General features: G+C 56.5%; 22 protein-coding genes across 22 annotated transcripts; 9 read left to right on the top strand and 13 right to left on the bottom strand.

The window, feature by feature from the left end:
• Nucleotides 1–1,956: 1,956 nt before the first annotated feature.
• BKCO1_500022 (glycoside hydrolase family 79 protein) lies at nucleotides 1,957–3,853 on the top strand (the record flags this gene model as incomplete). Its single annotated transcript, XM_020276812.1, has 2 exons — nucleotides 1,957–2,107; nucleotides 2,160–3,853. The coding sequence occupies 2 exons, from the start codon at nucleotides 1,957–1,959 to the stop codon at nucleotides 3,851–3,853; spliced, it is 1,845 nt and encodes a 614-aa protein (XP_020133948.1).
• Nucleotides 3,854–5,250: 1,397 nt separating this feature from the next.
• Nucleotides 5,251–9,340, bottom strand: BKCO1_500021 (c6 and c2h2 transcription factor; the record flags this gene model as incomplete). The annotated part of the gene is made up of 5 exons (XM_020276801.1): nucleotides 5,251–6,449; nucleotides 6,501–7,254; nucleotides 7,652–8,140; nucleotides 8,202–9,099; nucleotides 9,153–9,340. 5 exons carry the CDS (start codon nucleotides 9,338–9,340, stop codon nucleotides 5,251–5,253), a joined length of 3,528 nt encoding a protein of 1,175 aa, XP_020133949.1.
• A 2,083-nt stretch (nucleotides 9,341–11,423) lies between these two features.
• BKCO1_500020 (dna polymerase pol4) lies at nucleotides 11,424–13,755 on the bottom strand (the record flags this gene model as incomplete). The annotated part of the gene is made up of 2 exons (XM_020276790.1): nucleotides 11,424–12,668; nucleotides 12,742–13,755. The coding sequence occupies 2 exons, from the start codon at nucleotides 13,753–13,755 to the stop codon at nucleotides 11,424–11,426; spliced, it is 2,259 nt and encodes a 752-aa protein (XP_020133960.1).
• Nucleotides 13,756–15,199: 1,444 nt separating this feature from the next.
• On the top strand, nucleotides 15,200–16,345 carry BKCO1_500019 (tetratricopeptide repeat protein 1; the record flags this gene model as incomplete). Its single annotated transcript, XM_020276778.1, has 2 exons — nucleotides 15,200–15,310; nucleotides 15,413–16,345. 2 exons carry the CDS (start codon nucleotides 15,200–15,202, stop codon nucleotides 16,343–16,345), a joined length of 1,044 nt encoding a protein of 347 aa, XP_020134081.1.
• Nucleotides 16,346–16,844: 499 nt separating this feature from the next.
• BKCO1_500018 (haloacid dehalogenase-like hydrolase) lies at nucleotides 16,845–17,909 on the bottom strand (the record flags this gene model as incomplete). Its single annotated transcript, XM_020276767.1, has 2 exons — nucleotides 16,845–17,712; nucleotides 17,893–17,909. 2 exons carry the CDS (start codon nucleotides 17,907–17,909, stop codon nucleotides 16,845–16,847), a joined length of 885 nt encoding a protein of 294 aa, XP_020134080.1.
• An 800-nt stretch (nucleotides 17,910–18,709) lies between these two features.
• On the bottom strand, nucleotides 18,710–21,778 carry BKCO1_500017 (zn 2cys6 transcription factor protein; the record flags this gene model as incomplete). The annotated part of the gene is made up of 4 exons (XM_020276756.1): nucleotides 18,710–20,200; nucleotides 20,253–20,836; nucleotides 21,107–21,566; nucleotides 21,671–21,778. The coding sequence occupies 4 exons, from the start codon at nucleotides 21,776–21,778 to the stop codon at nucleotides 18,710–18,712; spliced, it is 2,643 nt and encodes an 880-aa protein (XP_020134083.1).
• A 914-nt stretch (nucleotides 21,779–22,692) lies between these two features.
• BKCO1_500016 (srebp cleavage activating protein) lies at nucleotides 22,693–26,619 on the bottom strand (the record flags this gene model as incomplete). The annotated part of the gene is made up of 5 exons (XM_020276745.1): nucleotides 22,693–23,479; nucleotides 23,729–25,231; nucleotides 25,328–25,443; nucleotides 25,503–26,442; nucleotides 26,588–26,619. The coding sequence occupies 5 exons, from the start codon at nucleotides 26,617–26,619 to the stop codon at nucleotides 22,693–22,695; spliced, it is 3,378 nt and encodes a 1,125-aa protein (XP_020134082.1).
• Nucleotides 26,620–27,723: 1,104 nt separating this feature from the next.
• BKCO1_500015 (tpr domain protein) lies at nucleotides 27,724–28,923 on the bottom strand (the record flags this gene model as incomplete). Its single annotated transcript, XM_020276734.1, has 2 exons — nucleotides 27,724–28,321; nucleotides 28,376–28,923. 2 exons carry the CDS (start codon nucleotides 28,921–28,923, stop codon nucleotides 27,724–27,726), a joined length of 1,146 nt encoding a protein of 381 aa, XP_020134085.1.
• Nucleotides 28,924–29,212: 289 nt separating this feature from the next.
• BKCO1_500014 (rwd domain protein) lies at nucleotides 29,213–30,059 on the top strand (the record flags this gene model as incomplete). The annotated part of the gene is made up of 3 exons (XM_020276723.1): nucleotides 29,213–29,279; nucleotides 29,371–29,445; nucleotides 29,509–30,059. 3 exons carry the CDS (start codon nucleotides 29,213–29,215, stop codon nucleotides 30,057–30,059), a joined length of 693 nt encoding a protein of 230 aa, XP_020134084.1.
• A 782-nt stretch (nucleotides 30,060–30,841) lies between these two features.
• On the bottom strand, nucleotides 30,842–32,114 carry BKCO1_500013 (xap5 domain protein; the record flags this gene model as incomplete). Its single annotated transcript, XM_020276712.1, has 3 exons — nucleotides 30,842–31,204; nucleotides 31,253–31,775; nucleotides 31,840–32,114. The coding sequence occupies 3 exons, from the start codon at nucleotides 32,112–32,114 to the stop codon at nucleotides 30,842–30,844; spliced, it is 1,161 nt and encodes a 386-aa protein (XP_020134087.1).
• Nucleotides 32,115–32,614: 500 nt separating this feature from the next.
• BKCO1_500012 (cyclin b1 interacting protein 1) lies at nucleotides 32,615–33,867 on the top strand (the record flags this gene model as incomplete). The annotated part of the gene is made up of 5 exons (XM_020276701.1): nucleotides 32,615–32,691; nucleotides 32,739–32,975; nucleotides 33,023–33,144; nucleotides 33,192–33,545; nucleotides 33,599–33,867. 5 exons carry the CDS (start codon nucleotides 32,615–32,617, stop codon nucleotides 33,865–33,867), a joined length of 1,059 nt encoding a protein of 352 aa, XP_020134086.1.
• An 833-nt stretch (nucleotides 33,868–34,700) lies between these two features.
• Nucleotides 34,701–35,580, top strand: BKCO1_500011 (btb poz domain containing protein; the record flags this gene model as incomplete). Its single annotated transcript, XM_020276690.1, has 2 exons — nucleotides 34,701–34,759; nucleotides 34,812–35,580. The coding sequence occupies 2 exons, from the start codon at nucleotides 34,701–34,703 to the stop codon at nucleotides 35,578–35,580; spliced, it is 828 nt and encodes a 275-aa protein (XP_020134089.1).
• A 517-nt stretch (nucleotides 35,581–36,097) lies between these two features.
• Nucleotides 36,098–36,981, top strand: BKCO1_500010 (uncharacterized protein; the record flags this gene model as incomplete). Its single annotated transcript, XM_020276679.1, has 2 exons — nucleotides 36,098–36,159; nucleotides 36,243–36,981. The coding sequence occupies 2 exons, from the start codon at nucleotides 36,098–36,100 to the stop codon at nucleotides 36,979–36,981; spliced, it is 801 nt and encodes a 266-aa protein (XP_020134088.1).
• Nucleotides 36,982–37,575: 594 nt separating this feature from the next.
• Nucleotides 37,576–38,647, top strand: BKCO1_50009 (speckle-type poz; the record flags this gene model as incomplete). The annotated part of the gene is made up of 3 exons (XM_020276915.1): nucleotides 37,576–37,586; nucleotides 37,658–37,723; nucleotides 37,993–38,647. The coding sequence occupies 3 exons, from the start codon at nucleotides 37,576–37,578 to the stop codon at nucleotides 38,645–38,647; spliced, it is 732 nt and encodes a 243-aa protein (XP_020133994.1).
• A 346-nt stretch (nucleotides 38,648–38,993) lies between these two features.
• BKCO1_50008 (dna repair protein) lies at nucleotides 38,994–40,117 on the bottom strand (the record flags this gene model as incomplete). The annotated part of the gene is made up of 2 exons (XM_020276904.1): nucleotides 38,994–39,991; nucleotides 40,069–40,117. 2 exons carry the CDS (start codon nucleotides 40,115–40,117, stop codon nucleotides 38,994–38,996), a joined length of 1,047 nt encoding a protein of 348 aa, XP_020133993.1.
• A 509-nt stretch (nucleotides 40,118–40,626) lies between these two features.
• BKCO1_50007 (ubiquitin-conjugating enzyme e2) lies at nucleotides 40,627–41,233 on the bottom strand (the record flags this gene model as incomplete). Its single annotated transcript, XM_020276893.1, has 4 exons — nucleotides 40,627–40,687; nucleotides 40,744–40,823; nucleotides 40,885–41,010; nucleotides 41,084–41,233. The coding sequence occupies 4 exons, from the start codon at nucleotides 41,231–41,233 to the stop codon at nucleotides 40,627–40,629; spliced, it is 417 nt and encodes a 138-aa protein (XP_020133998.1).
• Nucleotides 41,234–41,577: 344 nt separating this feature from the next.
• Nucleotides 41,578–47,106, top strand: BKCO1_50006 (endosomal peripheral membrane protein; the record flags this gene model as incomplete). The annotated part of the gene is made up of 7 exons (XM_020276882.1): nucleotides 41,578–41,655; nucleotides 41,730–41,796; nucleotides 41,850–42,023; nucleotides 42,082–42,288; nucleotides 42,345–42,433; nucleotides 42,484–44,919; nucleotides 44,971–47,106. The coding sequence occupies 7 exons, from the start codon at nucleotides 41,578–41,580 to the stop codon at nucleotides 47,104–47,106; spliced, it is 5,187 nt and encodes a 1,728-aa protein (XP_020133997.1).
• Nucleotides 47,107–48,099: 993 nt separating this feature from the next.
• BKCO1_50005 (dash complex subunit dad3) lies at nucleotides 48,100–48,579 on the bottom strand (the record flags this gene model as incomplete). The annotated part of the gene is made up of 2 exons (XM_020276871.1): nucleotides 48,100–48,333; nucleotides 48,445–48,579. The coding sequence occupies 2 exons, from the start codon at nucleotides 48,577–48,579 to the stop codon at nucleotides 48,100–48,102; spliced, it is 369 nt and encodes a 122-aa protein (XP_020133996.1).
• Nucleotides 48,580–50,695: 2,116 nt separating this feature from the next.
• On the bottom strand, nucleotides 50,696–52,870 carry BKCO1_50004 (serine threonine-protein kinase nrc-2; the record flags this gene model as incomplete). Its single annotated transcript, XM_020276860.1, has 5 exons — nucleotides 50,696–51,083; nucleotides 51,137–51,521; nucleotides 51,569–51,694; nucleotides 51,744–51,917; nucleotides 51,982–52,870. 5 exons carry the CDS (start codon nucleotides 52,868–52,870, stop codon nucleotides 50,696–50,698), a joined length of 1,962 nt encoding a protein of 653 aa, XP_020133995.1.
• A 3,720-nt stretch (nucleotides 52,871–56,590) lies between these two features.
• BKCO1_50003 (fimbriae-associated protein fap1) lies at nucleotides 56,591–59,749 on the bottom strand (the record flags this gene model as incomplete). Its single annotated transcript, XM_020276849.1, has 1 exon — nucleotides 56,591–59,749. The coding sequence occupies one exon, from the start codon at nucleotides 59,747–59,749 to the stop codon at nucleotides 56,591–56,593; it is 3,159 nt and encodes a 1,052-aa protein (XP_020134001.1).
• Nucleotides 59,750–61,259: 1,510 nt separating this feature from the next.
• On the bottom strand, nucleotides 61,260–63,808 carry BKCO1_50002 (double-strand break repair protein mus-23; the record flags this gene model as incomplete). Its single annotated transcript, XM_020276789.1, has 4 exons — nucleotides 61,260–63,134; nucleotides 63,188–63,278; nucleotides 63,349–63,649; nucleotides 63,790–63,808. 4 exons carry the CDS (start codon nucleotides 63,806–63,808, stop codon nucleotides 61,260–61,262), a joined length of 2,286 nt encoding a protein of 761 aa, XP_020134000.1.
• Nucleotides 63,809–64,181: 373 nt separating this feature from the next.
• On the top strand, nucleotides 64,182–64,616 carry BKCO1_50001 (ribosomal protein s19; the record flags this gene model as incomplete). The annotated part of the gene is made up of 3 exons (XM_020276678.1): nucleotides 64,182–64,224; nucleotides 64,283–64,298; nucleotides 64,346–64,616. 3 exons carry the CDS (start codon nucleotides 64,182–64,184, stop codon nucleotides 64,614–64,616), a joined length of 330 nt encoding a protein of 109 aa, XP_020133999.1.
• Between the last annotated feature and the right edge of the window lie 597 nt (nucleotides 64,617–65,213).

Below are 65,213 nucleotides of genomic sequence, written 5' to 3'. Positions count from 1 at the left end.
AACGAAACTTCTCATTGGCTTGATATTGTTAGAAAAAACGGAGGAGTTGCCAAGCGGCTGGGTTGCACAGGCAGGCTGCAGAGCAGCGGCAGGTTGAGTTGCAGAAACGGGATGCATGTGTGTGATGCTGCATGGTGGTTGGTGAGCTGCATGCTTAGGAGTGTGGCTGTGAGGATTAGCGCAACCACGCCGGAACGGGGGCCTCTCGAACACCCCGACAGGACGTTGGTTCGGCTTGGCTTGGCCCTTGGATCATAGGCTCGGGCCAAATGGCCGCTGGCGCTGGCGCGGCGGGCGGCAAAGTGGGCTGCCAAGTTGTCTTTGACGACGGAGGTGTCTCGCGAAGGGAAGGCGTAGGATCTCGGCGTGGTCTGGGAGCCGGATTGGGGTGGAGATTAGACGAGGCTGGGCTGGGGCTGCTGTGCTGTCTTGTGGTTTTTCCTTGAAGATCGAGTGGACGGGCTTGTCTGAGGTCGGGACGATGACGGAAGGGCGGTGCAGCACGGTGTTGCGCACCGACATGGGGTGGGGCATCGGCCTCTTCGAGGCTCGTCGCAGGCCTGGCGCCGTCTCGGTGGTGGTCTCGGGCGCGGTCGCAGGCCCGTTGCAGAATCAGGACATGGTGGGGCGGACGTCACGGCTGTGAGAGGAAAGGCGTCCAGCTCCTTTTTCTCCTTCGTTGCTGTTTTGGTCAGTGGCGCTGGCAGCGGCGGGCAGAAGCTCCGTCACAGGAGGCTGGAGGCTGTTTGTCAGGCGCCCGGCTGGAGCTCAGCAGCAGTGGGGCGGCAGATCGGCGAGACGGTGAGAGCGCCGCATAGCACTAGGTAGGAAAAGTCGGCCGTGGAGCTGGAACCCAGGCGAAAGCATCGAGCAGCAGCAGAAAGCCGGTCGGCGGCTCGCAACACGCCCGTCGCGTGGATGCAAATGCCATGGCGCTCTGCGGAGATGAGAGAAAGCAGGGAAGGTGCGCCCGGAACGCGGCTCGCCGCAGGCCTGGGCGGCGCCAGCCAATCCAGCATGCTTTCGGGCGGCTCGCGAGCGCCCGTCACCTAGAGGTTAATTGCCCTGTTTGCGAAGCTCCGTGCGCCGCCCATTGAGCCGCATTTTCCGGCGCTGTGCCGTGCTGCTGCCGTGCTGCTGCCGGCTTGCCTGCTTGGCTGCAGGGCGCTGATCAGACACGCGCGCCGCCGAGCAGCTTCCAAGACGCGAGTCAGAGCGGTGCCGCAGCGCTGTCTCATGCTGTTTTTTCTGTGCGCGCGGAATGCCAGCAGAGAGGCATCTGGGTGTGACATCAGCCGTCGGTGGACGGGCGGCCTGAGCGCCGGCGCAGGGCGCGTGCTTCCGGGGCCAAGCACCAGAAGCAATGCTCCATTGCGCCATGCTCCATCGCGACAACCGATCGCCCGGAGCGCACGGTGCCAGCGCCACGAGAATGGTGCTGGGTGCTCGCCGCAGCCGCCAAGATGCCGTGGGTTGGGCAATCGCGATGCTGCAGGCGTGCAGGCGGTGCTCGAGGGTTGCGGCAAGCGCAGAGGCTGGCAGCTCTCCGCCGGGCAGGGAGTGCCGGATTGCTGGATGCACACAAGGATGCGAGGATGCGCTGCACTGCGAGGGAGGGTTGCGGCGTGAGCTGTCAGCCACAGGCTGGCGACACGCGTCGCAAGGCCAATCCATCACGTCACTCTGCGCGCCTGCAGCTCGCAAGGAAGCGGCGCGGAGGGCAGGAGCCACATCTGCCGCTACCCCAACCCCCCAGCTGCCTTTTATTCTCTGCACGCGCCGGCCCCAGTGCGCCTGCCCGTACCACCACCACCTCCTCCCCAGACTGCCGCTCGCTCAGTCAGTCTCGCGCTGAATCTTCAGCCCCGCTCCGCCCACGCCAGCCTCGTCCTTCTGGAGCTTCCCCTCTCCTTGTTTTCTGCCGGCAGTTTTTAGGACCCCAGCTTCACTTCCAGCATGCTACCAAGGATATCCCGCGTGGCCGGCGCCCTTTCGCTCGCCGCCGCCGTTGCCGATGCCCAGTCTACTGTTTCCATTACGCCCACTGCCGCTGCGGCCAAGGCTAGCGGCATTTCCCAGTACATCCCCCAGGACTTTGCGGGTTTTGGTTCGTCTTCCGTCCCCAGCGCGCGCGCGATCATGGTGCTGACAGTGACCAGGAATCGAGCCTTCCAACCTGTTCTCCTTCTCCGGCGCCGAGACCGCCAATGAGTTTTCCGTGAATCTCATGGAGAACTTGGCCAACTACACCGGCAAGCCTGGCGTAATCCGCCTTGGTGGCAACACCGAGGACTACTTTCTCTACCAGGCCGATATGAAAGAGTACACGATCAAGACGAACGAGAACTCGGTTGGTCAAGGCGCTATCGCCAGTGATGCCGACATCATTGGCCCCTCCTTCTTTGAGGCTGTCAGCAGGTTCCCCAAGGGCACTCCCATCGTCTTTGGCCTGAACCTTGCCTACTTTCAGGCCGACTACCTTGACCAGATTACTCTGATGGCCCAGGCTGTCCTGAACAACCTGACCAACGTCGAGCTGATTGCCTTCGAGATTGGCAACGAGCCGGACTTGTATCTGCAGAACGCCTTCCGCAACGGCACTTGGGACGGCTCGACCTATGTTGACCAGTGGAAAACGCGCGCTGCCGCTGTCTACGAGCGCGTCCTGAAGCCCGCCGGCTTGCCCGTCAACTTTTTCGAGGGCCCCTGCACTGCCAGCACCATCGGGACCACTTTTGAGATGTCGACGCTCGTCGACGAAGGCATTCAGAAGGACGTGGAGAGTAGCAGCAACCCCTACCTGCGCGCCTGGAACCAGCACGACTACCTGTACTTCATCGACGTCTCCACTTTCCCCATCACCGTCAACTGGATGATGAACCTGGACAACACCGATTCGCAGTTCGAGTACTGGGAGGACCAGATCGCCATTGCCCTCAAGACCGGCCTGCCCTACTATCTCCGCGAGATGCAGAGCGTCGGCCCCGTCGGTCTGGAGGGTGTCAGCAACACGTTTGGTGCTGCGCTCTGGAACCTCAACTTCTTCCTCTATGGCGCTGCCATGAACATATCGTCGGTGCAGATGCACATGACCGACAACTCCATGGCCGCTCCTTGGCAACCCATTGACCGCAACGGTGTCGCCAAGAACGTGCGTCCCGTTTATTACGCATATGCTGCCATGGCACAGTTCATCGGTTCGGGCAACGGTACCACTCAGGTTGCGGCTCTCCCCAACGACAATGTTCCTACCGACTACCAGAGCAACGTCCGCATGTATGCTGGCTATGGCGCTGGTGAGCTTACGTCAGTCATCGTCATCAACTCCATGCAGGTCAACGCCACTGGTTCCAAGAGCAACCTGCCCATCTCGCTCTCGCTGCCTGACTACAAGGGTCAGACCCTCTTCCTCTCGCGTCTGACGGCTGATGGCGCCGATTCTACCACCGGTACGACCTGGAACGGCATGTCTTACTCGGATGACGACGGCAAGGCCACGGCTGTCAACGACACTGCCGAGTCGGTCAAGATCGACAGCAGCGGCAAGGCCACCTTCTCTGTCCGCGACTCGGAGGCAGTCATTGCCTACATCGGCGCCCAGCTTGGCAGCAATGCTGTTACTGTCAACGGCACTTCTGTTGACAGGGACAGCTCTGCTTCCTCAACTAGCGCCAGCACGGCCACCCTCGCTGCCATCGCATCGACTACCCTCGCCATCGCCAACAGCATCACCGGATCTGCCGCATCCGCCACCTCCACCAGCTCGGCCGCAAGGACCGGTAACCATGGATATGGCATGACCATGCTTATGGCCTTCACCGTCTTTGCCATTGCCACCTACCAGATTTGGTAAAGAAATGTTTTGTCCCATTTGCCCAAGTTTTACAATTGATTTTCCATCTTCTTCGCATTAGTCCCCGGCGTTCGGCAATCTTGCATGGATGAGCTCATGAAACGGTCACGGTTTTCTCTTTCGACTTCGAGTCACAGCACCGCTACTTGAACAAACCAAGCAAGCAAAGGAACATTAGATTTCACGGCTTTACGGCGTCTTTTTTGCATCAGCGACGGATCTCCTTTTTTTGTTTCGCCTCGCTTTCCTCAAGCGTGGCCGATTTTCTATTGCTTCGTGCAATATCAAGCGAGAGATTCCCTCTTCTACCTTTCTCAAGTGTAGATGGCTTGCTTTTATCTTGTTTTCTTGTTCCTGCCTGTTTCTTTTCGAAGAGATGGACAGGACCAAGAGTAATCACGGCGGGGGAGCACCGATGAGAGGGATACGGTAGTTGGATATGGAGGTGGAGTAGGACGCGCATCCTCTGGGGCATGGATGGACGGTGAAAACAGGTGGATGGTACACAAGAAGCGATTGCCAGAAAGGGATGAAAGGTTGCTTTTTGCTCCTTCCGATTCCGCGGCAGCTGCCTGAGAGAGTGGTGGTTGTAATGTTAATAATTGATGTTTGCAATGTGGTTCAATCTTGTGTGTCTCCTCAACGCTTGTGTTCGCGGTTTGGCCATGGATGTGTGCCTGAGAGGGGTTTTAACAACGCCCCACTCCGCCATGCGTGCTATCATGACCCGTAGCAGACGGTGGACGGACGGACGGATGGATGGATTCAACGGATGGGTAATCAGTTGCCGTTAACGTTTCTTAAACCGTCAATCCAGACACGCGACATTAAAACCTACCTGCTGGTAGGGCTCACGAGCTGGAGTTTTTGCTTGTATCGCGGTGACGTGATAGATCAGGACTCCATGATGTCACGATAATACCGGAACCCTGGTCGTATCCTGGTGGTACGACAGGTCAAAGTCGCATTTATATGAAGACGAAGCAAGTGGGCGCTAACGTTTCTGCTGTAGAGACTACCCGCAGTTTGTCTCACCCTTGTTGACCATTACCTAACTTCCTCGCTCGTGAGACGAGAAGGGTCATTCGAGGCAGAAGGTTCCGAGCTGACTTGGCAGTTCTTTTTTTCAATTGAGCAAGGCTATCCATGGCAGGTGGTTACCAGCAAGGACCTACTTTGGACTGAGTGTATCTCCAAGCTAGTGACAAGGGACATGCCAAAATGGCGCCTGTACTTACCCCATCTTATCCGTAGATAGACGATTGTCTACTTTGCCAGCGTTGACCGAAAGCCTTGTCTGAGTCAACGACATTGCTTGAACGAAAAAGAAAGTCCCTGTAACTTTTTTCCCAACTAATCCAGCCCCATCTAACCAACCACGCCACCCATCCGCCCAATTACGACAGCAGAAACCTCAAATTGTCCCTCTCCGTGACATCCAGTCTGGCCCTCGCCACACGAGCCCTCGCATCAACCTGACTCAACTTCGACTGCCGCGAGGGCGCCTCGACCGCCTGGTCCAAACCATGGAACAACAGCGGCAACATCGATGACTTCCACAAAACGACGTCACTCCGGCTATTAACCCTAGCAGCTACAATCAAGATAACAGCGGTAAAGAACACCAGAGAAGCAGGCAGAATGAACCACACCCAGCGGACGTGCATGTACGTCTCATCGCGAAAGGCGAGGCCGTGGACGACGGTTGCGTTGCCACACTGGCGGATCGTATTGGACATGCTCTCGGCGAGGCCATCCATAGTGCGCGATAGGTTATCGGCTTTGAAGATTGTGTAGTCGAGTTTGAGGTATGAGTCAGATCCTGTTTGAGCTGCGATCTGGTTCGTCAGTTCGGTGGTGAACACAAGACCCATCATATGGGCTGTGCTGGCCATCCCAGCTAAGTTTGTGCTGAAGGAGGTATTCCCAGGAAAGGTAGACGGGGCGGTCAGATTGATCATTGTTTTTTCTCCAGTGGAGAATCCCGTTATGTTGGTTTCTCCAGCCGTCAAGGGCGCACTTGTTATAAGCCCCTGCTGAACTGTGCCATTGCTGATGCGAAAGTCAGAGTAACTGCGACTGCACCAGTAGAACGTGCATTCGGTGTATTGGCGCGAAGGTCGGAATATGCTATCGTGGTCCAAGTGCCCGAGGTCTTTCATGAAAAAGTGATGGGAGATATTCCCATGTACCGTGACCAAACCAAGGTCAACGTTCGTTTCATAGAGATTGATCTGCTTGTTGGCAATGATTGGTAGGTCGGTTGTTGATACAAACTGCTCCCATCTGTTTGAACGATTTTTCGGGCGATGTTTTTCGTAAATTGTATACGTCTGCTGTAGAGACATCCCTGATGGTGCCTTCAAAGAGCAGAAAGTCTCATTTATGACGGATCCTCTTTCTTCTCCCTTCATACGATTGCTTGTGCAAGTCTCGTTTATTTGGCCAGTAATGTCAGCGCATCTGTTGCAAACACCAAGGGTGATGAGATCAGGCCAGGTACAATTTCCGGTTTGGCAGTGGAAAGGCGGACCAAGAGGGCGGTCGAGTGAGCCGCCTAGTACTGCTGCCTGCATATCGGAGTCTGCATACATGCCTGCAATTATAGTTAGCACCAGTTGGGGACTTGGATGCGGACTAGTCTTACCGAACAAATTGCCACTTTGATTGTCGTGTCCCGTATCATATATCTGGGTAACCCGGGTCGTGGCGTCACTGCCGTGCTCGCTTGGAACAGGACGAAGTGGGTAATCGATGATCTGTTGAGCAAATGGATCCACAGCCATACCCGCTATGATGATCAAGCAAGCAAGCGATGCCAGCCAAGCCTTTCTGTACATCCTCCCAAGGAACAGAATGGAGCCCAAAGGGCCCCTGCTCGCATCGTCGAATGTTTGGAGGTCCTGAAGACGCCTGTGATGTTTAGAGAAGTGGAGCCACTTGGCCTGACTGATGCATTCGGTGAGCGGCAGTAGCAGCGCGGATCTAGCGATGGCGGCGAATATGGAAATGAGAGCATTGGGGCGTATCGGCAGGGTCCATTCTGAGAGCCGCTTGCCATTGATCAAGCCAAGTACAATAGCCATAGAGATGACGCAGGCTGTACTGAGAGTGACACTGAGTGATTCCCAGAACCACCAGTCCATCAGGCGCTGTGCTCGAGTTAATTGGATGGGAGCGTTTTCGGATGAAGCAGTGTTCGGGGGATCAGACTTGTCGTTGTTTTCGTTCTCCGAGAAGAGAAGTTGCGCTTGCGAAGAAGGTGTCGGAACGGATTCAAGCTCGATAGCCTTTTCGTATTCAAGCCCCAAGCCGAGTCGGAATTCCCGGCGGTCATCGCTGCTTTCGATGGATGAAGACCACGGCCCGCTTTGGACAGAGCCAGTTGGAGACACTCGAGCCTGTGGTGTATATCAGCTTGCTCAATGAATGGGGATTATGATAAGCATGCCATGGTGGAATTCGTGGAAGCGTGCACAAGTGAGGCCAATCAAGCACAGGGTGCAGAGCTGCGAGCTGCGAGTAAGCGAGTTGTAGAAGTTGAAAGAAGATCGCGTTTCGGTCGGGGACAGAAAGATATATTCATTGCGTACGCGACTACGCTAGGCCCGAAGTGGTAATGCTGCAACTCTGAGGAAGGAGCGACGGTGGCTATCGATAGCACCATCATCCTCTAATTTCAGCATTTTCTCTCTCTCTTACTCACGGTCCCCCGGCCCCCGCGGCCAGGATGTTGCAGATCCAACTCTCCTCCTCATCACCCCTCTTCCCACCCAACCCGCACCTCTCCCTTCTCACCAAAAACTCCCTGACCCCCTCCGCCGTCCACAACTCATCCGGCTCCGGCGCCTCGAACCTCAACTCCCTCCACGACAACAAGCCTGCGCCTCCCTCCAATCCTCCGCCTCCGTCTCCGCTTCCCCCTCCCAATCCACCACCCACCCACTCGCTCACCCTCCACAACCCCACCGCCAACCTCTTCACCTCCTCGACCCTCACCCACGTCACGATTCCCATCACCTCCTTCTGCTTCTCGCCGCCGCCGAACACGCGCATCATGGTCGGGTAGTCGAAGACGCCAAGGCGGCGGCAGGTGGCGACGAGGTCGGCGAGAAGGACGCGGGCGTTGTGCGTCGGGTGCTGGACGTGGTCCGCGGGCCCCGGCGAGGCGAGGGGCAGGCCGTAGAAGGCGGCGAGGATGAGGTGGATCAGCATGGCTTGGAGGGTGGCGAGGGGCCAGGGCGTGGTGGCGCGGTCGGCGGCGTTGGGGGGGATGAGCCATTTGTCCTGAGTGGGGGTGGGGGTGTTAGTGTCGGAACGGAGAGAGGGGGAAAAGGGCTAAACGTACACGCTGCTGATACAGCATCACCATCAACCGCCTGTGGAGATCCAGCGCCACGATCCGGCTTGCCGTCGCCTGACTGCCGCCATCGTCTACAGCACCGCTGCCTCCACTGCAGCCCATCCAAAGACTCGCCGTGACCATTGATAGCAGTAAGAACGGCGGTTCCCGCTCCGCGCGAAACGACCCTTTGTGCAAGAAGAGCCACTTGGGGTGGAAGACGCGCCAGAAGACATCGATGTGGCGGCGGATGCAGGCGAGGTTGGGGAAGTTGGCCCAGGCATGACCACCGCTTTCACTACAGTCCAAACCACCCAAGCCGGCACTCAGACCGCCGTCGTCGTCGAGCGAGAAGTTGTCGGGGATGAGCATCGAGGCGTCGAGGGCGAAGCCGAAATGATTGGGCTGTGGTATTGAGGCGGCGTACGACGACAGATCATGCGTCTGCATGGTGGGGTCGACCGAGTCGACGTCGAATAACGGCGGGGGCGGCTGTTGCTGTGGTAGCAGGGCGCGCGGCGTGGGGAGCTGATCGTTGTCGACGTCGTTCTCGGCGTAGGCGTTCTCGATGAAGAAGTAGGGGTGGGTTGGTGTTGGTGTGGCGCTGCCGTTGTCGTCGCTGCAGAGATCGTCGTCTTGAGTTTGCAGCTGCGGTAGCGGCGGCGGCGGCGGCGGCGGCGGCGCGGCGGGGGCAGCATGGTTATGGGGCAAGTGGTGGATATTGTTATTGCCTCCTAGGCCGTTGTAGGTGCAAGCCAAACCCTTCTCTGAGCACGTCCGGCACGGGGTGTTGCCGTCACAGCGAGTTTTGCGAGAGCGGCAGACGTCGCATGCCTTTGAGGTACGGGACCTGGTCAGCTCGATGTCTTCATCGTGGAGCTCAAGGTGCCGGCGCAGGATATCTCTGGGGACGTGTAAGCATTATCTAGTCGTTTGTTTTGTGGCTAAAAGACTGACCTGCGGAAAAACTTCCGCGAACAATAGTTGCAGGCATATCTCGGCTCCTTGGTGTGCTGTTGAGCATGGCGGTTGAGGTGCTCTTTACGGCGGTAGGCGGATGCGCAGCCGGGATGCTGGCAGCGGAAGACGGCGTGCGGATCGTCGGCGGCGACCTTGCGGCGTTTCGCTCGCGGTTCGTGGCCCATTATTCGCCGGCGGTTGTGCGTATCCCATTGGACGCGGCACTACTGGGCGTCCCGACCGTTCCTGCCGTCATCAGGTAAGCAATAAGGGTACGGGTACGTACAGGTGGGATGCCGACCGTATAAGTACCGGTCCGACCATGCTGCTAAGCATTTCCGGCACGACCCGATGGGATGCCGGTGGGATGACCAAGCAGTGACCAAGCAGCCTCTCACTTCAATGTGGACGTCAGGAGCACGGCTTGGCTTCAACAACCCCAGCATGAGATGCAAGGGTCTCACGACACCGCGTCCGAGGGAAATTAGACTGACTCGAATTGAACATGATGCGCGCTCATCTCTGTCGCTCTGGCTTTGATGTGGTTGCAAACCGCCACCGCTAAGTAATGCCATCGTGCACGGCCCATCCTATACGAGACGCCCAAAATAGAAACACGCTAGACACTCTAAATCCTCTTCATCTTTCGCACCCAGATGAAGAAGGGTCACTTCAAGACGCCAGAGTTTGCAATATTCATCACTGCGATTCAGTAGACGCAATCTCTGCCTCGTCTCCCGGTTGACTACCTACACACCGTCTCCCGACGCTGACATGAGCAAGTAAAGCTTGGACCCCGTAGCTTGCCGCCAAAGTGCTTCCTGATGCAATACGCGCTAAAAACCCCAAACCACCAAGAACAACAGTAATTGCAACCTTCAATCCTCCATGATCAGTTTTTTGTTTTTTTTTCTTCTTTTCCAAATCAGTGTGATGACTTGTGGGAAACGTTACGCCTGAAACACATTGTAGACAACAAGCCCGCATGTTTGGCCAGTTAATTGGCATTTTAGTGTTTTCGCTAAGACACCCATCTATCTTGGCAGGCGGTTGCAGCGTATCGTGATTTTTATACGGTGTGTTTCAGCCTTTATCAATCATGCAGTGCTTCATCAACTTCTCGAACAACGCTGTCACAGTAATTTACCGTGTACTCTGATGATAGGATATCGAGCAGAGAACAGTTATCTGATCGACGAGCCGACAGCAACACAGTTTTCAATCATGACACGATCAAATCAGCTCATAAAACGGCGAGGCAGCCAGAAGTAGGAAGGTCCGTCCTCCAGCAGACCGACATGAATTCAAACACAACGACCGCTCGTTGAAAAAAAACAAGACAACAAGCCCAAGCTCATTCACCAAACCTGGCCATATGAAAAACCCCCTCCCCTATAGCCACACGTGTCTGCGCGTCAGTCCGTAGAACCCCGTGCGCGATCACAGATCCAGCATGCCAACGCACCACCATGATTCGGTGATCGACTGATATCCACCATTTCTAATGCCGCTACAGTTGATCCGAGCCCTACCACAGACTAGTTCACTTTCCTGCCTGCTCCTTTTCACCCCGCGCACTGCCTCGTCCCCGCCGCATACACCTACATTCGCACCACACTCGCTCCCTATGCCTCCCTCCGGCCCGCCATGAGATATCCTTTTTCTTTCTCTCTTCCTGCAGCGCAGCATCTTGCTTTCATGCTGACCATCTTCATTGTGGCGTGATGGTGCAGCTCTCAGCAAAAAGGACATGGGCTGCTCTTTCTCGTGGTCCAAGCAAGTACTGATTGCATAATGCCCGACGGACGCAAAACAGTCGAGCTTTGCATCCGTCGGCCAGTCAGTCAGAAACCTTCAACGTTGATTGATTGGGTGCTTCTGTGAAACGAAGCAGGACTCTGGCGAGAAGTAAATGATTTTAAGGGGGGGAAAGGCGCTACGAGAGCATCACCTGCCGAACGTACGTACCGTGTGAGTCACCTGAACACGGCCACCGCATGCTCAGAAGAAAGATGAAGTCAGGTGAATCTTTTCCAATGCAAGTCGGAACTTGGTCGCGATAGTAGTCTCAGATCTGTGATGTTCTGTATAGAAAACTGCAAATCAGATATACTCCGGGTATTGTACTCCGCTCTACCGATGATTAAACTCCCTATGGTCTCATTATCCAGTTCCCTTTGATTGACCGTCACAACCCTCAAGATTTTACTTTCCAAAACAATCCCTCGCTGTTCTCACCTTCCTCCCCCACCACAAACCTCTCCCTCCTCAACATATCCGATGCTCCGGCGGCCTCCACGGCACGCCCAAGATGTCGAAAATCTTCTTCTCATCCCTCCCCTCCACCAGCTCCCCCTCGGTGATCTTCTCCCTGCCCCACCCCCTCAACACATCCTTATACAGACCACGCTGATTCAGACGCATGCCCTTCCGGCTGGCAAGGAGCCTGATGCTGCGGTTGAAGATGTCGTTGCCGGTGAAGTAGATGAGGGCGGCGCCGAGCTGCGAGGCCGGGACGAGGAGCAGGTCGATACGGCGCCAGAGGGCCTTGTCTTCGGCCTTCGTCTTGAGCTGTGCTCCTTCCGTGTCGGTGGTGGCGGTAGATTGGGGTAGAGCTGACGCGCCGTGCCACTTGGTGCCGTGGTCGGTGACGGTGCCGTTATTATTCTTATTCTTGCCGCCGTGCGTGGCGAGCGCAACTTTGAGGAAGCCGTCGGCCGTGAGGACTGGGACGAGCTCCTCGAAAACGATCTGCTGGAGGCGGGCGAGATCGGCGGTGGGGTGGGATATGAGTACATCGATGTCGCCGCTGTCGGAGGCGCCGCGGCGGTAGGACCCGCCGACCGTGGCTGTGGCGGCGGGGTCAATGGCTGTGAGTGCGGCTTGGATGACGGCGCCGTGTGCGGTGACCTCGGCGCGGGGGATGCGGGTGTTGAAGTCCGTGTAGTGGGCGAGGCCAACCTTCTGGTTGGTTGTGAGAGGGACGTTATTGCGGGTGAGATCTTCGAGAGTGCGTAGGCCGGCCATGACCCATTTGCTGGCTTTAGATAGACCGACGCCGTAAATTTTGAGAAAAGTTTGGAGAGCTTCATCACCTGGCTCGAGGTGGGCGTTGTCCAGGCGGCGGAGGCGGTTGGTCCAGACAATTTCTTCGATTTTGGCGGCGAGGCGGGGGCCGACGCAAGGAAGTTTGATGGCTTCCTCCTTTGTGATGATCTTCACGGTTTGCTTGCGTAGGACTGATATGGCCTTGCGGTAGGCGCGCGAGCGCCACTCATCCTTCGTCTGCTCGTAGTAGTTGCCCATCTCTGTCAGGACCTCTATCGTGCGGGAGTTCGGATTGGTTTCGGAAGTCTTTCCGTCGTTCTTCTTCATACACTGAAACTGTTCTGACGACCCGGCGTGCTGGTCAAGGCTGGTCTTTGCCATCTTTCTGGGCCTCTCATCCTCGGTATCAGAATCGGAACTTGCGCTTGCTTGCCCCTGGGAGTCCTCATCTTCCAGCTCTAAAGGCTTTAATCGCTGTCAGTAATCAATGGGTACCTATGAGACGAGCCTCGGGCAGGATGAAGGTAGGCTGACTTACGAGGTAGTCGGTGTTCTTGGCACCTATAATGATTTCCTCCAATGCATCGTTATATAGTTCTACTCCATTACTGTCCCCAGCCGAGCCTGCTTTGTTGTGTGTCTGAAAATCTTGGCTTGAGGGAGGCTGTTCGTTGTCAATCTTCTCTGACCTCAGAGGCGTTGCTGGCTCAGCTACAGGGACATTTTTATCTGCAGGTTGCGACGGTTGCGAAGCAGGCAAATGGATCTCGTCTTCTGCGGTCTTCTGATGAAGCTCTTCTTGTCCCTTCAAAAGGAACTGAGGCAGCTTAGGATCCAGGATAGAGCGCCAGATGAGGCAATCTGACGGATAGGTCTCGTTGACGATGATGAGGTTCTGAGACAGAGCATGGGGGAGGTGAGTCCTCACATCTTCGAAGGTGAGATCCTTATCCACGATGATATGGGTGATGTGGTCGCACCAGTCGACTACCCAAGTGGCGCCGTACTCGATTGCCTTCGCGATCCTCATGCGGCGGGCGCCGTTGATGTCATTGCTCGGAAAGAAATAGAACACCAGGTCTTTGAAGATGCGGCGGTTTTCAGGCGCGAGCTTAATCTTGGCTTCCTTCTTGCCCTTGCCAGGAGCGCGAGGTATCCGCTTGAGCTGGGCCAGAGTGAGGTTTTGCTTCGGGCTGGACATGGTGTCTCCCTTGGAAGACCGGACTGGGGACGATGCGACCCTCGGCGGTGAATAGGTAGTATCCGGGAGGTTTTCCGGCACGTGGGCTGAGGCAGGGTTTGGCGAGGGTGCGGAAAGGGTCCTCCCGAGCGGTGGGCGAGTGGTTGGCGCGCCGGCGAATGAGCGAAAGACGCGAGGAGGCTGCGCGGGTAAGCGAGACGCGACGGGCGCAGAGCGGCAGTCTGTCAGCAGCTTTTGTGAGGCAAGACGGCCTTCATCTGGCGGTTGATCGTCTTCGTCTTCGTCCAGCGCAGAGAGGGTGTCGTAGAAATGCTCCTTCCGGAAGAGAGGCCGCGCTTTCTCCTTCTCCATGGCTTGTGACGGCAAGGCTCTCCATAAGCGAGGGTGAGTGTTTGTGAGGATCTGTGTTTACTGCAAGACGTTGCACAAGGCAGCAGAGGTGAGCTTTGTTCCAAGAGCTGCCGAAAAGAGAAAGGCCGCCGCCGCCATGACGTATGTGCGCGCTTTACCTACCTAGTCTGCGCCAACCAATTCTTCACGCCCACGTTACACCTTCAACACCACCACTGTTGATGTCGGTGTAAGCTTACCGTCACGCGATTGGCGGAAACGTGTGTACTACTCCACCACGAAGACTGCCATCTAGCCGAGGAAAGAAGCTGACATACATATTTGTATACTTCTGGAAGTTGGCCGCCAGGGCTAACTTACCAGTATGACTGCATAGTGCTCGCATCCGATGGTCTTTTATAGACCTGCCTGCTTGTGCTCAGCTTGGGCTTCACTTACGACGGTATGGTTTTCTCAGCCATTTTATTTGCACAGCGCAAGCAGAACAGACACCCAATTGTCAGTGTGCTGATTGCACGACACGCGACGCGCTGCGGTAGTCTTCTCCCAGGCAGGGTATATCAGGTCGTTGATGCCTGCGCCTCCGTCAAGCAAGAGCTACGCCGTTAGAACTGTGAGCGGAGATATGCGCATCTACAGTTTAACGTTGTCTTTAAGCATCACTCCAGGCGCCACTCACCTGGCCATGGTCTTCTTCATTGAGTATGTCTCTGAAGGTGGCTCCTTTGCTGAGAAGGAATTTCCCCATTTCCAGATCACCCATTTGAAAAGCTACAAACAGCGGAGAGCGACGAGTGTAAGTTTGGGTAGGGTGTCGGAGGTAAGAAAGGATGCCTGATTTCGCGTTCCAAAAATATGTAATTCCGACCTTCATCAAGGTAGAGCTTCCTCACGCGCTCTTTATACGGCTCCCAATCATCCGGCTCGAGTACTCTCCATAACGTGGTGTTTTGACAAAGACTTGCAACACCATACAAAATTTCACATTTAGAAGCAATCATGGAGCTAAAAAACGCCCGGTCGGTATGTTAAGAGATGGCATAGCCAAGAAGGTTGTCAAGCTACACCGTAAGCCCTGCCGTCGCTTATAGAATGGCTCCACCTCCGGTGTACTGGACCAGCTCCGACTGTCCGTAATGCAACCTTATATGTTCTTCGAGTAGAATTACAAAATGTATTATCTCAGAATCTCCACTGTCCAATGATAATGCAATCAAGCGACAAGAGCCAAGCCATCAAGGTACAGCGGGCTTCATCCGCGTTGAGACGGAAATAAATTCCGCACATGGCCTTGGCATGACGCAGACCGAAATTCCACCGCCCGGCAGAACGTGCGCACAGCACACATTTCCTCCCCGCACCGACTCCCCGCACCACCACAGCTTCCTCCACCCGTCCCACAACCCAACCATCCGATCCCGGCCAAAGCATCGCATCCTCAGCAATGGCCTCACCATCCCCTTCGCCCAACACCGCCGCCGCCGCACCCTCCGCCGACGAGCTCGCCGCCGCCGCCGCCAGTGCCGACCCCATCTTCAACCCCGACGAAGAAGCCGTACGCCTCCTCCACACACATACCCCCCTCACCATCACATAAATACCCATCTTCATCTCAACAACCCCTCTAACCGCACGAACCAAACGCGCAAAACAACAGTCCCTCCTCGCGACCGCCAACCAGCAAAAAACCCACGCCAACACGCTCTTCACCTCGGGCGCCTACAGCGACGCCATCTCCGCGTACGGCCGCGCGCTGGCCAGCGTACCGAACTACTTGGACTACGAGGTCGCGGTGCTGCGGGCGAACGTGGCGGCGTGCCACGTCAAGCTGGAGGAATGGAAGGAGGCGGTCACAGCGGCGGGTGAGAGTATAGAGAGGCTGGAGGGTCTGGATGGGGCGGAATCGGGAGGGGAGAGCGGGAGTTCTGAGGAGAAGAAGAAGAAGAAGAAGAAGCCGGGACAGGACGACAAGGACAAGCCCGACCGCAAGGCCAAGCTGGACCCGAATGCCAGCGGCGTGGTGGAGGAGCTGTCGGACAGCGACGAGGAGGAGGCCACGAAGCCGAAGGCCGCCGCCGCCGCCGCCGACACGGTGACGACAGAAGCAGCAGCAGGAGGCTCGCAAGGCGCGCAGCAAGACCAACAAAACGAAGACGAAAAAGTGGAAGCTCAAGACCACGACCACGACGACCACGACGCCGCCCTCCTCCGCCGGCGCCTCGCCCACCTCGACCGCCTCTCCCACACCGCCACCGACGTCCGCAAGCTGCGCACCAAAGCGCTGCTCCGCCGCGCCAAAGCCCGCGCCGCGCTGGGCACGTGGTCGGACCTGCAGGGCGCCGAGGACGACTACCGGGCGGCGGCGGCGACGCCCGGCGGGCTGGCGCCGCTCGACAAGAAGGCCGTGGACCAGGCGCTGCGCGAGCTGCCGGCGCGGCTGAACGCGGCCAAGGAGAAGGAGGTCGGCGAGATGATGGGGAAGCTGAAGAACTTGGGCAACGGGCTGCTGAAGCCGTTTGGGCTGAGCACGGATAATTTTAACTTTGTCAAGGATGAGAAGACGGGGGGGTATTCGATGCAGATGCAGTAGTGTGTGTATGTATGTGTGTGTTGTTGTGGTTGGGGAGAGGGTGGGTGCGGAGGTAAAAAGGGAAGGGAGAGAGGGCGTGGTGGGACGATAGACTCGTCCGTTGCTCAGGCTTTTTGGTAGAGGATACGAAAGAGATGATATGCTTGTCATGATCCTGTTTGGCCCACAATAGATGGTTATATAGATTGGTAGCCTCAACGCAGCGAAGCACACGAATGGCTATTCTGCTATCTTTGGGAATCGGTGTATAAGCAGGACCATCAGCGTCCAACCTTTAATAACGCTTTCGCTGCCTTCACCTGACTAAAGAAACGCGCTATACACATCATGGCTGAATATCTATCTACACGAAAGCTAACGTCTTTCAATGCTGCAGATGCCCAATTCCCGCCACGTCTATTGCTGACGCTGAAACGCGTCGTCTATGCCCTATCCGTTTCTTTTTCCACAACCTCTATTCCCTCTCGATCCCCGCCACCAAACGCCCTCCCTCTCTTCCTCACACAACCTCAATCCCAAACCTCTCATACGGAAAGTCCACCAGACTCTCCAAATGCACAGCCCACCCATCCCCAATCTCCCCAACCCTCCCGCTCCTCTCGTCATCCAACCCCTTGTGCTCGCCCGTCCTCCCCGCCAGCACCTCCCCCTCCCTCCCGCGATACTCCTCCGCCAGCCCCGGATGCGGACACCAAACGACCTGCATGCCCGCCCTCCTCCCCGCCTCCACGCCGGGCACGCTATCCTCAAACACTAAGCACTCCTCCGGCCGCACCAGGTCCTCCTCCGCCGCGCCCTCGCGCCTCAGTCTCGCATTGACCGTCTCCAGCGCGAGCAGGTAAATGTCCGGCAGCGGCTTCCCGCGGCCCTTTTCGATGCGCGCGTCGTCGCCCAGGACGCGGTTCTCGTCGGGGAAGACGGCGAAGAGGTCGGGCAGGTGCGCCGTCTTGAGCGCGTAGTTGCCCGCGTGGCTGCTCGTCGCGAGCGCGACGTGCACCTTCTTCTTCTTCTTCTTGCTGTCCCCTCCCTCCTTCTCCCCCTCCTTCGCCCCCCCAGTCCGCTTCGTCAGATCGTCCAGCAGCCGCACCACTCCCGGCAGCGGTTGGGCCTTGGGGAAGTGCTCGCGCTGCAGCGCGCCCTGTTTCGCCATGAACTCGTCGTGCGTGATGGGCAGCCGGGCGAAGGCGTGGAAGATGGCGGCGGCTTGGGGGCCGGGTCGGCCTTGCATCTGGGCCTTGATGGACCAGGGGAGGTCGGGCTTGCCGTATTCGCGGAGGACGGCGTTGGTGCAGATGGTGTAGAGGTCTTCGCTGTCGATCAAGAGACCGTCCATGTCGAAGAGGCAGGCGCGGATGGCGGGGAGTTTTCTGGGAAAAGGGGGGTTTGCGTCAGTGAGGGGGGGTTTCTTTTTTTTTATTTTTGGTTGGAGGGGAGTGTTGCGGGGGGGAGGAGGGAGGAGGAGGCCGTGGCGTGAGTCGCTTTTTCTTTTTATTGGGATGGGTAAGATGTAGGTTTCTGGGGCATTCCACTGTGCAAAGCATACGTACTTGGTCTGCTCGGCCATTTTGAATGGTAGAATGCGACGTGGAGCGGAAGGTGTGCTTGTTGGGTGGTAGAGGAAAAAAGTTGTTGATGTGGAGTGAAAGATGCACACGCAACGACGAAACACAAACGTGGGGTTAGGATCTGGCGGGGCGGGCCCAGGACATGACTCGTGTTCGTCAGGCACACGGAAAAATGATACCACACACCCTAGCTACTCGGCACCCTCTCCGCCCTGGATCCCTGCAACACATCGAAACTCGTCGGTCTCGACCGCGGCAAGCAAGAAAAAATCCCGAATACTCATGGTGCCCACACAAGTCTCTCATTGCCATCTATGATTGTTTGAGACTGACGATGTCATATCCTACATCTATCCGTGGTCGCGTGTACCCGTGATACTGCGTAAAAGATAAGAAAAAGGGAGAGAAAGCAAGCCGTAAGAAGCTGCAATAAGATGAACATAGCAAATCCCGATCATAACCCTGATCAATGAATCAACCACACACACTTTCCACGCCACGCACGCCTCGCTGACTGAAAGGCAAACAAGCAAAACTGTCATGTCTGGGCCGTGGCGGGTATTTCAGGATGATGCCCCAGAGAGCCATGCCACGCCGAAGCCCGAAAGCCAGAGCCAATCAACCACGCTCACTCCTTTTCTAAAGCAGATCCTCCTGCAAAGACGCCGATACTCTCCAGTGAAATGCCCGCTGAGAACGACAAGGAAAGGCAAAAGAAAATACACGAACACAATCAAGAAGGGGAATATTATGCTAGCTGCCTACTCGAGCACGAGAAAGGCTAGAGCGTAGGGCGTTATTACGGCACTAGACGGCCAGTCCCCTCAACGATGCCGTTGTGAACTAGAATTTTGCTGACGTAGAAGCACTCCCACTCCCGCGGGTCGCTGCCGACGAAGACGGCGTTGCGCCTTTCCGCGAGATACATGGGTGTGATCTTGACCTCGGCAAACCACTCCTTGGCAAGCGCATCCGACTTGGGGTTGATGGTGGCGTTTGTCGTCTGGTTGTTTGTCATGTTGTCTATGGGAACAACAACGTTCGTTATGGGTTCCGTCGTCGTCTTAGGAGGGACGCCACGCATCTTCAACAGCATGTGAAGAATGTCACTGAACCGTTCGCCCTGCTGACTGTAGGACGCCGGCGGTTTATCGAGAGGCCATCGGTTCGGATGCGGTTGTGAGAAAAGTGCGTTGGCAGCATCAGTTGCCGCCTGTGCGGTAGACTGCATCGATGGGGTAGCTTCCTGGGGCGGCGGAGCATCCGGCATGGGAACGTTGTGGTCAACGTTATTCTGGGCGTTCTCTGCGGCGGTCGCAGCGGCATTTGCGGCGTTAATGCTTCGCTCAAGCTCTGTCTTCAAATCCGCCGGCGGCACGCTATAAGTGCGGGCCGGAACATGCGCCGGGTTCTCCCACCTCTTGAACAGCCAGCACATGCGCTCTACACAGGCCAGAAGAATCATTGAGACCAGGAAAGTCTCAAAAGGGTTGGCTTGTTGGCGTTGAAGGAGGCGGCGCTCCAAATCGTTCATGACAAACTTGCTGAGGTTGGCAGCCCTTTTCTCCATGGCACCGAGTATTTGCGCATCGATAAGCCTGTAAGCCTCCGAATGGGTCGCAAGTTCGATGGGGAAGCGAGATGTTTGAGGGACCGACTCAAGGTCCTGTGGAGTCATGATGACGGGGTCCTTGAAGGGAGGTTGGGTGTGGTTGAAAAAGAGCTGAAACTTCAGGTCCGGCTCAGCGAGGACTCTGGTGGCGACCCACAATTCCAGCACTTTAGACAACAGACTCTCTTTGCTTTCAATTCCTTCCTTGTTCTCGACGCTCAGACGGTGCGCCATCACGAGTGTGGGTTTCATGAATGGTGATGTTTCCGCCTCATAGATCACCGGGCCAATTCTTTTCATGTAAGATTCGAGCTTCCCCCCGATATCCTCAACATCAGGGTCGATGATCTCCACATCTTGCATGCTTTCCATGGATAAGCCTGAAGCAACCAATTGCGGATCGATGGGCCCATTCACGCCGCGCAGGCCCTTCAGCGTGGTGAATGTCGTGTACATGGTGGGCTCAATATCAAACAACCGTGCTTCAATCCTCCCATGGACGTGTTCAAAGTGCATGTTCGCCTTGGCGGAACTGATTGAGTGGAACGCGAGGACGGAATGTAGTCCGGCCGAGTAAAGGTTGAACTCTTCAGCAATCCGCGTGCGGATGCAGGGATGCTTCCACAAGCGTGCGCTTTCGACGTTTTGACATGTGCTACACGGGCTCTCGCCAGAGCACTAGAGATTTGTTAGCGATCGTAGGACATGAACGCAAGTTAGGACACCATACCGGCTTCTTCAACATGCGACATCTGATGCATGCACCCCGCTTCCTGACCTCCTGGACCTCTTTGCGCCGGGAGTCTGAAAACCTGCCTCTCACTTTCGGCTTCGCTGGCTTGGGGTTCATACTGAAGTCGGTGGTAAAATGTGTTTGCTGGCCGTTTGGATTGATCGCTATGGGCCTGTGATATGTAGCAGATGCCGCATTTGGCGAGGGGCTGTGGGATTCGGGATGGTCGCGGGTCGCGTCTTGCAGCTGGAGCACTGGGTCGATAGAAGCCCAGATTCCAGTGCGTCCTGTCTGAGGGTTGTAGGCTGCTTCACCTGGACTCCCATGGTGTTCCATGGAGTGGTTCACATTTGGCATATTGGCGCGCAGTTCTTCTGCAGCCGATGCAGCCATGACCAAGGGTGAGGGGTGAGAATGTGTTGCGGCTGTAGCACTTGAGGCGGGAGGGAGTGTAGAGGAGGGCGGCGTGGATGATGCTGGCGGTATCGGGGTGCCAGCGGAATGGGGCGAACCGACGGCGAGGTGGTCGTACTGGTAGAGAGATTGCGGCTGTTGTGCGCCAGACGGTTCGTTATTATGTACTGTCAACGCGACAATTAGCATCTTCACTCATTGACTGGCTGATTCATGCAATGGGAGCGAGGCTGCCAGTGGTGCTACATAAGAGTCGGCTTCGTCCTCAAAAGCATTCACCCAAACGGGCATGCGGCTACAACGGCAGTCTGCCACGAGCTCGCGGTGCGGGCGCACGCGAACAAAGGAAGCCGGCGGGCAGCGCAAAGCTCGGTCGATGATTGGCGGGGCAGCCTCGCTCTCGGGAACATGCATGCAGGAGACTGGGATTAACGCACTTGGTGCATCTACAGCGCTACCATTGGAGTCGGGGTTGGGCTTGGGGTCGTGGTCCTGCACCAGAAAGTCCTCATACACGGGGCCGGGGTTTTGCATGGCATCGTCGCGCATGGAGCCGCGGCGTTCGGGGAGCTGGTCCGGATCGGGCGTGGGAATGCGCTGGCCGGAGAGATCTAGGCGCTGGCGCGACACTTCGGCGAGAGCCTCGAGGCGTGACATGCCCGCCTTGGGCGCGGCGTAGGGTAATGTCATGGGCTGGCTGGGGTTGGTTGCGCCATGCTTCTGGGCAGCAGTGACTTGGTGTGCAGGCCCCTGGGCGGACGAAGACTGTGGCGGCGGCAGATCGGGGACGGGAAGGTCATGGAATTGTAGGATGGCGCGCTGGCGATCCTGGGCCGTGAGGGCGGGACACTTCTTGACGAGGTGCGCGGTCAGCGTGTCGATGCGGCCCTTGGGAAACTGCGGTGAGAGTCAGTGTGGGTGTGGAGTAAGCGTATGTCGCGCGGAGGAAGCGGTGAGAGGCGCTGGAGGTGGGTGCGCGCGTCGGGGCGAGGCACACCAACCTTCTCGCCGCAGGAGCGGCAGGTGTGCTGGTAGCGGTTGCTGGCATCCTCGAGCTTGGGGCCGCGCTCGAAGAACTCGAGGATGAGCTGGTTTGGCTTGCGGCCCATAGCAGGCTGCGCGGGCGAGCCGTCAGAGAGGCGGCGGAGGGCTGTGGGACGGCCTGGCTTCTGCCGGAGGTTCGATGGCGGTCGGGAAGGCGGAAGGCGAGGGAGGGAGAAACTCTGGCCTGGCGCTGACTAAGTCTTAGCAACCTCGAGGCTGTGAAAGGCACGGCCCGACTCGGACGCCCGTGCGACCCTGACTCGTCGCGCCAGCTCCCCCACCGCCCGCCAGCGCCCTGTCCGGCCGCGGGATGCTGCTTGGCCGCGCCCTGCTCTGGAGAACGAACGGTGCGAGGCTGCGGCAGACACGCGAACAGGAGGAGCTGGGCGGGCCACGCAGGCGAGCACGCGAGCAGCCGAACCCGCGAGCCCTCCGCCCGAAAACAAACAAACCAACATCCACGGCTGCGCGGCCAGACAGCTAACACACTAGCTATCTCCCGCGAGGGCGCGCTTAGGTAGGCTCGCACCGGGGCGCCGCCGCCGCCGCGCTGCCGAACCGCCAACGGCGTCCGCGCATGTGCTCCAGCCCCGGAGCGGCTCCCACCGCCGCGCCAGGCACACACGTCTCCTGAGCGATGCAGTCCAGATTCGAGCTCGGGGTCAGATTGTATGCGTTGTTCGCGATCCAAGTACTCTGCACTACTACAGTCTTCTCATCGTTCAATACTCGTCTGTCATGCTGTCGTCAAAGCGTACCCGCTTCCGCCAAATCATGCCGCCAGCGCCTCGTCGCGCGCTGCGCGCCCCGTGTGCGTGTATGTGTGTATGCGTATGTGTACGTGAGTAGTGTGGCGAACTACCACCCGTTGCGCCTTGAACGCCCCTCCCCGTAAAACCCTCCCGTTGCGGTAATTCCCCAATACCCGAGAACGTTAATCTTTTTACTGTTTCATCCACACTTCTGTCCGCCACCGAGTTTACGCCTGCCCTTCCCACCGTAACCCACCGCCAGATGATGCCTTGTCCCGCTCGATCCTCTCAATACGCTCCCGCTCCTTCTCCCGCTCTCCGGCCCTCTTCCCCTGTGCTTTCTTCCGCCAGGTCAACCCCAGCGTGGCCGAGTCCATGACTGCGTTCGCCGTCTCCTCCTCGAACCTCTCGCTTCCCAAGGAGATGATCTTGAGAGCGTTGCCGAACCCCACAGCCACGCTCTTCTTGCCGATTCGCACAATCGGCCCCGGCTTGGACACGAACAGCTGCTCCTCCTCGAACTCGTCCTCCAGGTACACTTCACTCATCGAATCCCTGCGCGGACGGGGCAACAGAGGGGTCGTGTGCAGCTCACCGTCCGCCGACAGCGTCCATGCTTCCCATTCCTCACTTTCCGAGCCTGTGCTGTCCGGAGACGCGGCCGGGGGCTTTCGGTGGTAACCGTTGGCCCCGGGCGACCCTCCGTTCACCTGGTGTCCGCTCACATGCGACTTGTCGCGGCGTTTCAACATTCCGTTTTGGAACGGATTCGAAGATGCTGCCGTTATAGGAAAGTAGCTGGCATCCGACGATGTGGACCTCACCGCGGGCACTTCGCTCGCAGGCCGTTTCCGAATGCCGATAACCGAGGGTGTGCACGTCGCTTCCCAAGAGCCCGGTGACTTGACCGAGTGGACGGCCTCCGTGGCCCTTTCGAACCCAGAGCATGTGATGTGGTCATCTTCCCCTAGCGCCGGTGGCCGAAGGCAAATGAGACTGTTGGCTGATCCTTCGCTGGCGGCGTATGTATGCATTATACAGTCTTGTGTTTCCGAGTTGGTATATACAATCGAGAAGTCCGGTACAGTGGGTGAATGGCATCCGCATATGTGCCTCTTTGAATGGAGAACGCGGAGCGTATGCCCCTTGATCTGGCCCGTTTGGAAAGTATGCACAACGGTCCTTGTCGGTATGTCGATGAGATCCACTTGGGTTGACCGCACCGTTGCTAACATACATAGTGACGGTATCGGATATACGTACCTTACCTTGGAGTGGGTGGGGTCCGGATGCTTCCAATCATCAACAGCATCGAGTGTTTCAGACGCCCACTCACCGGATGAAGGGAATGACAAGTGAACTGCCCCATCTTTTGAAACGCTGATAACCTTCGGTTGTCCTTTGATGCAGCAGGATAATGCTGCGTTGGTGAATGGAACTTCAGATATTTGATGAGTCCAGAGATGACCGGTGCGGAAGTCAACCTCATTGAGTCGGCCGTCGGGAAAGACCACGAGAAGGCTCAGTCTCTCGACCTCGTCCATTTGATGGAATGCGAAAGCAAAGACGCTCGGCGATTGGCCTTTGATTTCAAGAACCCGGGACTTTACGAATCGCCGTTCGGCCAGGCTCCACAGGGCAACTCGGCCAGAGTCCGTCAGAAGTGCCACCCAGTGACCTGTGTCATCTATTGCGGCCGCAACTATGGGCCAGAGTGGAGGTTGTAATGCGGACGTCTGGAGGATCACATGCGAGTACACATGCGTCCGATGATCGAGGAACCAAATCGAGGTAAGACGATCCAAGCTGATCGCCACAAAATGTCCCTGGCTGCATGTCGCTACCTTCACCACGTCCAGCTCGTGGGACTTTGGCAGGCTTCTGACAGAAAGAGGCTGTTCGTCACCAATGCCTGATTCCGCATCCTCTTCCGGAAGTTCGTTCCAGAGCAAGTAGTTCATCAGAAGGGTGACGGCTGCGATGGCGAAAACAATCGCCAAAGCAAAGGGAAAGAAATGGTGTTCTGCCAGATCGCGGAGGACGATGAACACAGACGGGGTCTGATGGGCAGCCCCTCTGCGGTCTGCATCTTTCGTGACGACGGTCAGGGGCTCATAAACACGGGCAATGAAGCTGTGAGAACCTGGCTTGACGAAGTCAATGAGCTCTTTTGCAGAAATATAGTCCTGTATCTTCAGCCATGCTTCAGGCGTGCGGACCTGGTTAATTGGAGGTGGAGGTAGCGGGTCTATGACGTTGTTTCTGTTTCTGAGTCGGAAAAGCCGAAGGATGTTAACAAAGGAGAATGGCCTGCGATCGTGATCGAAAAAGTGCCAATTGAGAGCGAGAATAAAGGAGACCATGGCGACGGTTCCCGCAATTCTGGTGCTGAATGGAAGCTTCCCTTGAAGAAGTGCTCCACCCCATGTCCGACGCTCCACCTTCGTAGATGTGCTTGACCTGCGCTGTGTAGCGAGATTAATCCTGTCGAGGGAATCCTGGAGCTCCATCCTCCGTACATCCACGCTCAAGACAGCTACGAAGAACGTAAGGTGGAATACGAAATCAAAGACTAGGGCGACAGCCGCGAAGGCGCATGCTGGCGCTACACTTGGAGAGACAACTCGAGAAAGTAACCAGAGAATGAGGAGATTTTGAGCGGCTGCTGCAAGGGCCAGATGCCCTACATCAGCGAGAGCGTTTGAAACGCGAGTGACCGTTGGCATGTGCGCTGGACTTTCCAGAACAGCGTTGATCAAGCGGAACCTTCCGATCATTAGTTTTTTTTTGAAGAAAAAATCATTGAAGCCGATAATCCAGCGACAAGATGCGACGAAAAGAAACAATGAGATCAACACATACATGTTCTCCAGACCAATTACTAATACGACGAACGGGTAGGCTTCTCCGGGAACGTTGGCTAGGTTGATTCTCAAGATGCCACATATTGTGAAGCTAGAACAGATGGATATGAACATCTACAGTTGTCGCCGATTAGTCCAGCGTGAGGAGGAATCAAGAATGGATAGGTGCATACTTGAGCAATGACTGTGCAGAAAAGTCCAAACACACTTTTGACGGCCTTCAGCTTCCTCAGGCTAAACAGCACGTAGAACAGCATGAGGGAGTAGGCCAAGACAAGAGTCCACGCATCATTCATGCTCATCGGCTGGTATCGAAACTCGTAAAGACGATTCCTGTACGTGGATCCGGACTCGGGATAGAAGTTCCAGTCATCACGAGCATCGTGTGCCAGCTTGCGTGACCGCCTATCGAATTCTTCGGCGATAGCACCCCCAGAGCGATCGAATATGGTGATTACGAGCGCATCGGCAGCAAGAAGGCGGGTGCCGTTGAACGTCTTGCCAGCGAACACGGACAGCGGCTGCAAGGTGAAGTTATAGGACGAGCGGCGCCCCTGCTGCGAATTGATGGTGCGCAAGACGTCAACATCCTCTTCGAGGGCTGGCAGCGAGCAGTTCCAGTACATGAGCGGCGAATGGCAGCTCCAAGAAGCAACCTTGGAGACACGGTCGCTGCAGCAGCCCGCGAGCTCTTGCGAGCCTTCCACCGGGCCGTCGGCGGTCGCGTTTCCCTCTCCCGTGATGTTCACACCACCACCTAGCTCGCCACCGAGGCTGGGCCCGATGAGCGTGTCCTGGATCTTCAGCGCGTCGCGCAGCACGCGCCCGTCCAATGCCTTCATGTAGCTGCCGTGAACCCAGAGCTGGCGCATTTCCACGTCCGGGGCGACGTTTTCGGGGCCGTCATAGGCGCGCACGGAGGTCCAGACATGGTGGGGCAGGCCGCTGGCGGCCGGGCTCTCGTAGAGAAAGACGACTGGATAGCACAGGAAGACGGCGACGGCAACAGACAACAGCAGCGAGAAGAGCCAATGGCGGGCGGTGGCGTTCCCATAGCTGGCGAAAGCCCTACGGATGGGGTGCTCCGACGAGAGCTTGGGGGGCTCTGTGGTACTGAGTCGAGCTGTCAGCGAGGTGGTGGTGCTAGGGGAGCACGAGGCAGGCGCGCGTCGCTGCAGAAAGGCGCGGCGAGACAGGCAACGGCACGCGCTCCGGAACTCTGTCCGTGGGGGCTGGGTTGGTGGTGAAGGCTACTCACCCGCGGAATGCGTAGAGCAGGTACCAGATCATAGGCGGAGACGAATTGCATCAGGCATGCAGCATGGGAAGCGGAAGGAAGTAAGGGACTGCGGCGGGGACGTGGCTACGAGGCTGCCATGCGCAGGAGGAGAGTTGCGGGCGTTGGAGGCTTCACGGTGCGGAGGAAGCGATCGACGGCCGGGCAGCTGGGCAGGAGAGAGGCGCAACAAGCAGCTGGTGCATATTGGCTAGCTCGCCAGAGCGCAGCTAGTCGCTGGTGAGCTTTGACTCGAGCGATCGTTGCTGGGAAGTGCCGTCGAGCGCCGCGGCGGCATCGCGTAACGTCGAACAAGAACTCTGCCTCGTCTTTCCCTGACGCATCGCCATGTGCGCGCGCAGTCGCCTCGCTGCGCTCTGCAGCCGCCGCCTGCAACCCGCTCGCGGCGCCATGCGAGGGCGCTGTTGGCGCCGTGGGCTCGATTTCGCCGCATCCGGGCGGCTGTGCCCACCTGGGCCCGGAGTTCTCGCGCTCTTCTTCACCATTGCATCTCTGCGTCACACCCGAGCACCGCCCGCCCCACTCGGCTATTGGAGGCAGGGTCTGCCCTCTATCGCAAACCTTACCCGTGGAGGCGCCTGTGGCCGTTGCCACTGCCGCCGCGCGATGCGCGTCGGGGCGGAATAAAGGTGCGACTCCGGCGGGCGCATCGCGGGATCGAGCACATGCACATGGGTATCGCCCATCCCCGGCCCCACCGACATCGCCCGCCCAAGATCAAGGCGCGTAAAAGGGTTGGATTCGTCACACTAGCTCAGACCTGTCCAAGTGTTCCAGCCCGCCTCGAGCGGCATTGGCCAAAATGGTGCAAGCGGGCGCCCGCAGGACAGCCCCTGCACGCCAGCAAAATCCGCGGCTTGTCCATGACGCAGTGCGAGCCGCCCGCACCAAGGCCCGCTGCCCTGCATCGGCTTGTGGGATGCCGCCTCCGCCCCAGATGTACCTGTTCGGGCCGTGCGTGCAGCTCTCCCGCGCAACCCAGCGAGGATTCTGAAACACGAGTCATCCACCTCCCCGACCCTTGATCCACACAGCCCATGAGATGCCCTCGAGCCGGAATCTCCTCCGCCCAAGCTTCAACAGTCGACCATCCCGGCTCACGCGCCCTGCATCTCCTCGTCCGAGTCGCTCTCCTCCGCGTCCTCCCACTCCTCCACCTCGTCCTCGCCTTCCACAGGCGGCCCCAGGATCTTGTTGATCCCCTCCACAAGCTCATCCGCATGGTCTTTCAGCCGGTCATCCTCGTACTCCAGCAGTTGATACAGCCTCAGGCTGTTGCCAAGCCACTGTCTACTGGATTTGAGCAGGCCCTTGACCGTTTCCTCGTCCTCTGATTGTTTCTTCTTTTCCGCCATCAGATGCAGGCACCATCCCCCCAAGTACCACGCCTCCACACTTTGATCGTCCTCCAAGATTAACCGTTCAAGCACCTCCAGTGCTTCATCTTCCAGCTCCGCTTCCATCAACAGCCTAGACAGACTGATCCGCACGGGGAAGTCGGGGACCTTGGGGTCCTCGGGCTTGAGGTCCTTCCACAAATCCATGCTCATCTTCAATGCATTGCGTGCCTCTTCGTGCCTCAATTGTGATATCCTGACCGATGCGAGCGTCTGGAGAGATTCTGGGTTGTTCGGGTGTACGAGCAACGCTTCCGTGATGAGTGCTTCGCACTTCTGTTCTGCGTCTTCTTCCCATCTGTCGCATGTCAACACAAAAGGTCAAAAATGACGCAAAACACACGACACTTACGAGAGATCCGTCATGTACACCTCCACAACACCGCACAGCGCATTCGCAAGCTTCCTTTTCTTCTCATCCAGCGCTACATCCCTCTCGGGGCCGGCCTGATTCGCCTCCAGCTCCGCAATCTCCCTCCGCAGCACCTCAGCACCCTTGTCGAACCACGCGACGCTCTCCGCGCCGCCCTCCTCACACAGCTGCGCCAGCCACATGAACTTCTCCGCGCCGCCGCCCGCCTGCTCGGGGATGCTACCGTCCTCGTCCAGCGCCGCGGCCACCAGGAAGTAGTCGCGCGCCGTGTCGACATCGCCCAGCTCGACATTGATCTCGCCGAGCAGCGTCAGCGCCGGCAGCGCCGCCGCCGTCGGCGCGCTCGTCTCCGGGTCCGGGTGCAGCAGCGCGTACGCGCGGCGCGCGGCGACGAGAGCCTCGTCGGCCTGCGAGGTTTGGAGCAGCGCGGTGGCTTGCGCGAGGAGCTGCGGGGCTGTCATCTTGGGCTTTTTGTTGCTGTTGCTGTTTTTCGATTTTTTGTTGCCGTGCGGTTTTGTTTTCCCCATTGCTCTTGGGTTTTGGCGCGACAGAGCGATTGAAGGCGTGGGAGCGGCCCGTGTATGCGCAGTCCTCTACTCGATGGTCCGCTGTGGAGAAGTTGGGTCTGTGTGTTGCGGTGGGAGAGTCGAGTTTTTTTATTCAGCGCGCAAGAGCTGGGAGCTGGTTTGCTGCTCGAAAAATTGGGGGTCAAAGCGCGCCTTAGTGCGGATGAAGGCGGTGAGTCTGGCTTTCCCCGCTGACATCAACGCCGCCCGCAGCTCGCTCCCGCTCCCCATTATCCGCACGTACTTCACCATGGGTAAAGAAGACCAGACAGAAGAGCGCGAGGTGCTCGACTCCATCTTCCCCGATGAAATCACAGGTATTCCAAGCCCACTCTTGTCTTCTCTCCTACCTCACCTTTTCCGTCTTTTCTCTATCGTTCCACTGACAATTTTTCCGATTTGTGCCAGACATCTCCGACACGGAGTACCGCATATCGATAACACTGGACGTCGAGAACGAGCCCGGAGATGACTCCCCTGCGCGTACGACATCCGCTCTCAGCCGTCTCAGAATCTCTCACCACTAATCAAGATTCATGAGCGCAGCCATCATCCTGCTAGGCGTCTCCTACCCCGAAAACTACCCCGACGAAGCCCCCCGCCTCGACATCAGCGCGCCCCCCAATGCCCCCAAGCACAAATACCTCGACGTCGCCAGCGACCGCGACAACCTCCTCGAGGCCCTCGCGCCGACCGTCGAGGAGAACTTGGGCATGGCCATGGTCTTCACGCTCGTCTCCGCGCTCAAGGACGCCGCCGAGCTGCTCGTCACCGAGCGCCAGCGCGCAGCCGAGGCCGTGCGAGAGATGGCGGCGCGCGAGGCGGAGGAAAAAGAGAATGCGAAGTTCCACGGCACGGCGGTTACGCGCGAGAGCTTCTTGGAGTGGCGGGACAAGTTCGTCAAGGAGATAGAAGAGGCGGAGACGAGAGCGAGGGAGGAGAGGGAGGAGGCGGATAAGAAGAAGAGGGGACCGAAGGAGGAGAAGAAGTTGACCGGCAGGGAGCTGTGGGTGAGGGGCTTGGCGGGCAAGGGTGAGGAGGATTATGAGGAGGGGGATGTGGCAGACGGCGTGAAAAAAATGGAGATCAAGGCTTGAGAGAGTGTGGGTCATGAGCATGTGGCGAGACAGGCAAGAGCATTGCATTTAGCTGGTCTTGAAATAACCCGGTATGAAGGACGCTGGTTATGATACGATCAACGGAGCCGACGGCAAGGAATTGGATCACCCTTCATCTTCCCGTCCACGGAGCTGGCCCAGCATCTACAGCTTCCTTTCCTCTTTGGCTTGACGAAAGACGTTGAGCAGTAAAGCCGTAATCTGTTGCCAAAAGCCATTGGGGTCACCTTGATAGCATGGCTGCGTTAAAAGCTTCTCCGAATTGCGTTAGCATTAAGGAGCGTTTGATTCTCATCACTCCGTACCATTAGACAAGAGAGTATTTCGAAATGGCAAGCGGCGTTTCGTACTTTTACTTATATCGCCCTTAATGTTGTGTGGAGGATTTGTAATCTATGGATCATCTCTTTAGGAAAGCTTAAACGGCGGCTGTAGTTCGCGGGTTATTTTGCTTAGTGTCACATCTCGGTTCCCGCACTGGGTTAAAATTGGGCTGGTGGTGTGACTGCGAGAAATGAGTATCAGCCGGGGTGCTATTTTTACTTCTTGGTAATTCAGTGATATCATACCATACAATCCCATATAAAGTTCGATTTAGTGTCTTATGGTGCAGCGTCTCTTCATTTGGTGTTTCAGCAATCTCAAAATTCTATGCAGTGCCCTCATATTTACTCAGTTTCATAAGACCAGCCGTGAATGAGTTGTTCTATTCCCTCGTCGTGGACCAACTATGCCACTTCATTGACTTTATGCTCCACAAATCAACTGAAGAAGAAAGAATTCCCTTGAGCATCTTTCCTGGTGCCCTTGCTGTAGTCCTTATTGGGATCGAACTCCTCCCATATACTCGCCGGAAAGATATGCTTATTGCGCTCGTACCAACGTCGATCCACGACTTTGGTCAGTGTAGAGTCGTCGTTGTATCCTTCGAGCGAGACATCCTCTTCAGTAATACGCTGGTCCTTCTTCTTTTCTTGCCGGTCCAAAGGGTTGAATGTTGCAGGATCAATGTCCTCGTCTTTGGATGGGAGGGGTGTTGCGGACGTGGGCTGTGCGGAGTGACCAAAGATGGGACCGTCGAAGCCAATCGTCTTGTTTACCATGAAGTAGTAAAACTCATAGTGCTGAGACTGTTAGTATCCGTGCGTATGTTAGATTCTTTGGAAACTTACATGAGGAATGATAATCTCTCCGCGGACCAGCATAAGATCATCAACTCCGACGCGAGCCCACTCTCTTTTGCTCTTATCACCACCAACACCAAGCTCAGCGCCCGCTTTCCTTGCTCTGTCTAGGAACAGCCAGACATGCTCGCCCTTCTTGATCTTGCACCTCCCACCCGGAATATTGGTACCGTCGTAGAAGACGAACGGGATAACAAAGTCTGTCGCCTTGACCGACTCCTGCATGATCAAAAACTCCTTTCGCAACTGCTCTCTCTGTTGCGCCTCCCGCAGTAGGGCGGATTTCGTCATGACTTTCGGCTTGAAAGACACATTGTTGTTCGCGCCGAGCTTCTTTTTCGAGACCGGAGCAGCATCCTTGTCCTTATCCGACGCTCCGTTCTCATCAGGTGTGCCATCATGCGGCGTCGCGGCCGCCGGTCCCTCTTCCTCTTCGTCGTCTAACCCAAACGACAGCTTTCCCTTCGCCACATTCTTCTTCTTCTTCTTTGCGGGCCGCGGCGTCGATCCTCTGTACTTTGACAATTAGCTTGGCGACCCATTAGAAAGCTCACAGCGGGCGCGCAAGAACTTACCCGTCCGCAGGCGTGCTCGTGCCGGACGTGGAACCACCCCGAGCTTGTTCTTGTCTCTCGCGGTCCTTCAGGTCGAGCGCTTCGGCGCGGCGCTTGCGGAAGTCGGAGAGGTGGACCAGGCCGACTGTTTGCGATTTGAGCAGATCCTCAGCGGTCGAGGCCTGCGACGTGAAGCGCGAGTTCGCGGCGTCCAATGCGGAGGCGGTGGAGGAGGCGGCAGGGTTGGGAGTGTTGCTTCGCGAGGCGTCGGCGGAGGAGGGGGTCGAGGGGTCCATGGCGAATGGCGGAATGGGGAAGAGGAACGGTTGCGAGAGCGGAGGAGAGGTTTGGCGGATGATGAGCGGAGGAGAGCTGCGTTTTGAAGAAACAGCGCCGATGCGGGAGGCGTAGGGCTGGCATGCCGACGGCGAGGATCGGCAGCGGCACGGATGGGGCTTAGTGCTGTGCGTCAGGCACCACACTTAAATCTGACTTCACTGCTGCCTCTTCGTCATCTCACACCTGGCACGGTGAGATCTTCGAAAGACGCGATCTGCCTATAAGGAAGGATGTGGGAGCCTGAGATTGGTGTGGTTGTTTCGCCCATTTGGTAGTGAGAGTCGAAATGGTGGGTTTGTTTGTCAGTATCGTTGGGCAAGAGCTCGGCGTGACGATTGCTGTGGCGCACCTTCTCTTTCTGAGATCTTGCCTTCTCCTCGCACGACAATTTGGAATCACCTCTTCTCCGCATCCAAAAAGCGTGTTTCTGTATCCTACATCTATTGTCTCATCCATCATGGATTTCACGCTTCGCTGCAACTCTCTCAAATGCCGCACGCTGCTCAGTGATAGAGCAGTCGTCACTACATGCAGGTAAGCCTCTCGGCTCCAACGAAGAACTCCGATCTGAGCTCTGGTAGCCACATCTTCTGCATCACCTGTTCCAACAACCTCGGTCTTTCGAAAGTGGACAGCACTGTACGCGTATGCCCTGCCTGCGATACTCCCTTGAGGAACCCAGATGACGCTGTCGAGACCTGCCTGGACCCTACAGAGGACTACAAGACTAGCGTTCTCAGCGGCTTGAGTCCGACGATTGTTATGGAGTGCGCTGGAAGGGCCTTGGCATTCTACAGCTACCAGACCACTCAAGAGGTGTCAGTGATAAGAAATCATTGTGGAACACCGCTGACGGAGACATCAGCATGTATCAGGAATACCTCGCAAAGAGCTTAACCGAGAAGTACACTATGCTCAACTCGCAAATGGATAAAGTTGTTCACGACGCCAACGCCGAGATCGCCAGCCTACGAGATAAGCTCCAAGGTACATTTGCTCACAATCAGGCGTTCTGATTCTGCTGACCAATAAAGCTGCCCAGCAAGAGCAACGACGTCTCGATGATGAAATGCACAAGATGGCAGACGCATACCGGGAAAAGGCCAAGACCCAAGCGCACCTCCACAAGGTCTACACGCAACTCAAGGCGCAGGTTCTCGCAGGTCAGGTTGCTTCTGCAGCATCCGATGATGCCGAGGCAACCTTGGAGTCAGCCACCGGAGACCGGTTCATCGACAGGATGGCCGGCACAGCTGGAGGACATTCCAGGATACCTCACAATGCCAATGCTATGCAGCTTGGTACACGGAACAGGAGTACTGGTTCTATCGGTAGCGGCGATGGCTTCCGTGGTGCTCAAGTACTCAATGGCCGTCTATTCAGCGCGCGTAAGTGTTGTCGTTATAGTTGTCGTACACGCACATGTCTGACTCTTCCACAGAAAAAATTCCGCTCAGTGGTACACCCCAACACCGCACCCGTCTCGGCGAACCAAGTGGCCAGATGTACCACCCCGCAGGCCGTGGTGGCGTCCAGGGCACACCTATGGCTCGACCACCTCTCGGCAATTTGAACTCGAATGCATTCTCTGGATCTGGTGCGAGTGGGTACGGACTGAGGGCGGGTATGCGGGCGGGAAAGCAGGCTTACCCTGGAGCTGGGCCTAGCGGAGGATTCGACGGTCGATTTCCTGCGCGTGGGGTTCGCTGACATGGAGCTCTGTAACGATTCATGGGCAGATTAAAGCAGTGTCCGATTAGTCACGAAATCTCGTTCGAGAACCATAATGCGAGCCAATGGGTCGGAGCACAATAGACAAAGGCCACCATGATTTAAACCCCTCAACTTTGAGTCTTACAATTTCGAGCCAGGGAAAACTTTTCCAGTTGACCTATGAGTATTATGCTATGCAAGATCCCCCAGTGATAGAGCTTCCGCGACAAGTAGTCTCTTAGCTGCGGCTAACAAGATTGCAGTCAATCACTATGGAAGGCCAACCAAGCCGCAACTTCGATGAGGCGCGGCATCAGTCGGAAGGCTTTCTGCCTTCTGGTACAAGTTTTGGGCTACATCAATTCAGTGAAACCAAGACCGGCACAATGCGTGCAAAAGCATTCTCTATCAGTTCTTCGCAAGAGACCCAGTACCTTAGTTTTGAACGTAGACCCAGATTGATCCTCGCTACTGCCACAAACTGTAATATTCTCTGCTTACATCCAGGTTTTTGTTTCGTGGCTTCTGCAAGCAACCGAGGGGAGCAAATGCTTGAATCTGACAAAGATTCGATGTTGCAGCATACGGCGCAGTGCATACAAACGGATTTCTTTTGTCTACCATTGAAGTGATACATGCACAGCAGTGCTGTCTATGCGTCGTCGTGAATGTTCCTTGACTCATGATAATGCAAACAAAGCAGGAAGAGAACAAACACGCAGGTGCATTTCACATATACTATGAGCGTTCCCACTTGGACACAGCTTTTAAGTCCACACAGAGCCATACTTCAGCACCCACGACCTCCACCACATAACATCGCGCATAACATGACACAGCCGTACAACCTTGAAGGCAAGCAAAATGCGAATGTCAAGCGCGCCACTCTGTATAGCTCCCCATAAACTGCAAACAGAAACAGCCACTGACTGCACCCTCAGTATCACTGGACAGACCATCAGCGTCATCGTCGGCGGTGGTGACGACGATGACAACGATGAAGAGAGTCCCTGTTTGTTCCTCGTCCACCGCAAGCTTATCTGCGCCTTCTCGCCCTTCTTCAACGCCGCCTGCCGCGGCCCCTGGAAAGAACACCGCGAAGGCATCGTTACGCTCCCAGAAGAAGACCCCGCAACGTTCGAACTATACGTGAAGTGGCTGTACACAGGCGAGCTCGTGGATTGCAGTAGCCCTACTACCGAGGACGAAGACGCCGACAATACTGCTGATCCGCAGGGGCAAGAAAGAAAAAGAACGGTAGAAGGAGACCCCTTCGCCAATGACCAGTTTAACACCGTCTACACAATCCTAGCATGTGCCTACTTCCTCGGCGATGTGCTGCTGGACCACACGTTCAAAAACGCTGTCATCGACGCGTTGATCAGGCGCGTGAAGCAAACGAACCGCTACCCGTGCGCGATGGCAGCGCTCGTATACGAGAATACGTCGAGCTGGGCATCGCCACTGCGGCGGCTGCTGGTGGATTTCTACGCGTATGCACACAAAAGGGATTGGTTTCTGGGGAGCAACCGGGCGATGGATATGGATAATGGGCCGAGGGAGTTCTTGAGGGATGTGTTGGTGAAGCTGGTGTCGGTTCAGGAGGAGGGGTGCAAGGAATGCCTGCATCCATGGGATTCGGATTTCTGTCAGTATCATGTGCATCCGGATGGTGTTAGGTGCCCCAAGACTTTCCAGGTGAGGAGATAAGTTAATGTATTTTCTGATCTTATTTCGGGGTTGGATTCAGACGGGAAAGTAGTTGGATTCTACGTCCGAGTGTGGAAAGCTACGATATGAGCTAGTTTTAGCATAGGATATCGATGCGTGAATCATATGATGAGCATCCAATAGTTCTCCATGGGATATTGCGATTCAAGTGCCGCTTGTACCAAGCAGAAAGCACTTCAATTTTTCGTAGACGTCGGTTGAGTCGCAGGCCTTGGGCGCGCCTGCCCTCCGCTTGTTGTGACTTCTTAATCCAGCGGGAGCGACCCGACGCACAAGTGCGCCATCCAGCCATTCTCTTCTCAGTCCTTACACAAACTCTCCCTTTCTCTCGGCCGTCATCTTGAGGTTGTTCTTGCACTAATCAGTACCACTGAATGTCGCGGATCGACCCGTCACGCGAAAGACACTGCAACAAGTTCATTTGCCAACAATCCGAGTGGACGGTAACAGCCATTGCAACCAAAGTCGGTGTGCCCTCATGCAAACGAGATCCAACATGGCCACACCGCCGTCCAGCATGCCCGCTGCCGAGCGAAAGCTCACGCGCTCAAGCCTCAAGTACGCCGCCGGCCTTTCCATACCCTGATCCCACCCCCATCTCCAATACGCAGCCAAGACTAACAACGACGCGCGCCCACCAGTTTCCGCAGCTCCGTAATCTCCGTATTCGTTGCCATGAACAGGGTCGAGCCATTCATGCTCCACCGCGACCTCATAACGGCGACGTCCCGACTCTTCCACCAGCACCGCTTCGACTCCGTCGTGCACCTCCCGCACGAAACCCCCGCCCTCTTCGAAGTCTACGCCGAGTGGGTCTACAGCAACCGCAGCAGCGCCATCCTGCAGAACCTGCGTGCGCACGAAGTCGTCCACCGCGCCGACGGCTCGGGCCAGCTGGACCAGCCGGGCGCGGACCACCTGCTCGGATTGGCCATCCTCGGCGAACGGCTGCGGGACGTGACGTTCAAGAACGCGGTGGTGGATGCGTACGTGGATATGCTGATGACGGGGTGCATTTGCCCGACGCATTTCGCGAAGGCGATTTACGAGGGGCTGCCGAGGGGGAACGGGTTCGCGCGGTTGTATGTGGATGTGTGGTGTTGGAATTCGGATGAGAGCTGGTTTGAGGAGCTCGAGGAGAGAGATGATCCGAACAGCGCGCCGGGGGCGTTTTGGCTGGATGTGGTGAAGAGGAGGATCCAGTTGGGAAGGAGGGTGTATGATGCGAGGATAAAGGCGCCGTGGGTCGCTAATCGGGCGCAGTATTATGAGGTGGAGGGGGAGATGGTGCTGGATGATGAGGAGAATGCGGAACAAGCGGTTGGAACGGAAGATGATGATATCGATGTCCTGGTGAAGCCAGAGCCGAAGTCACGTTGAAGAATATGTGGTTTGGGTGAGCATTGCTTATTTTCTTTCCCATGGATTCCTGTGCTTTGTGGGAGGAAATGGAACCCTTATGTTTCGGCGAACACTATTGTAGCCTCAGGAAAGGTGATTGCTGCATATCCAAGGTTGCATGTATTACTGTAGTGCTCTCAATTGATTGGTAAGTAGCCATGAAATACGTGTGACGAACAAAGAAACTTACGACACTATGATTGGTACTTCGTGGCTGGTATTCAGACCTTTTCTCAAGCTGAGGCTCGCTTACTCTTGATTGAGATCTCCTGCTGACGGCTTACACTATGGTCAGCGCTCAGATGCAGAGAATAGGGCGGTTATGTCATTTGCACTTGCTTTGGATAGTCCCGGAGCTCCGGCGATCTCTCTATAGGTCATTTTGTTTTAGTACCCACTGTAGTAGCAAGTGCGTTATGGTCCCTTCCTCATTCACACTTGCCCTCCCCTGGAACATATATTCTCTTCGAACCTTCCCTACCCTCCTCTCCTCTTCTTTTTCACTACTTTCACCACTGCTTTCACAGCATCCGTCTGCTCACCCACTCACTGCGATCGGAAATCACCGAAGCCATGGCGAAAGAGTAAGTCTAAAACCCAAAGCAAAACTATGTAGGACCTCTGCGGATAGCATTGCTCACTTGACTCGTCACAGCAACCCCAAGAAGCAGGCAGCGGCAGCCAACGGAGTGAAGAAGCGCCCTGCCTTCACCTTTGCCAGGTTTGATTCCCTCCGACAAGAATCTTGCAGAAGCATGAGTCTTCGAGTATCTTTCGCAAAGGATACCGCACCGTACCAACGTAGGCAGTTGAAATCTAGATTTTGATGCCCTTGTATGGTCTTGGATCAACATAGGCACTTGAAACTTCACTTCAACTGTCCACGTAGGAAGGTGTGGTACTTCTTGTAAGATACCAAAAGACGAAGTCTTTTAGCTCTGCATGCCCCCATAAGTGTTTCAGCATGACTAACGAGAGCCGATCAAACAGCATCAAGAGTGAGATGATCGAAGTCATTGTCGGCAGCAGCAAGCAAAAGTACTGCATCCACAAGGACATCCTCTGTGCATCTTCGCCTGTCTTTCAGAGGAGGTGCAACCGTGAGGCAAAGGGCACAAAAGCACTTCACATAGAGCTGCTTGATTCCAATCCGACTCACTTTGATGTCTACGTAGAGTGGCTCTACTTCGACCAACTGTTCACGGTAGAGACAGAGAACAATTACAAAGGCATGAACTGGGACATCTTCCTCTCTGTGTATTTGCTAGGCTACAAGCTGCAAGACCAGAAGTTCAAGGACGCCTGCGTGGATATTGCATTCAACAACCCCACTGATCGTGAACTTCTCAAGTTAACGAGCCAGACAAAAGCAATGTACAAGGAGCTTCCACCTTCCGATCAATACCGTCGTCTATTCGTGGAGTTCTGGGCTTACAGTGCGAACGAAAATTGGTTCGCTCCGGCGAATGCCAAGCATTTGCGAGATGCACCAATGGAGTTCTTCCGGGACGTTGCGAAGGCGTCGATCAGGATTACTGACGGTTGTGCGGGTTCATTCGGAGTCAGATACTTCGACCAGTTCAAGCCCAAGCGTTCGGACTTCTGCGACGAATCGAAGGATACAACGAACGAGAACAAAGTCTGAGTCCACTGAGATACATAACCCGGCGTTCGGGAGATACTCAGCAGACAGCTACATGATTTTCCAAAGACGGTTCATTGCACGAGAACGATCAAAAAATTACGGTGGACTTCTCATTCACGGCAGATTTGGGGATTCCAGATTTGGTGGATTCCATTAGGGCTTGAATTTGTGATTGAACAAAGGCTCAGCGAGCAAGAAAAGCAGACTGGTTTACAACTCCGTGGGTCATGCGTTACCAGCATGATCTGGAAAGGCAAGCTCGGGCAAGGGATGAGCTTTGACATCACCCTATTCAAAATACATATATCCTCTCAATATCATATTCATCTTTGCATTCCAATAATGTTCATCGCGGCCTTCTCCGAGTCCTTCTCCTACCCGCACCATCCTCCTTCCCAAAAGTCGCCTCCACATCCTCCGACCTCTTCTTTGCTCTCCTCGCCCTCTGCTTCTTCGCCCTCCTTCCCTTCCTCTCAGCCTCCGCCAACTCCGCCTCCTTGTCCACAACATCCTGCATCACCTTCACCGTGCGCACCAGCTCCCTCTTCTGCGAACCCAGCTGCGCCGATATCATCTTCGCGATCCGCTGCGGCTCGTATGTCCACGACGCCTCATCCCCCTCCCCCTCCCCATCCCTCACCACATCGCCCCCCCTCCTCCCCCTCTTCCTCCCAACCCCTTCATCCTCCTCCTCTTCAACCGCCACCCCCACCAACCTATCCCACACGTCCTCGCCCACCCCCCACGCCATCCACTCCGTCTCCGCCTCCCGCCGCACGTTCAGCCGCCGCTGCCGCTGCTTGACCTTGTCCGTCAGCACGCGCGACAGGCTGCGCGGCTGCGGCTTGCGGTACCGCAGCATCGGGAACAGGTTGGCCGACACGATGCGCGGCACGCGGCGGACGCCCGTGCCGCCGAGCGCCGAGGCGGGCAGCGGCCGCCGCGCGAGCAGGCGCCGCGCCGGCGGCGGGCAGGCTTCCGGGGAGGGGTCGAGGCGCCGCGGGCCGCGCGGGGGTGGGGGGAAGCGGAGGAGGTGGGGCGGTGCGAGGGGGAGGAGGGTTTGGAGGAGGTGGTGGGAGGTTGGGGTGGGTGGTGGAGGGGATGTGGGGGTGGTGGTCGTGGTGGTGGTCGGTGTTGTCGATGATGCTCGGTCTAGGATGTCGAGGAGCTCGTAGCCGGCTGTGAAGCTTAGCTTTAGGTGCTTCGCTGAGTGGACGTGTCGGTTGCGTCGGAATTTGTTGCGGATGACGTTGCGGAGTGCGGCGCGCTGGTTGTCAGCCAGCGGGAGGGAGGGGGATGCTTTCGGCGAGCATTGCGTGAGGAGGGCGCGATAGAGCGCGATCGCTGCCGAATGTTAGGTTGAGCGCTTGCGCGGAAAAAGGGAGTTGGTTGGGATTGAGAGAGGGGAGAGAGACGCTTACCAGCTACGCGATGTGCTCCGGAGCGCGCGGGAACCACAAACGCCGACATGCATGTATTGGCTAGGCCATGGGCTTGTCTTGGAGTTTCGCTGGTAGATAGGTGGAGGTCGGAGATTTTGGTCCGGTTCGGAATCGCGCGGTCACGTGGCTATGAGGTCATATGTCTTACGGCCCCCAGGGCAATCAAATTTATTGCAATCCTTTCGCCGAAGGATGTGTGAACAACACAAGGTCTACTTCATGACCACACGGCATCAAAAGTCAGTGGTGGTCAATTGTTTGATTTGATAAGCACCCACGCCTGGGATCAAGCACCGAAAGCCCATACTGTGATGTAACTGAATTTCCACCACATTTCGTTGCACATTCTCCGTCAAGCCCCAAAACTCCACGCCCATGCAGTGGGTTCATTCATGAAAGACATTGAAGAGTTTCCGGCAGCCGCACTGAACCAGAGCAATCACCTCTTCCAAGTGTAAAACGCGCCGTCTCGCAGCCCCGTTCCAACATGATGACGCCTGTGCTGTGCATCGCTTCGGACCATGTAGTAGCACCCTTCTAGTAGCTAGTGCCCTCCGGGGGCTGGGGCAGCTTCTTGTGCTGCGGTAGAGCCATGTACCTAACACGTTATTCTTAGCAGGCGCTCAGAGCCAACGTGACGATCGAAGCGCTTACCTCCTCAGCTCGATAAGAATGGTCTCCATGGTAAAGTCCCGCTTCCACTGCATCAAGCAAGGGAGCTTGGACGGATCGACCTGTTGTCATGTTCCCTTTAGCCGGGTTGTCTCCTCGCGGTAAGGCATGGTGTGCGCGTACCTTGCCGTTACTCTGGTTCACGCAGGGCACGTTGATCTTGGACACGAAGGTCACCTCGGGCGGGACGTCGGGGTACTGCTCGCCGCAGTGGATCTTGACGCTATATATGCGATTCTCGTGCACGCTCTGTGGAGTTTTGGTAACTTAGCTCGCAGCAACAAACGGGGGGAGCAGGGCTGCGACGGCGGAGGGGACGCACGTGGGGAGGACCGAGAATGGTGCCGTTCCAGTTGGACATGAGCAGGTCGTCGCCGTTCTCCAGACCGTAGGAGCAAGCCTCGGCACCAAGACCCTTCTCGCCCTTCTCCAGCTCTTCCAGCAGGCGGAAGTTGCGCGGCACTTTGGCCATGGTGTGCGGCGGGGTAAGGCGGGAACTTGGGAGGTGGAGGAGCTGCGGTCGCTGGAGGCGGAGGGAGGGCGGCGTGGGGTCGGGAGCGATGCGGGGATGAGCGCAAAGATCAGATTTGCGCAGTGGGCAGAGGCAGCGTGGGGCAAGGCCGGTGGATGGGCGGTGATGGAGCTGGTTGGGAGAGAGCCGCAGCCCGCCTGTTAGGGCGGCGGGCAGGCAGCGGGCGGCGAGCAGGGGTCCCGGCTTGGCGCGATCTCGCCGGCGCTTCACGTGTCGCAGCACAACTGAAGCCACGCAAGCACACCTCACAACCTCTCAATGCCGCCAGTCTGCCAAACGAGGCCATGACCGCCCAGATCCTGTCCGGCGAGCTGGCCAATCTCGTCAACGAGTCCAAGAGGAAAAACCCCGACCTGCGCAGTGTCCGTTTGCTCTCCGCCCATGGCTGCAACCTGGCCGCTATGCATCCCCGGCTGACCCGAGCTTCTTTGTGCAGGCCGCCGACAAATCGCTGCAGGAACTGCGGTCCCTGCCCTCGACCTCCGAGGCCCAGCTGACTGCCGGTTGGTACTGTCCGGCGCGCGTGTTTGTGCCTGCCTGACTGATGCTGGAAGAGACCTGACCCGCCGCACCACCTTCATCGACCCCTTCGTCAAGGCCTGCCAGACCCAAAATGCCAAATTTGCCGGGTCCGCCGTCGTGTGCCTGCAGCGCCTCATTGTCATGCGCGCCGTGCCCCGCGCCAGGTTAAAAGAGGTGCTCGACGGCTTCCGCGACTCCAGCCAATTGAGTAACTATTTTGGGAACCGTGATGTCCGCTGCCAAGCCCGGTGCTAATGATGCTCCAGGTCTGGACATCCAGCTCAAGATCCTGCAAGCGCTGCCCGCACTCATCCAGAACTACTCCGATGATGTCCGCGGTGAGCTGCTGTCGAGTGTGTTGCAGGTGTGCTCGACTTTGCAGACTGCGAAAAATCCCGTTGCAAGCGCCACTGCTGCCGCCACCTTGCAGCAGCTTGTCATTTCGACGTTTGAAAAGGTCGTCGTTGAAGACGGTACGATGGCTTGCTCCTGCTCCCCAACAGCGGCGCTACTAACGTCGTAATCCCAGAGAAACAACTACAGATCCCAACCGTGACAGAGGTTCCTGGAGATGACGGCAACATCTCCGTGCGACCTTCCGCCAATGACGCTTACAAGGTACGCAGTCACTCTATGGCACCTTTGCTTGCTTTCCCAACACCCTATAGGTCTTCCGCGATATTTGCCTCTTGATTGAAGGCGCCAAGCCGCAGTCGATTCGCTTCTCGGCAATCTCACAGGCCTCTGGACTCGAACTGGTTGAAGCAGTCTTGAGCAATCATGGTAGCCTCTTCCTGTCGCATGCCGAGCAATCTTACATTCTCCGTACACATATCATGCCGCTCGTCATCAAGAGTCTTTCCGAACGTCTGAGCTTTTCAATTACTCTTCGGATCATGCGAATCTTCAACCTGATCATCAGACAACATTTGGCCATAGTGCCCTCGGAATGCGAAATGGCATTGGGCCTGTTGAATCATATGCTTGATCCCGATGCCGCAGCCCCGTGGAAGCGCGCCATGTGCATGGAGGTCTTCCGAAATGTCTACTCGGATCCCGCTCTGATCATCCAGATTTATGCCCAGTACGATTCCCAGGAGGGCAAGAAGCCGGTAATTCGAGACAATCTCGCCGTCTTCGTCCGCCTCTCGACGGAGAAGCCGACCGTCATTGGCCTTGGCCAGCACTCCACCGCTCCGGTAAATGCACCGCCTGAAGAAGACGTCTTACCCGACGCTCAGGTTGCGCTGGAAGCTGGCGCTGTTGGCATCATCGGCGGGGCACCAAGCACATCGAGTGTACCCGGAATTAGTACCCAGTGGAGCACCATGCGCATCCCCTGCATGGATCATCTGGACAAACAGGAGCCACCCGCTTTGCCCGAGACTTACATCTACAGCCTGGTCTTGAGCTGTATCAATAACTTCTCCGAGAGTCTCGCCAAGTTCATTCTTCCTCTGACTGTACACAAGGAAGGCCGTAAGAAGAAGGCGAAAGGTGATGCAGCCGCAAACCAGGAACCTCCTGGCACGCCTGTCGAGGAGAAGCCCAAAAGCAGGATGGCTAGATCGCAGTCGTTCAGACGACGGACAGTCCCCGTTAATCCGCTAGAGCTGAAGAACAATCCGGCTGAGGAAGCCATCAAAATGACTGCAGAGGCTATCAATGAATGTTGGCCAGCCGTGCTTGCTACGTGCTCGACTTTCCTCAACGCTGCCCTTGACAACGATTATTACCATGACCTGGTACGGTCAATTCAGAAGTTCACCCAGATTGCTGGGCTTCTGCGTCTCTCTACGCCTCGAGATGCGTTTCTCACAACGCTCGGGAAAGCAGCCGTTCCACCGACCGTCTTCACGGCGACCATCTCGAACCCCAAGGCGTCAGGTGCCGAGACGCCAACGATGTACAATAACAAGGGAGGGTTGTTGAGTGTGGACAGCCTTGTGAATCAGGGATCTGATAAGAGCAGGCGAACATCAATAGAGTCAGGGCCGCCAACTCTTAGCACGCGGAATCTGCTGTGTCTGAGAGCACTCCTGAATTTGGCAATTGCGCTGGGTCCGACGCTAGAGTCAGCCTGGTCGATTGTGTTCGAGACCTTGCAGCAAGCAGACATGATCATGGCAGTAGCCAACTCCACGAGTAGCGGCCGGGACCGCAGAGGAAACCGCTATGATGGAGTTGCCATAGCGCAGATCATGGGCCCGGAAGTTGCTGCTGTACAATCTGCAGCAACACGATTGTTTGAGAGCACTGTGGACTTCCCGAACGAGTCCTTCGTTCTAGTGCTGACTTCGCTATGCACACTACTTGAAGGCAAACCCAGTCGTGCAAGCGTCAGCCAGGGGCCATCAACGCCGAACCTTGGGGAAAGGAAGGCAAGCAATTTCGGCATCAACATCAAGACTGAGCTTCATGTTCAGGATTACGTCTTCGCATTGAGAAAACTTGGCGACCTCGGCACGCTCAATGCTAATCGGCTCATCAGCTTCGACCCAGACGTCAGCGGTTGGTCATTGTTGATCAAGGCACTGGTGTCTGTTGCGAGCAATCCAGCTATCACCAGCTCCGTACGCCTTCTCGCAGCAGATGTGCTAAGCGGTCTAGTCCAGGATGTTGCCAAGGAAACCCAGGCGGAAGACCAACCACTAAAGAACGAGATACATGCTAGGGTCCTTTCAGCGCTTCAAGTGGTGGTGGACTCTCTTTATGATGGCGCCAGCGATCCCGAGGACGAGCTTGATGAAACCGATATCGAAGTCCATGTAGTCGTTCTTGATGCCCTCAAGAGCATCCTGGAACAGTGCGGTGACTCACTCCAAGTGGGCTGGAATCTTGTTTTCCTGCTTGCTCGGAGCGTGTTTGTTGGCTTTGGTACTAAGATGCAAGATGGCAAGCCGAATGAAGACTCTCTAGGCGGGACTATCGCCTTGAAGTCATCGGAGATGATTGCTACAAATTTGGGAAGACTGGCCTTCAGTTCTGTGCAACTGGTCTGCTCCGATTTCCTGACTTCGATCCCTGACGATGCAATATTTCTGCTCTTGGATCTGCTCTACTTCTTCTGCGATCAAGGGGAAGATCTGAACATCTCTCTGACTGTAAACTTGTCCCTTCCAAATCCAAAAGAAGCGCGCTGACTTTTGTATCAGACCATCACTTTCTTTTGGAACGTTTCGGACTATCTCCACGGCCGTACAGACGCAACAGCCATGGAAGAGCTTGCAACCAAGTCGATCGATGTTGCTAACCCTGAAGAGCAAATCCAGGAAGGTGTAAAAACGCAGTCCATTCCGGCAATGTGGCTGCATCTGCTGGAACGCATTGCTACCATTGCACACGATCGCAGAGCAGATGTCAGAAATGGAACCCTTCATACTCTTCTCCGCATTTTCGACAACTATGGAGACCAACTCTCACCTGCGTCATGGAATCTTTGTCTGCGGGTGATCATGTTCCGTCTGCTGGATTTCGACATCAGACAACATCAGGCCTTCCGCTCCACCAACGCAGACCCCGAAGAGGCGCATGCTTGGGTGGAGACAAGTCACATTATTCTCAATGGTCTTGTCAAGCTATTTAGCGCCTATCCGGAAAGCATCCTTGGCGCGCCTCGATTCTCATCGCTTTGGGAGTCCATGTTGGATTACTTTCAGCAATATCTGGATTGTGGATCACAAGCTGTCAATGCAGTCACGTACGATGCCATCTCTGGCCTGTTGAGCAAGCTCGAGTCTACCAAATCCATTGATGAAGGCGCAATCCAGAAAGCGTCCAAGATCTGGCTCGAAGGGTCGCCCAGGAGCAAGGAGGACTACCCGTCGAATATCGGCAATCATGAAGCCTACCTTGCCTATGTGCGCTGCTTCCGAGAGTTTTACCGCCTCATTGGCAAGGAGCTGGATTCAGATGCCCTTTCCAAGGTTGCATCAAACCTTCAGAGCTGTATTGTCACCGAAGAGGGTACGGCATACACGTCGGACAGGGACATCTTGACTCCTTTGCAGAAAGCGGTTCTTGAGGGTATTAAGGTCATCAAGACAGACTTTGAGGGCGCACCAACAATCGTTGTGAAGCTCCTCGCCGACTTCGCTGCCTTGCCTTTTGGTAGGCCTCCTCCAATCGGAACACGGGACGGTAACACCTTTGTCGCCATCAGCAAGGCGTCCATGGATCACATCCAAAAACTCGTAAAAGACCACATCAAGGGCACAGAACTTTATGCCAATGGCGCGCTACTTGCTGCTTTCCAAAGTCTCGTGGTTCCAATCCGTCTGAAATACGAGTGGAAGGTCCAAGGCAAAGCCCCAAGCATATGGCAGAAAGCAACCACAACATCACTGAACATCCTGGGTCCCATCCTCGCCAATGCGCGGAGTCTATCTATCAACCACGACCAAATGGCCCCCATCTGGCAGGAGATCGTCGCCATCGCAAGCGGCATCGCTTGCGCCGACCCTGCGGCAGCACCCTCGCCCAGCGTCATCCTCGAAGACGAGGCCTTCGACATCAAATCCCTGACCTCCCTCCGCGACATCATCACACCGGGCCTCGGCGCCTCGTACATCCCGGACCCGACCCGCCGCGCCTACACATCCACTCTCTTCCGCAACTCCCTCATCCACCCTCCCTCCATCGAGGAGATCCCACCGGACTTCTCCTCGTCGCCGCCCCTCGCCTCCCTCTACGCCATGCGCCACGGCCGCACGCGCGACCCGCCGCCCACGCCTCGCGCGCGCATGTCGTATTTCTGCCTGCGCGAGCTCCTCTCGCTCGTCCGCCGCACCGAACACAGCACCACCACCACCACCTCTTCTTCTTCAGAAAAGGAAGAAGAAGAAGGCGAACGCGAACGCGAACGCGAACGCGAACGCCACGGCCAGCGCATCGCCCTCGCCCGCGCCGCGGCCCCCTACCTCATCCTCCGCGCCGCGCTGCCCATCAAGGCGTACGTCGCCGACCGCCCGCTGCGCGGCCGCATGCCGCAGCCGCACAGCCAGCGCGAGGAGCTGCTGTTCGTGCTGCGCGAGCTGCGCCAGCTCGAGTGCGAGCCCGACGCCATTCCTGCTACGAGTGAGGTCGCTGTTGTCCGGGGGGGTGCGGAGGAGGAGGAGGAGGAGGAGAGTACGAGGAGGAGGCATTTGCAGCGGTTGTATCCGCTTGTCGTTGGGGCGGTGGGGGTGGCGGGGAGGTGCTCGGGTGGTGGGGGTGGTGGGGGTGACGGGGAGGTCGTGGAGGCGTTGGAGGGGGTGTTGGAGGGCGTGGGGGTGGGGGTGTTTGGGGGTTGAGTTCGTCTGGATGGAAGGACTGGGCTGGGTTTGAGAGGAGAGGGGACGAGGTTTGGGAGGGGAGGGGAAAGATGTGGCTAGAAATGTGGAACGGGGGGAGTTAGTCGGTTGTGGTTGCTTGAGAGGTGGACGGGGACTAATGGTGGTGGTTGTATGAGGAAGTGAGTGGGCGGTTGGGGGTAGAGAGGAATAAAAATCTCCTTTTTTGCTTTGTGTTTGCCTGGACTGATCGGATAGGTACTGCACTGTGAGCGGTGCGATGCCATCAGTCCCATCACGCAGAGTATACGACATGGGGCGGTGGGTGACCATGAGCCGGCGCGCGGGGGTCCTCTATTGAGGCGCCTATTGAGGGTAGGTCTCCCCCGCGCGAAATCAAAACTCACGTCGGGTGGACTTTACTACGTACTCTGCGATGGGTGACCATGTCCCGCCCAACGACGCCATCAGCACCGTCGAGTATAATCCGTGCCATGGTGGGTGACCATGAGTGGGCGCGCGGGGGGAATCTTATTGAGGGTAGGTCTCCCCCGCGCGAAATCAGCACTCCCGTCAGGCGTGGTTTTCAGCCCCGGTGGGCGACCCCTGCCAGCGGCAGGTATCAGCCCCGGCGAGTATATGGCTTACGCCTCAGTGAGTGGCCATGAGCGGCGCGCGGGGGGCTTTCTTATTGACGGTTATTGAGGGCAGTCGCCCCCCGCGCGCCGGTTGACTGGGCGAACGTGTGTACTGGCAGTCGACAGGTGGAAGACGGGGACGGGAGTCCTCCCCGACTTCCATGGACTGCTTTCTCTATGGAGGTGGTCTGGGTTTTGGGAGTTACTGGCATGCTGGCTCGGTGTTGGACTCACATTCTACGCACATGTATCAGCCCGGCACACACACATCTCGTTTTCATCATCCATTTATCTCTTCGTTCAACGCCAGCTTTGCAGCGAGGGGTATAAAATATAATCATCGACATCACGTCACTCTAGCCACCACCATCTCCTCTCACATCCCCCCCATTTCGTCATCCTCGTCCTCTCTTCCGCCGACGCCACTGGCCCCCTCTCCTCCACCACCACCTTCTTCCTCCTCACCGATGATCTGCTGTTGCAAAACGATGCTATACACACTAGCCTTGAGTAATGTAAAGACTAGGCTCGTCTTGCGCTCGAGGCCGCGCAGGGCGTCGAGGATGTCGGCAGAGGGGTTGGCCGAGAGAGTGTTGAGGAGGGCGGCGAGCTGTTGGAAACAGCCGTGTCAGCAAGGTAATATATTCACGAGGGAGGGAGCGAGCAAGCGAGAGAGAGAGAAGGGAGGGGGGAAAAGAGGGAAAAGAAAAAGACAACGCACATCGCCCAAATTTCCCGCCAACCTCGCATATTCATCCAACACCTCCTGCTCCAACGGCGTCAATGTCTCCGGACCAGGCGACGTGCTGCCACCGCCTTGCGAAGCCGTGCTCGTTGAGAAATCCGGGGTGGCCATCGTTTACTGTATTTCCCGTTCTGGTACTTTTCTTCTTTTCTCTCGATCTGCCTTGTGCCTTTTCCCCTTCTTGTTTTTTTGTTTGCTACCCCAGTGACGGGACAACTTCTTTCCCCGCTCGCCCTCCTGCACGATTATTATCCCTAACAATACCACTTCGTTTGCCCCGTCAACGCGTGCGCTCCCGTACCAACTCTTAGAGGTGGTGCTGACTCTGAGTCGAATTGCGTTCGCCGCTGGATCGGGCGATAGCGGTGACAGTGTTGTTTGCGCGTAGTTTACGGTGCGTGAGCCGGGGAGGTGGTGGAAACTGAGAGAGTTGACCAAAAGTCGTTTGTGTTCCCGCTGTTCGTTTGTTCACCGTGCGCGGAGGGAGGTGCGTGGACTAGTTGGCAAGTCTAGCTAGCGCGCAGGCGCGATCGTGGTTGCCTTTCGGGTGCGAAGGAATGTCGTTGTCGCCGTCGTTCAACAGCTGGTGCGGGTGGGCAGAGTCGAATGGAACGCGCGCGCGTGTCTCAGCGTAGATATCGGGGGACAGAGAGAGACCGTCCCTCTATAATGCGTGTCCTTTTCCTGCGCTAGCGGAGCTGCGTTGCGCGGAAGCAAATGACGGGCGGTGGTGTGGTGTAGCTGGTGATGTAGTTGGGCGGCGGGCGGTTGCGGTTGCAATTGTTTATCTCCGGTTGATAACGATAAGCGACAGCAAACAGACAGATCGATCATCCCCACCAAGCCTTGTCCTCCTCTTCCCCGCCATTGCTCACTTAGCCTAGTAGGGTAGGTAGGGCCAAACGCAACACGGCAAGGCTGAAAAGGTAACCGCATTCCTACTTACCCCGCATGACAAGCAGACAGGGTAGGCAGACCAGGGCTTGCTAGTAACCGCCAGCCACAGCGCATAAGTGACATGCAGCTTACGGAGTACATCCGTACCACCTGCCCGTATGAGCGATAGTCACAATCGACCTTGCTTGACTCAACGGCGCGGGGTTGCATGAAAAAAAAATCAAGCCCCGCCGAGCCAAGACAAGGTTCATGCGTTAAATGTCGAAATGCATGTTGTGGTAGCACGTGCATAGCAAGATATCGTCATTGTGAAGAAGATGAACCTGGAAACAAGGGCAACAGGATCACAGAGGAACCCGCTTACCAAGTTACCAATCCACTCGTCTACACCTCTTCCCCTCCAGCCTGGAGAAAAACAACCACATGTACAAAGAGGAAACCAAACCGCCCTCACCTCTCACTTCGCTTTACTTCGCTACAATGCTTCGCTTTAAGACTTCACTACATACCTACATGCATGCATGCCACGCTCTTTCTGTAGAAAACCTTGCATACTCACTTGCCTCCACTTTCTTTCTTCTCGTCCCTTTTTTTTCCTGCTTTAGCATCACCCCCATATTGAACAACGATAACAATCAACCAATGCATCAACAATTAAAGAAAATAAACGAAATCGCACATACTCCATTGTCACACTCCGCAATTTCCATGAGAGAAAAAAGTCTTGATCAAACCATCACCTTTCTTTAAAAACACATAAAACAAGAACCTACTCCCACCACACACATGCGTGTCCGACGAATGATATCTCCGTCGAAGGTGGTTGGTGAGGTTACGTACTTCTAAAGATCCTTTTTTCTTTCTTCCTCCTCCTTCTTCCTCCTTTTTCCCTCCACACTTCCCCTTTCCATCCTTCCTTCCTCCCGTGTGAAAAAGGGCTGTGTGCAGACTGTTTGTGTCTGCGTCTGAATGCTCAAAAAAAAAGAAACACGAAAAAGCACAAGCTTGATTCCCCCAAAACTTTGCTGCCGAACTCCCTGAGCCCCCCAATGATGATGATGAAGACAGGATAGAGAGAGAGAAAACGCATGCGAATGCGACAACGCGTAACCGCACACGTAGAACAGAGGCGTAAGAGAGAGTGGGTGGAAATAAAAAAACAGGACGTAAAAACCACATCATCGTCTAATCCGGTCCCAGGACGGGATGAGAAAACGAGAAGAGAGAGAAAGCGTGCAGAGGAAGAGTCCCAATCATCGCATCGATCCATGCCATTCCCATTCCTTCGCCTCCACCATGTTCGGCCTTGAAACCCTTTGACCCACCATCACTACCTCGATTCTTGCGTCGCTGCCGGGCTCATGTCGTGACCGCCACTATATTCATCACCATCATGATGTAATGTGACGCTGTTGAACTCCTCGAACGGATCGACCGCCTTCTCCGATCCAGGCGTTGCTAGTCCGGAATCCAGCGGCACGCCCTTGACCTTGGCCGCGCCAATATCTATACTCTGGCTCTCCTTGACGTTCCGGAAGTTGATCGTTTCGATTCCACGGCCCTGGTTGGGCACCATCGGAGGCTTCATGTGCCTCAGGAGGGCCCACTGTGTTGTCCTGAAGAAGGGGTGCGCCTTGACGTCTGACGCGCCAGCGCGTGAGCCGAGGCGGCGCATCTCATCCTTGATAAGAAGCTTGCGAATGAGGGATTTGCAAAGGCTGCAATGCAGATCAGTATGACAGATCACACAGGGGAAAGCACGTGAACCTACTTGGAGATTTGGGGTGCCCCGCTACCCTCAGGGAACGGCACATCATCGCGCAGAATGTTAGCGAAGGTTGCGTTCCGGTTCTTGCCCTTGAAAGGCGTCGTGCCGTAAAGCATCTCGTAGACCAGGATCCCGAGTGTCCACCAGTCAACTGCGCTAGTGTGACCACATCCCTTGATAACCTCCGGCGCGATATACTCTTCGGTACCAACAAAGGAATTTGTCCGGAAGTTGGCAATGCAGGACTTGGTGTCAATAGCAGGTAGCGAACCCGACGACGAGCCCTTGTTGTTGCCGAGAATCATGGTCGGCCTTCCACCGGGGTCGGACTGCTTCGAAAGATCGAAGTCTGACAACATGATGTGTCCCGACTGGTGCAAAAGGATGTCTACCCACGTCAGAATGAACAATTAGTAGGACAGCATTTTCACTCACTCTCCGGCTTCAGATCACGGTAGATGAAGCCCATGAGATGCAAGTACTCCAGCGCGGCCGTAACCTCCGCGGCGTAGAATCTCGCAGCATCCTCATCGACACACTTGTTGGGTCGGGTTTGAAGTGCTGTAAACCAGTCAGAGAGTTTCACACACCTCGAGTTCAGTCGACGTACCTCTGAAGAACTCGCCGCCCATGCAGTATTCCATGCAGAGGTAGAGATGGTCCTCAGACTGGAAGGAGTGGTAAAGAGTAACAATGAACGGGTGGTTGCTGGTAGCCAGGATCTCCTGCTCAGCCAGGGCACGCTTGATCTTATTCCGCTTAATCATCTCCTTCTTGCTCAAGACTGCATCACGTCAGCAACCGCGCTCAAGTCATGGGACCCAAGGGGGAAAAAAAAAAGTACGAACCCTTCATGGCGTACAATCTGCCCGATTTCTTCTCCCGGACCAGGTAGACCTTTCCAACATCGCCCTTGCCGATCAACTTGATCTTGTCGAAACTGCCGGGGCCGACCTCGACGTTGCGCACCTTGATGGAATTCGAGCTGTATGTTCTCCTGAAGGCCAAGCTGTTACGAATCTGGCCAGGGGACGGCAGGCTGCCGGGACCGCCATCACCAGACGGGATGGCGAGATGAGCGCCGTCGGCAGTCTCGACCATGCTCAGGGTCGAGCTGTTGCCGTGCTGGACCAGCGGCTCCTTGCCCAGCTCGGCGGTCTGGGGTCGGTCGCCGTGGGTGCCGTTGGAGAAAAGACCCTGGGCGTTTGGCGCCGAGGCGACGCGGCGCAGCTTGCGGGCGAGCTCCTCCTTGCCTGCGGTGGTGGCCTTGTCGCTGGGGCCGTCGACGTCTTCGACCGTGGTGGTTGGCATGGGAGGAGTGTCGGGCGGCGAAGGGGGCACGCTGCCTTCGTTGTGGTGGCGGAGCGCGGGCGGACCCTGGTGCTGGAAGTAGGGGTTCGCCTGGGCGGTGGGCGACATGCCCTCGTCGAGCGGGTTGCCTTCGCTGGCGACGGTGGTGCTGCGGTTGCGGTTCAGGTGCGGGATGAAGCGCGACTGGCGGAAGGTGGATTTGCCGTCGCGCTCCTTAGTGGAGCCGCCATCGCCGCTGTGCTTGCCGCCATCGAGGCTGTCCTTGCTGCCGCCGGTGTTGATGCGGAAGAAGTTCTTGATCTTCTGCGAGACCTGGCTGTTGTTGCCATTGACCTGCTTGTTGGTGGAGACGGGCATGCCGGTGAAGGCGCGCTTCGAGTCCTGGGGGGCGGTCGAATGGCCGGACGAGCTGAAGAGCTGCGTCATGGCGTGTTGAGCGGCGCGGGGGCCGGGGCGGGCTGGGAGGGAGAGGGTTGGGCAAAGCGCGTGGTGGAGGGACAGTTGGAGAAGGAGTCAGTCAATGGGCCGGCGGAGCGAGCCAGCTCACTGAGCCATGTCTCGCGGGGGGCGCGGGCTCGGGATCGGCGCAGGTGGTGTGGTTGGGACGGAGGCCGGGGCGCTGCAGAGGCAACGCGCGAGATTGCTTTGGCGGAGCGGTGGTAGTGCGGTAGAGCGAGCAACGGGCGGAGGTGGAATGCAGTCGGCAGGCACTTGATCGGCCAGCGAGGTGGGGATAAGAGGGCGAGCTTGGCGGCTGCCCACCACTGCCCGCCTGGCCGGCCAAGCGCGGTAGACTGAGGCCTCGCCAGCGGAACATCGTACTCCTGCTGCTCAGCCTCGCGCCGAACGGGCCCCGTTTCGCCGCAACCCGGAGGTGCAAAGCGCAGCGCGGCCGCCGTCGTCACCACGCCCTCGCCGCGCTGTCTGACAACCGCACAATCTGCCCTGCGCCCATCGTCATAGCAGCGCCGGCTTTCATCAGCAGCCCACCGCCAGCCGTCGTCGCGTTGCACCGGCCTGCGGACGGGGCGCGCCGAGGGCACCAGAGCATCTGCCGTAATCAGGGCTGGGGCAGGAGGGGCCGGGGCCTGGGGTGGCCTCAGCCCGTCTCGACCTCCCACGCCCAGCACCGCGAGATTCTGATGCGCAGCGCCGCCGCCGGCCATACGCGCAGCGGACGGCCTAGCTCCGCGCGCGCGCAACGGCATGCTCGGACTGGCGGCTCTCCAGCCTCTGGCACGAGGGTGAAGAGGAGCGCGCTGTTGCGCTGTTGCGGCGTTGCGGCGGCGCCTCGCCTCGCCTCGCCTTGCCCGGAAGGGGGAAGGGCAGTCAAGCGCGATTCGGCGCACGCCATCTCGCATGTCGCGCTTCGCACAGCCTATCGCCGCCGCCAATCCCGCCGTGTCTGCGGCGCGCACCGCCAAAAACCCCAGCCTCTGCAGCCTCTGCTCTCCTGAGCGCGAGAGCACGTCGCGCGCAGAATTACCAAGCACTGCCGGCATCAGCGGGCAGTCAGTGACGGCAGGATGTGACAAGGCAGGATGCGGCGACGCGTCACTCCCGCGAGCCGGCCGTCGACCGTCCAGAGAGCGGCGGCCGAACCACCGCACCCGCTCCAGGCTGGCCTGTCCCTGTTCTATTGGATGATTGGCGGCCAACCTAAACAGCAATAAGAAACGCACCACCGCGCCGCAAGGCACGAAGCTTGCGCCGGGAGAGTCCCCGTCGCTCCCGCACTGCCAACAGAGCAGGCAAGGCGTCTGACTGGCTTGCCTTGCCCGCCCTGCCAAGTCAGTGCAGGAAAACCGCATTCGCTGTTGGGGCGAACGGCCCGGGCCTATCAACGTCAGCGGCCGACGTAGCTTTGAAATCAGAAAACCCCAAAGCATAGATAATCCGCGCGCCGCCTCCGGGGAAGGCGCGGACGCAACCGGGGGCCGGGGCAGTGTGGCATTTGCACCAAACCCCCCTGTCAGCTCGTCTCTGTCTCTCACAGACCGGGGGAAACGTGCTCCAAAACCGGGGCCCTGACACTCAACTACACACATTATTGTCCCTGAACTTCTCTCCCGCCTTTTCGCCCAGGGCCAAATCCGATCAGGGCGCCACGCTGCCCGTTCCTGTCGGATGACCGGCCGTATCTCTTCTTCCATCCTGCACTGCTCCGATTCAGTTCGGGAACGGACGGGGGGCAGCGTGCACGTTTGCTTCTGCGAGACCTACGGAATATCCTCTTACCATCACCAGACGCAAATACCGACGCAAAGACCACCGCACCGCCCTGCTCCGCCGCCGGTATTCTCTCACGGCTGCACGCGCGGAATGTCCGGGGCCAACAGGGCCACTGCTGAACAACCGCAAACAGCCCACCACAACCGCAACTCACTTACTGCTAATAGCGCCCATCCCCTCCATCCATCCATCCAGCCCTGCCCCCGCTCGGCCTGTGGCTGTGTGGCTTTCCTTTTCTTCTTTTTTTTTTCCTTCGGTCCATTTTCTTCCTCCTGCCTCCTCCACTTCCCCCTTGCGCGTGCATATCTTGGATGCCGCCCAGGCGCTAGTGGAGGTAGCGAGTAGCTAGTTAACCAGCCATGCTGCTTAAGAGCCACCCATCGCACCTAAAGACAGAGAGTACCTAGACCCGGCGGAAAACTTTATCCCTTGAATCGGCCCCTCGATCGACGGCGTCTTACAGAGGATGTGGTGCTTCAAAACAACATACGGACGAGCATGATTATTGTCCACGTTCAAGACTCCCAACCTACAAATCCATCCTACTATATTATTACTGCTCATAGACATGCACCTCCACACACATGCGCTTGGCAGCCCGTCTCCTATCAACATAGTGTCACCCCTCGTCCGCATGATTTCTACATCTCCCAACCCGTATCCTGTACCACCCGCTCCGTATACACAATATAACAGCCAGCCAACAAACACGATAGGTAGCGCCACCGCCATCCACGAGTAAGTCCCTAGGTAATTACGTAGGATCTTAGAGGCGGTGCTCAGACCCTCTTCCTGCCTCGCCAAAGTAAAGAAAAGAAAGCAAAAAGGTCAAGGTCCTCAGCTAAGCGAGATTATATCTACGGACGTCCGCCTCGTTTGAACACCTATTACGGCAAGGTCTTCTCAACGGCAGATGGATTTTCTCCGCCTTGTATAGTCATCCGTCGTCTTTTTTGTTTAGCGCCCGCTAGAAAGAAAGGAGAGAGAATAACCGTTTCACATGATCACCACCATGCCATACAGCTTAATGTCTCACAAGTGAAGTGCCTCCTGACCCGCTTCTCCCGTTTCATCAAACGTCGCGGAATGCAGCGGAATGACGTAGTCGAAAAGGGCAAGGAAACACTCACCGCCAAAAGGACAAGGATGCGGAACATCGTGAACAACACACGACCTTCTTCTCTGTAAGCGTGGAAACACACAATTTTCATCCCACTGTGAAGAAGACCTCGTTGGTTCAACTGATTCTCCATGCTATCCGTTTATTCTTTTTGCGATCATTGCTCTAAAGTTATTTCATGAAGTCCAATAACCTGATCTCTCTACCCATATGGAAGCAAAAGAGATATCGCACCGCTAACCGAAGAGGTTGAGAACTATAGAAGTAACAAAGAACCATGTTCATGGAATACCGCTGAAGAACCTTCAAAGCAAGAGAAAAAGTCAAAAACAAAGGGTGCGCGTGCGTCCTTTGAGTCCTCTGATATAAGCAAAAGTCGACAACAACGAGGACAGCAGATTATGCTGCGCCCTTCTGCCATTACTCGCCGAGATGCAAAGAAGTGGATCCGATGAAGTTGACTCCGGAGCAGCCGAAGTCCATGCAAACCTTCACCAGCGACCGCGCTACACGCCAACGCCTACGCGACCTGATCGAATCGCTAAGTCCCATTGGAAGCAGGCAAAGGCCAAAACAAAAGAAAAAGGAAGCCATGTGCTGATCAAAAGAGCATGAGTAATCGAGAAAGGTAATGAATCGGGAAAGCAATCCGTCACGGCATGGCCCGAGCCATGCGCGCAGCCGATGAATGTGCGGCTATGAATTCTAAGGATGAGGAATGCTTTCCGAAGTGATAGGCTCTTGCCGACAGGCCATTCGAACCAGATGCAAATCGTTGTGATGTCGGGGTTTTCTCAGGGCTGAAGCGGGTTCTGCGCCCGGTAGCGGTCAATCTCCCGTTGTTCCTCGTTCCTGATGTCCTCGAACCGCCTCTTCCACATCTCTTTCCAGTTCTTCTTTTCGTCGCGAGACATCTTGCCCGGGTCATCTGCCTCGTAATTCCCTGGCTTCTTATTCTTCCCTCCTTTCTTGCTCTTTCCGGCGCCAGCAGCATTTCCGGCGACCTCTTCGAACTTGTTCTTCATGGCCGCCTTCGATAATTTCTTCGGGGACCCGGTCGAGACTGATGGAGAGTCTATGAACGCTGAGGCTTTGGAAGGAGAAACACGTGCGTTCATCGTCTCTGATGTCTGCGTGTTTCCAGCTTCGTCTTCGCCGTCCCCCGCGCCGTCGTACGAGGTGCGGCTGTGACGTGCCTGTTCGCGCTGGTCACCAAGACAGTTCAGGTTGAAACTGCGATTGAGCTTCTGCTGACCCTGGCTTGCCACGGACTGACCGGAAAAGACTCTAGCGAGCTTGGAAGGAGATTGACTGGAGCGATCAGAGGCCCTCATCTCATCTCCCTCGTTTCCTGAGCGGTGCGTCATAGGCGTCTGTTGTGCCGTCACCATGGAGTCGATCTTTTCAGTGATGGTCTTATCCGTCTCAGCGCTGACTGTCCGGAAAGTAGTCGGAACAGTTGCAGGTCCGACGCCCATGCTGGAAGCAATGCTCCTGTTGGTCCCCATAGACTCAAAGCGAGCAGCGACAGGACGAAAGTCTTGAGAGCTAGATGGAGCGGCCTTCAAGGTTGCGCTAGAGCCTTTGTGCATTGGGGTCGCGGACAGCTGCATGTAGCCTGTTGGAAGCGGCATATTGTCGTCGCGGCGATAGGTGATAGACTCGGGGTGTAGAAAGCTGCTCTGACGCTGTTCGCTGAATTGCCTCTGACGTGGCTGGCACTGTTCTTCCGACACGGGGGACGCACTGCTTTCGCTTGGCTGACGAGAGTTTGACTGCTTCGCTGAAAGCAGTCCCTGCGCCCAGCCTTGCATGTAGTCAACGTCCTCGGTTCCCTGAATAGGCTGCCCAGACAGACCAGCCGAGAATCCAAGTAAGAAAGTGACAGACTTGTTCCTGAAGTCGAGTTGTCCCATAGATGAAGGTGGGGCAACCGAGATCCGGGTTGACTCAGCTCTTGACCATGCACGAACGCCCGTAGACGAGACCTTGTCATCGGTATCCGGCCTGGAAGCGTTCTGTGGGACGCGAAGTTGCGTATTGCGGGCGAAGAAACCTTCCGCCTGGCTCGTACCCAGAGCAGAGTCAGCCCTCACGGATGGACCATCAATGGGTGAGACTTGAGGGGCTCGAAGGAGGTGATGGCCCTCCTCGGGGCTCGTGAAGACATTGGTCCAGGGAAGCTGCGTTCTGTCGGGAGTGACCTGTCGAGCTTGCATGTTCTTCCTGACATTGTAGCTGGCCGAGGAATGCTCTTGTGGATTGTTCGGGAAAAAGTCAGCCGTGTTGATGCTGGATGCACTTGGCCGGTGTGCAGAAGACGTGACCGAGTGCTCGGGGCTGATCCTGGTGGTACTGCCATTCTTCTTGTCTTCCGCATTATTAGAGCAAAGCCAAGGGAAGTGAGCTGCGAAAGTCGCATCCCGGTATGGAGAAGCAATCGGTGAAGGCGACGGTGGCACAAAAACAAGCGACGAATCTTCGTGGCTCGCCTCCGACTTCGACTTCTTCTGAGGAGTGTATGCTGGGCTTGTGGGATCCAGTGCAGACCTTTTGCTTGTGACTTTCTGCTCAGATGACTTGTTCGGATCCTTGATCTCCAGTGCATGCGAACGACGAGGAGCGTGAGCTGCTGGCTTCGTCTGCTGTTCCTGCTTGTCACCTTCCTCCTGGGTATCCTTCTTGGCTGCCTTGTCCGCGGCAGGGACAATGCCTTCGCCCTCCGGAGTGGTCGATGTGCCATCAAGGGAAGTGAAGCCTTGGAACGGTACCACGTTGGGAAACATATATGGAGGAGGAAATTGGCTTCCAGGGGCGAAGGGAATAAAGCCGGCGGGCCCGTTGGAGAAAATGTAAGGATTCAAAGCAGGCTGCTGTCCGACTTGAGTGGCGACAAAACCTGAAGGCTGCGGAATTGCGGGTCTCTGCTGCTCGGAAGAACCAGAGCCGGAGGAGTCACCAGACTCCAGACGCTTGATATCCTTCCGGATTCGGTCGGATTCGTTGACCATCTGGACCTTTTGTTCTACCATGCTCTGACGCTCCTCAGCAGTCAGATTGCCCTCGCGGATCACCATCTCTCTCTCCAGGTTCCTCTGATCAGTATGTAGCTTTTCCAGCATCTTGCGTAGCTCAACAGTATCTGCCTTCGCAGTGCTATTGTTGGTGCTGTTGGTAGCCGGCGTAGGTACGTTGAAGGACTTTGTCGGAGCCTGAGCAAATGCAAATTGTGGGCCAGGGAAGAAGAGAGGCATGAAGCCAGAGTTGTACCCATGAGCATAAGCCGGAATGGTAGTGTTCACAGCAGTGTTGGAGCTGTTCGAGCGGCTCATCGGTTCGAAAACGGGCGGAGGAACAGCGTCCGAGGCGCGGCGCAAGTACGGCGGCTGCGAGGTGGTGCGTTGCATTGGAGTGCCACGGGCACCGGCGAAGGTCCATTCGCCCATCTTGCAGCTGTTGCTGTTGACAGGGTACTGAGGGCTTCCCAAGGCTGGCATGTCGTGCGGCACAATGCGACCACCGGCAGTGACGCGGAGTCCAGGAGGGGACCCGTGTTCCTTGATGAGCCTCTGGATCTTGTCGCGCTTGAGTGACGGGGTGGGTGAGGGCTTCTTGGGTCCGTTGAATCCGTTGATGTGAACAGGTCCACCAGCGTTCACATTGCCAGCATTCGGGGCTGACAGAAGAGAGTTTGTCGTCGCTGATGCCGAAGAAGATCTGCCACCATCGAAACGGGCACGAAAGGCTGGAACGGACGCAGAGCCTCGAAGCCCCATGCTCCAGCTTGAGGAAGCAGGACGAAGCACATGTTCTGAGGATACACGAGTTAGCTGTCCGCTGTCACTTGCGCTTCGACTCATGCGCGTGGGCGATTCATCGGGCCTGACGCCGAACTTCTCTTCGTAACGAGCTCGGCGTGCCGCTTGACGCGGTGTCGTGGGTGGGCAGGACATGCTTTAGAAAGAATGCGCGTTGGGGAGCACGAAGTGAGAGGAGGAGCCCAGCTCGTAGCGGGTTGGGGACGGTGTGGAGGAAGGTAGGAATGAAGGATGGACTCGATGTTTGATGGGGATAGGCCTTCGGTAGAAGAGGCAGCACGAGGGAGAAGGAAGTGGCATATGACCAGCTCCTGGACGGCGACAGGCATGTGACGTACCTCTGACAGCCTCCTCATTCGTAAATTTCTCAATCGACACAGCTGACTCCGACACCGAGTCTCGCAGAGCTAACAGCTCTGCGACCTTGGACCTGACTGACATGCCACCCCCGTCGTCCGTGTATCGTTCGATGATCCGGACGGCCGCAGTCGAGACGAACGATGGTTGTGGAACGCCGACGGGAAAGGACAGAGGTGACCAAGCCGGGCAGTCACTGATTGTCGACGCTATGGCGAGTCAGCACACTCCCGGAACGTATACAAGAACGGAGAAGACTCGCCACTGAGATGGAAATCCGCGAAAGTGAGTGCGTATCAATCAACGGTAAAGCAAGTGGATGGCGTGGTGCAAACAAGAGAGCTGCGGTATCCAAGCGTGCAGCAAGCGTGCCGATAGTGGAATGAGAGATTGCCAGCAAGCCGTGTTGGCGAGCGAAGCAAGAGAGTGATGGATGGGGAAAGCTGTGGATGGGTCTGAGTCGTGAAGAAGAGTGCGTGACAGACGAGTGAGATGCGCCTTCTGGCCAGCTCAAGGCTAGGCATAGAAATGGAGGGAAGTCGTGGGCACTGCTGGCTGGACCGGAGAGGAGAAGGAACGAAACATTTCAAAGAGTAGGTAGATTCGCTGGACGGCGCCTCCGCGGACCGCTGCGGCGACGGTTGCGTCAAGCTTTCCCAGCCGGGAAGTCGAGACACGGAAGCAGCCACCCGCCGTATCGCCCCCTACACAGCGACAACGGCATTCGCGCTACAGCCATCGCAGCTCTGCGTGAAATGTCCAGCGTAAAGGAGTTGAGCATCCGGCAGCCCGTCTGTGTCGATACGCTCGATGCCGGCCTCATTGCGATATACAAGCTCGCGGTAGAGATGGTGCAGAAAAGTCGAGCCCCACAACACTTGCTGCATTTGAAATCAGCCCGACAACTCTGCAATTCGAGAACCTCCGGTGGAAGCATGATCTTCCGAAGTCGGCCGGGCTCACTCCCCAGGGTCTGTGGTCACCCCTTCTCGTTTCGGGTGTCCCAAAGGAACGAGCCGCTCGCGGTCCAACGATCTGGAGCTGCGAGATCAGATCTGTTGTTATTGCCATGCTAAGAACTAGTATACTTCCCGAGCCCTGTAATTTAGCCACCCCGGCCCTTCCCCTCATATCGATCGTCAACCATTTTTTACCTCACCAGCAAGAGCAATTCATTCCCACCGTTAACGCCATGTCCCGTTCGCTATGCAGCAACGCCGACGATCGTCCTATCTGGCGACACCTGTTCTGAGACTGCGCTCACACCCTGCTGCTCTCTTCGACCGCTCTATCTCCTCCGCGTGGATCTGGCCGTGGGCGCCGGAGGCTCGAAAGCGTCGTCGTCGTCGGAGATCTCATCGTCAGTCGGCGGCTTCTTCCTGGCGCTCGTGCCCCTTCCAGTTTGGCTCGGCAAGCTGGCCGCGGACTGGGAGAAGTTCAGCTTGCTCTGCCGCGGAGCTGGCTTCGCTGCTGGCGCCTTCTTCTTTGCGGGGCTAGCGGCCCGTTGCGATCGCGCCGGTGTGGTGGTCGTGGATCTGCTGGCTGCCGCTTTCTGTCTGGCGGTTGTCTTCTTGAGCGGCGCTGGCTTTGTGAATAAGGTCTCTGAATCCGATTCTTCTTCGTCGTCCTCACTGTCGTCGTCATCAATCATAATGACGTCGTCGTCATCGTCTTCCTCCTCCTCTTCTTCCTCTTCTTGAACACGCTTTTTGCCGCGACTACTTGTGACAGTAGGCTTCGCGGGTGCCTTCTTCGTTGTTGCACGAGAAGTGGTAGCTGTTGCACGACTGCCACGACCACGTCCCCTGCCGCGCGTGGCAGTGGTCTTGGGCTGAACTGAGCTCGCCCTCGAGTTGCTGTCGTCATCCATTTCATCGCCACGGTCGATGGCTCCGGGTTGATCGGCCCAATCACCATCCAGGTCACTGTCCCAATTGTCCGGCTTAGGCTTCAGCTTCCGCGTCGTCCTCGTTTTCTTTTGGCCCGCGGCAAACATGTCTTCAAGCTTGGCCCGGTACTCGTTCATTGCAGTCGCGATCTCATCTTCGTCCATCTCGTCGGTCTCGAGTAGATGCGACATCTGATCTGCGAGGGCTTCGTTGACGAAAACCTCCATTGCTCTGTTGTCATCCTTGTCGACGAACTGACTAACCGCGTCGCCAAAGGTGTTTGCCGGTAGGATAGTCAAAGTCTGAGCCGAGAGAAACTCCCGCACGAGCTTTCCAACCTTGATATTGTCGGTATTCAGCCGAGAGACTACCGACTCCTCGGGCATGTCTAGTTCCATCTTCTCCTTTCTTCCCGCTTTAGCTTTGTTACGGTAGAATTGTACAACATCGTTGACGTTTGCAACCCTGTCGATGAAACGGTTCGAGAAGCGCTGGGGATTTTCGCAATCGAAATGGCCTCCATCAGGTGCCGTATACTCAACGCGAAGGCGGATTAGTGGTAGTGGAGTTTCTAATGGCTCGTCGTCCTCGTCGGGGTCTTGATCAGCAAGCCATTCCTTATTCGCCTGCTTGATGAGACTCTCGACGATTCCAATCAGGTGTTTAGTGATCGCGGTACGATTACCGTCCTTTTTCGCGACGTCCTTGACAGCCCGCTCCTCCGATAGCACGATCTCCCTCATAACAAAAGGCCGTACCGTCTTTAATTTGATCGGCGTGACCTCAAACCTCTTATCTTCCTTGGTATTAATGCTCAGAATTGCGACATGCTTTCCTACCGCCTCGCCTGGCATCAGCGAAGTCGCAACGGAAGAACCAGGTTGCATGACGTGAAAGCCCGTCACCCCATTCTTGGTTGGCTCAATCTTGCACTCATGCTCATGACCCCACACGACAAGGTCTAGAAAGTCTGGAAGAAAACTTTCAGGCAGATAACCAGTCGCAGTATACGCATTGTGGTTCTGGTGGACGCTCATAAGATTGAACCAGTCATCTTGCTGCGTCCTGGGGCGGAAGAACTTGACGTTGCCATCTCTGAACGTTCGAAACAGACGCTCGTCACGGACGTTGCTCATACCGAAAAGAGCGAGCTTCGTGTGGCCTTTCTGGAGTAGGACAGGTTTGATCCGGATGTTGTCCGACTCTGGCGTACGTCCATAGTAGTTGACCAGACCAGAGACTTGGAGCAAGTCCATGGCCGAGTAGTGGCCTTCCTAGCAATGCGTCAGCGCAAGTCCAAACCCATAATACTTCGGCGTATACGTACTCCCGACGGATCGTCGTGGTTTCCATGGATCGAGAAGACAGGAATTGCAACATTCAAATCTGGATCCTCGTAGTTGACGTGGTTGAACGCTCTGTACCATTGTTATCCCCTGCCGCCCTCTAGTGCGTCATCGCTCGCCCTAAACCCAGGGTCCTACTCACCCTTGAAAGTTCTCGCTCGCGTCGCTTAACATCTCGAGCTGACACGGCTTGTCCCCGAAGCAGCTCATCCGTAAGCTGCGCATGACCTGATACATGCTCTTCCGGCTCGGTTTGTTCTCGTGAAAGAGGTCGCCGCCGTGCAGGACCATGTCGACGTCGTGCTTCTTGGCCAGCATCATGACCTCGTGGAAGGTCTTCCAACTGTCATCGCCGCGGATGGGGTCGCGCTCATTGTACCCAACATGGCTGTCCGTCGCGACCAGGATGCGGATTGTGTCCGGGTCGTCGGGGTTGTTGAGACCTGCACATGGGTTTGTTTGTGAGCTTCCATCTCTAGCTCTTTTTGAAGTCGAGCGTGTACTCAGAGAGATGTAGTTGAGGGAAGGCAGAGGACTCCGAAGGGGCAAAAGGCAGGGTAAGCAGATAGAGGAAAACACGAACCTCGCCTCGAAGCAGGCATCGTGGCGGCGCTCTACACTTTGTCGAAGAGCGGGGTGGAGCTGGCGCAAATGTATGCAAATATGTAGTCGCAAGTATGTGCGGAAAAGGAAAAGTGAACCCCCGAGAGTCTTGTCGCGAGGACAGCGCGGTGTTGAAAGGAATCTCGTGCGTGTCAAGCTTGATCCATGGCAGGCGACGCGCTCACTTTCACGGAAGACGCGTTTGCTGCCTGGTGTGTAGCTCAGTGATCGGCGCCGGGGGTGGGCATGACATCGCGCGGCGGCCGTCGCCGCCGAGCGCGGGCCAGGCTCTCTCTCGAGCCGTCGAACATTTGACCCCAACCCAACCCGCCGCCGCATCCCCACCTCCGCACCCCCTTGCGACCGCCAATCATGCTGCCAACGCGGGCGCTGTTCGCGCGCTCGGTCTGGAAGGGTACGTACATCCGTGTCGTCCATCCCAACTCAATGGCGTAGCTAACACAATTCACAAGGCCCCAACATCGTCCCGTAAGTGTGCCAAAAACACTCTCTCGACCGCCGCGATTCCCGACCAGTGCTTCTCCTTCAGTCCACATGGTCCACCGCGATATGAAAAACACTGCGGCAAAACAAACATCTGACCGGCGAAAAACACGCAGTCTTCCCATCGTATTCGCCAAGCCTGGCGAGCGCGCGCCGCCGCCGATCAAGACGCAGGCGCGCTCCGCCGTCATCCTGCCCAACTTCGTCGGGCTCAAGTTCGCGATCCACAACGGCAAGACCTACACCAATATCCAGATCACCGAGGACATGGTCGGTTACAAGCTGGGCGAATTTGCGGCGTGAGTAGTTCCCTTGTCCGAATGGCTCCGGAGTGCCTTTTGCTGTAGAATGGATGGTTTCCATTACTTCCGAAGTACACACGATGTGGTTGGAGCGTCGTGTAGGAGTATGGGCTCGTCTACTAAGACTAGCTACCCCGCCGGGGAGGATTATGGACGGACAGAAGCTGACATTTAAACGCTTTATGCAGGACGCGGAAGACATTCTCGTACAAGCACTCCAAGAACAAATAAATAAATAAAAAAGGATAGGAAAGCGCTTTTGAGATACCCGCCTGGGGACAGTTTCGCACAATTTCCATTTCCTTCAACATATGGATGGCGTTTTTGATTCACTAAATGCAGAGCACAAGCGCAAGTGCATGTATTATCTTGCTTGTATCATCGGCGAATACCATCAAACCAGTGAATGAGCCCTCTCTTTCCGAGCGGCATAACTTCAGGCGCTTTTCGCTTGCCTGCTATAATAATGATGGCTGCCACGAGCGCCATCAGTATCGATCGACGTCATCCATCCCCTCTCAGATGCGCCATAAAACTCCGTGAACCATGCCATATGCCCCATAACCCGTTGTAAACGATCCGTTCCCGAAACCCCCCC

Source organism: Diplodia corticola (assembly GCF_001883845.1).
Source record: "Diplodia corticola strain CBS 112549 chromosome Unknown scaffold5, whole genome shotgun sequence".
In the NCBI taxonomy this organism is placed as follows: Eukaryota; Fungi; Ascomycota; class Dothideomycetes; order Botryosphaeriales; family Botryosphaeriaceae; genus Diplodia; species Diplodia corticola.
The sequence above is the reverse complement of the archived record's forward strand: the minus strand, read 5'-3'. Positions and strand labels throughout refer to the sequence as shown.